The sequence below is a fragment of the Neoarius graeffei genome, chromosome 9 (genome assembly GCF_027579695.1).
Source record: "Neoarius graeffei isolate fNeoGra1 chromosome 9, fNeoGra1.pri, whole genome shotgun sequence".
In the NCBI taxonomy this organism is placed as follows: Eukaryota; Metazoa; Chordata; class Actinopteri; order Siluriformes; family Ariidae; genus Neoarius; species Neoarius graeffei.
This window is the reverse complement of record NC_083577.1, coordinates 50649638-50721726: the sequence shown is the minus strand read 5'-3', so window position 1 is coordinate 50721726 and position 72089 is coordinate 50649638. Positions and strand designations below refer to the sequence as shown.

The window sequence follows — 72089 nt, the reverse complement described above, 5'->3', positions numbered from 1 at the left end:
AGGTATACCTATGATGAAAATTACAGGCCTCTCTCATCTTTTTAAGTGGGAGAACTTGCACAATTGGTGGCTGACTAAATACTTTTTGCCCCACTGTATATAGCTCAGGACTTCTCAACCTTTTCTACTGTGAGGCCCACCTATTCACATTTGTAATGAGTTGGAGCCCATTAAAAAAGATCCTCAATTATTTTGGCTCATCTGTTCTATTAGAATCTAATAATTTATTGTAAAGTGTATTAATGCAATGCAACGTCACTCCCTCTTACAGATGGAAGCCCAGGAATTAAATAAATGCAATAAAAACAAACTGTCTTCAATTGTACATATTGTATTTAAAACCGTATGGATGTGCCAGAAGCCAAACCATGCATGCAGGGCATTCTCAGTCAAAAGGGATTAATCATCCAAAAGTGGAGTCTGGTTCATTAACACGAGAACTTATTGCCATGTTTGTGTACAGCTAACAAGCAAGCTATTAAAACCAAAAAGTACACTCAAAATAAGTGGATACAGAAACCACTCAGTGGAATAGATCCTTGCACACTAACAAAGAAGGATTTTTCCTATAAAAGAAAAATTTACTAGCTAAATTTGACATAAGTAGAATAAATGTTGATCCTATTGTAGCCGTAACTAAATACAAAGACAATAGTTATGCATACTATTAATTAACTTAATGTGAAGATAATTAACAGAAAATCAACAGAGTTTAAGGGTTTTTTTAAGATTGTATTTATTTTTAGTCTTTTATATTTGTAATTATTTGTATCTGTACATGCACAACCCCAGCAGCTCTGCTGATCAACTTATGTTTAAATAAAGTTATTCATTCATTCATTCATTCATTATGAGTTGGAAAATTATCCATCCATTGAGTTCCCCGACATCTCAAACTACCTGATGTTGCAGACATCGTTCTACATGGACAAACGGATGAAAACATGGAAGAGCATGGAGGCGTACAACATTTTATATGTGGCTGGGTTAAAGATCTGGGATCAGGACACTACAAGATAAATCCTGTATTGTTTATGCCCAGGGAAGGAGGAATTTATGGGCTTTAAACTTGAAAAAAAAAATTGCAGCTCACTAACGGGCTGCGGACCAGTGGTTGATTTAGCTGGCACTAGTGAGAGATAAAATGTTATGTTTAACACCCGAACACGCTCTAATGTTCATGTGCACCATGCTGAGACCTTACCACAAAGTCACTAAGTGACAGTGATATCATATTTGCAATAAAAATACCAACTTACTTCTCCTTTTCTCTACTTTGTACACTGCTTGGCAAAAAAAAAAGGTCACCACTTGGATTTAAATAAGGAAAAACTCAATAGCCTTTGACTAGATAATTACTACAGTGATTAATATGTTTCAGCCAGCAACATTTTTTTTAACACTAACTGATCCAGTGAGTAGCTTCTCATTTCATAAATGACCATGTTGGAAGACATATCACGTGGTTATGATAGAGCTCAAATTGTAAAAGAGTGGTTCAGGAAGCATGAGGAATGATTTTCACACATAAATTGGCCACCATAAACTCCTGACCTTAACCTCACTGAAAATCTTTGGGATGTGCTGGAGAAGACTTTACAGAGTGGTGCAATTCTCCAGACATCAATACAAGATCTCACTGAAAAAATAATGCAGCTCTGGATGGAAATAAATGTTGTGATGTTGCATAAAGTTGTTGAAACAATGTCATGGGGAATGCGCACCATAATCAAAGTGAAAAATGGTCCAACAAAATATTAGTGTGTGCTACTTTTTTGTGGCCAAGCAGTGTATATGCCTGACTGACTGCAGACTCTCAGCTATCCTGTGCAGATTGTGACCATAGTCATAGTTTTTTTTTCCTTCTGTTGTCTTTTATTACCCCAGTGAGCATATGTATTCTTTCCATTCTCACAGTGTTGGCTGTCATTTTCAAACTAGAACTGCTAACTGCCATCTTAGATTACACTCCACAGCATCTAAGATAGATAGGCTGTTGCTATCCACCATTATAACAGGGGTTCTCAAGCCTCCTTTATACTGGGGGTTTTCAAACTTTTTATATTCAGAATCCCATTCCAACTTATAAGAATTTTTAAGGACCCCCTTATCCTCATATAGATGTAATTTTTTGAACAACTGGGAAAATATGTACCACCATGAATTTTCCATAAATCCAGATGTCTTTTTGACAGTGTATTTTACAATGCTTAAAGAGGTCATATGTCTCGTCTCGTCTTCTTCCGCTTTATCCGGGACCGGGTCGCGGAGGCAGCAGTCTAAGCATGTAAGCCCAAACTTCCCTCTCCCCAGACACCTCGGTCAGCTCCTCGGGAAGAACACCGAGGCGTTCCCAGGCCAGCCGAGAGACATAGTCCCTCCAGCGTGTCCTCGGTCTTCCCCGGGGCCTCCTCCCGGGGGGACATGCCTGGAACACCTCCCCAGGGAGGCGTCCAGGAGGCATCCGAAAAAGATGCCCGAGCCACCTCAGCTGGTCCCTCTCGATGTGGAGGAGCAGCGGCTCTACTCCGAGCTCCTCCCGAGTGACTGTGCTTCTCACTCTAAGGGAGCGCCCAGCCACCCTGCGAAGGAAACTCATTTCGGCCACTTGTATCCGCGATCTTGTTCTTTCGGTCATTACCCAAAGCTCATGACCATAGGTGAGAGTCGGAACATAGACTGACCGGTAAATTGAGAGCTTCGCCTTTTGGCTCAGCTCCTTCTTCACCACGACGGACCGGTAAAGCGACCGCATCACTGCGGAGGCTGCGCCGATCCGCCTGTCGATCTCACGCTCCATCCTTCCCTCACTCGTGAACAAGATCCCGAGATACTTAAACTCCTCCACTTGAGGCAGGACTTCTCCACCAACCTGGAGAGGGCAAGCTACCCTTTTCCGGTCGAGAACCATGGCCTCAGACTTGGAGGTGCTGATTCTCATCCCAGCCGCTTCACACTCGACTGCAAACCGCCCCAGTGCATGCTGGAGATCCTGGTTTGAAGAAGCCAACAGGACAACATCATTCGCAAAAAGCAGAGATGAAATCCTGTGGTTCCCAAACAGGATTCCTTCCAGCCCCTGGCTGCACCTAGAAATTCTGTCCAATTATGAACAGAATTATGAATTTATTAGAATTATTAAATTATGAACAGAACCGGTGACAAAGGGCAGCCCTGCCGGAGTCCAACATGCACTGGGAACAGGTCTGACTTACTGCTGGCAATGCGAACCAGACTCCTGCTCCGTTCGTACAGGGACCGGACAGCCCTTAGCAAAGAGCCCCGAACCCCATACTCCCGAAGCACCCCCACAGAATACCACGGGGGACACGGTCGAATGCCTTCTCCAGATCCACAAAGCACATGTGGACTGGTTGGGCAAACTCCCATGAACCCTCGAGCACCCTATGAAGGGTATAGAGCTGGTCCAGTGTTCCACGACCAGGACGTAAACCACATTGTTCCTCCTGGATCCGAGGTTCGACTATTGGTCAAATTCTCCTCTCCAGTACCCTAGAGTAAACTTTCCCCGGGAGGCTGAGAAGTGTTTCCCCTATAATTGGAGCACACTCTCTGGTCCCCTTTCTTAAAAAGAGGGACCACCACCCCAGTCTGCCACTCCAGAGGCACTGTCCCCGACTGCCACGCGATGTTGCAGAGGCGTGTCAACCAAGACAGCCCCACAACATCCAGAGACTTGAGATACTCAGGGCGGATCTCATCCACCCCCGGTGCCTTGCCACCGAGGAGCTTGCAAACCACCTCAGTGACTTCAGCTTGGGTAATGGACGAGTCCACCTCTGAGTCATCAGCCTCAGTGATAGACTTTGTTGTCGTTTCATCTGATCTCCGGCCCTATGTCTTGGACACTCGGGTGAAGAGAGGGGCTGAGCTGTCAACTGATCACCACCTGGTGGTGAGTTGGATCCGCTGGCAGAGGAGGAAGCTGGACAGACCTGGCAGGCCCAAACGTATGGTGAGGGTCTGCTGGGAACGTCTGGCCGAGCACTCTGTTGGGGAGGTCTTTAACTCCCACCTCCGGGAGAGCTTTTCCCAGCTTCCGAGGGAAGCGGGGGACATTGAGGCTGAGTGGACCATGTTCTCTACCTCCATTGTGGACGCAGCTGTTCGGAGCTGTGGCCGCAAGGTCTCCGGTGCCTGTTGTGGCGGCAATCCCCGAACCTGGTGGTGGACACCGGAAGTAAGGGATGCCGTCAAGCTGAAGAAGGAGTCCTATCGGGCCATGTTGACCTCCGGGACCCCTGAGGCAGCTGACGGGTATCGGCAGGCCAGGCGTGCTGCAGCTCGGGCAGTTGCGGAGGCAAAAACTCGGAACTGGGAGGAGTTCGGGGAGGCCATGGAGAAGGACTATCGGTCGGCCTCGAAGAAATTCTGGCAAACCGTCCGGCGCCTCAGGAGGGGGAAGCAGTACTCTGCCAACACTGTTTACAGTGCGTGTGGGGAGCTGTTGACCTTGACTGGGGACATTGTTGGGCGGTGGAAGGAATACTTTGAGGATCTCCTCAATCCCACCATCATGTCTTCCATTGAGGAGACTGAGGCTGATGAGGTCATATGTAAGGTGGAAAAATAATGAGTACATGGTGTCCTTAATAGTAGCCAGGAATGAGAAATACAGTAGTTACCTCAAAAAGTGATGTATTGGGATAATCATACAGAATATATACATTCAGTGAGTTCTGTACAAACAAGAAACTTGGGACAACATCAGGGTGGAACAAGGCCAAATTAATAAACAATCACACTTTCAGGGAACTAACTGACTTACAAAAGAAAACAAAAGCCAAAGTTCCCTCTAAATCCCTTACCAAAAACAGAGATCAAAACCCATACCCAACAGAAATGGCAGTTTCACCCCTACTACTGGTAAATATACACAAAATGTTGATATTTACAGGAATAGCACTGTGACTATACAAAATTAGACAGCCAATTAAACCAAGGGGAAAATCAAGCTCATAGTCAGAATGACAGGCTAAGCTCAAAAAACAGAAATATCACCCACAGCAAAAAACTCAGAACAGACCAAATGAGCGCAACCACAAATGCAGCTAGGTGACCACTGACAAGTCAAAGCTGCTGGCGCAGACTTTCATCGCAGCTAATTACTGCCGCCCAATGACAACACAATTATAGGGTGGAAGCGACAACGAAAGGCTAGGAAGAGCAGAGTAGGAAGGCCAGACTAGAGTCTGGAATGGACTAACCTGCGCAGACTGAACACACATACAAAACATGAAACATACCCGCACATCGCAGGTTCTAACACCAGTCAGTCTAAGAAACAGCTTAACACACTCTCAGAGCCGGGAAAGACTTCAGGCATGGGTCAGCTAAAATCACTGATTTTGGAAATGAAGCCACACAGCTCATGGGTCTGTGGATAGTCAAATCCTGTTATTTAAGAGTAAGCATGTAGCCCCACTAGCATTCCACCATGGTCTTTTGCTCATGCAGATGGTGCCAGAATCTTTTAGAGCCAAGGACAGCCACCACCTGTGCACCTACTGCCTCAATATCAACCTAATCAGGCCACTAGGTGCAAACATTCAGGCTGGCACCAGTCAACACGCACTACAACACTAGGAAATGTTTTGAGACTCTTGAGAAGCATATGGATAGTTTCACATCAGTCATAGCTCAGTTAAAATTGACAATTTCAGGGCTTAAATTTACATACTATGGTTCATGCCTTTCTGTGGAGCCCTCTTGATTGTTCAGGGTCCAAGTCCCTTTCTGGGTGCTCAACCATTGCTTGGCTCCAGATTTTATAGCACACAGGAAAGGAAAGGATCCTGATCAACTCATTGACACAGCTGGCAGGTTCTGGCCTATCTGTGACAGCCACCCTTAAGATAGCAATGATCTAAATAGGGAGAGACACTGTGGTTCAACATGGTTAACACTAGAAGGGCTCTTTGGGTTACTACCAACTTCAGTGTACCTCAATGCAAGGATTACATTGACAGATGCATGGCAGAATTTCAGTGGCCATCAGCACATTTTCAGGTCCTGTTGTATGAGCCTTAATTAATGTCTGACAAGACCAGCCTGAACTGCAAGCATAAAGTACTGACAACTTGCTGATGAAAGCTTATATTACCATCTTAGAGTAGGATGCATCTGACATGCACAGGCATTTCTTTGTAAGTTTTCATTTAGCATTGTAGAGACCAGTCCCTCTACTATAGAGCTGATCAAAGCCTTGCTTCTGCCAGCAGGGCACATGGCCCAGATGATGGAAAGCTTTATGCCAATCTAGATTATTAGTGATGCCAAGCATTGCTGGCGCAGTCCACAGTGCTGTTAGGATGCAAGCAAACCTCCAAAAGTCTGCTTATGTGTCTGGGCTGATGAAAATTTGCAATTGCAAAGCCAAACATACAAGATAGACTGGCTACACAAATGAAAACGAGGTCACAACATTCCTCCAGGTCAGCACAATGAAGTAGCAGATGCACTGTTGGGGCAGCACTTATGCCCATGAGAGTAGCACTTACCTCTGAGGTGGAACAGCAGGTATAAGAAAAATTTGGCAAGGCACAGTTGAACCTTTTTGCCAATAAAGAGTCAAATGTGGTTCTCCGGCGGTATGGTGGTGTAGTGGTTAGCGCTGTCGCCTCACAGCAAGAAGGTCCTGGGTTCAAGCCCCGGGGCCGGCGAGGGCCTTTCTGTGTGGAGTTTGCATGTTCTCCCCGTGTCCGCGTGGGTTTCCTCCGGATGCTCCGGTTTCCCCCACAGTCCAAAGACATGCAGGTTAGGTTAACTGGTGACTCTAAATTGACCGTAGGTGTGAATGTGAGTGTGAATGGTTGTCTGTGTCTATGTGTCAGCCCTGTGATGACCTGGCGACTTGTCCAAGGTGTACCCCGCCTTTCGCCCGTAGTCAGCTGGGATAGGCTCCAGCTTGCCTGCGACCCTGTAGAAGGATAAAGCGGCTAGAGATAATGAGATGAGATGTGGTTCTCCCTAACATGGCTGAACGGCTCTCTAGCCCATGAGTAGAGGACTAGACATCTCATGACTGGAGAACTCGATGTTTCACGTCCTATTGTATGTGTTTTGAACTCTTTTGCTGGTTTAGCCAGGTTACACAGAATTGAGCAATCAAACCACACAGTTCTAGTCATGGTCCTGACATGGCCAGCGAAACCTTGGTTCCCACAGTTACCCTCGCTAGTGGCTTGGACAGCTTGGCAACTTCCTCCACATATGTACTGTCATAGGTGAACCAAGAGCATGGATGGCGGCATCCTCAACCATGACTGCAATGTAGCAGTCCAAGAAACAATCCTGAATGCTGTAAGTGCCATACATCCACAGATGAGGCACCTTTCATTATTATACCTTTACATATCTTCAGAAAAAGATGACAGAAAAAGATACAGAGGACAGAAGGAGATGGAGGAACATTATTCGTTGTGGTGACCCAGAATGGAAACAGCCAAAAGAAGAAGAAGACTCTTGTATATTTTCATAACAAAACAATGTGTCTGTTGTTTGAGTCTCCACACAAGGACATTTATGAAGTTTAAAAAAAACCAACACGATTGTGGCAGCGAGGGGGTGGTCAAGCATCAGCTGTGAATGGAGTCAGGTTGAAGCAGCAGGTAACATGTGATGAGTTACACTTGTATCTAATTACTGACTGTCTATTCACATGTGTCTCTGTGTGTCTTTCAGATAGCCAGTAACGAGAGAGTGGTGTGAGAACACACCCAGCATGTGTGGTATGTGCATGTTTGTGTTAGTGCACTGAAACTTGAAAGTGGAAAATAAAGTGCACCTTGAACTGCCACGCCTGTCTCTGAGTTCTTCATTTCCCAACGTAAAAGATCCATTATGATATCGTGAATTTTAATCTACGCACACAAAAAAAAAAAATCTGCACTCTGGCTAACAGGATGATGTGAAAGTAGGGTCAAAAGTTCAATGCCTGCTGTACCCATTGGTTGAATCAGATCACCTATATTGGCTTTGTTTTTTTTTTTTAAGATTACAAATAATTGGTTTGTTTTATTAATGTGTTTACTTATTTTTCAAATTATAAATTATAGTATTTACACGTTAAAAATTAAAAATTCTGAATAAACCACAGAAATTTCTTGGGGGTGCTAAGGCTATTCTGGGGTAACTACAGCACCCCCAAGTCCCATCCTGGTGCCTCCCATGCTCTCAGGTTGGCCCTTGAAGTGGGACCACAGAAAGAGAATGGGTCACATCTCCCACATCAGTGTAAAATCAACCAAGGTCATTGCCATGCTTTTAGAACAGGTTTGACCTCCTGTGCCTACTGTGACATGACATTCCATGAGAAGTTTTTCAACCTGATAGATGTGCTAGTGAAAGGTGTACCGGTCCAAAAGATCTGGGCTGCAGCTACGTGAAGGTCACCATGGACCTTCTCCAGGTTCAACATAGTCAAAATTACACCCATCCCCCACCAACCAGTAAGCGCATGGCAATCAATTTGAAATACTTTTCCAGTTGGCCATCAGTGACTTTGTTACTTATTACTTTGTGGCAACGGGATATATCCAGTTCTTAAGACAAGTGAGAATGCTAGGAACTGATGCAAGTGTGGCTATATTAACCCTTGCTAACCATCAGGGTTCCCCATCTTTTGAGGAATATAAAATATTTGAGCAGATATTATTAATGTGCCTGCACTTGCAGTGTGTGGCAGCAGGGGCGTGGCCAAGCAGCAGTTTGTGAATGGAGGGCGGGGTCGGGGAAGGTAAGTGGCTAAGTCATTCCACCTGCTGTCAATTAATGTGTGTGTGTGTGTGTGTGTGTGTTTGTTACAGGGATGGAGCATAAAAGGAGGGGGAGAGCAGAGAAAAGGGATGCTCCCGACCAGAATGCATGTGTGTGTGCGTGTGCGTGTGTGGGAGGGAGTCAGCTGAAAAGCTAGACATATATGATAAAAATAAAAGTTTGTAAGAACTTCAGTCCCCACCTGCCGTACTTCTGTACTCCACCCACATCAGGGATTTACTACAGTGGTGCTGAAACCCAGGAGCGAGTACGGAAGGGAACCACTGCATGGAGTCCTTGCCAATTATGGACCTCATCCATACCCTCGCTGCTGCCCAGCAGAACCAGCATCAAGCATTGACTGCCCTCCGGAAGGACCAGGAACAACGCTTTGAAGCCTTGATGCTGGCCCAGCGGGAAGATCCCCAGGCATTCCAGCATCTGCTGGCATCAGCAGGGGCATCCACCCTTACCACCGTGGACTCCCCTCACAACAATGGGCCCGCATGACGAGCCTGAAGCCTTCATTGCTCTCTTCGAGCAAGCGGCCCAAGCGTGGGGGTGGCCAATCGAGCAGCACACAGCTCATCTCCTCCCGCTCCTGATAAGCGAGGCACAGCTCGCAGCACAGCAGCTCCCTGCCGACAGCCAGCTCAACTACGCCGACCTCAAGAGGATCATTTTGCAGCGGGTCGGCCACTCCCCGGAACAACATCGCCAGCGGTTCTGGAAGCTGACACTGGAGGAGGTCGGCCGACCGTTTGCATTTGGCCAACAACTCCAGGACGCTTGCCGGCGGTGGCTGAGGGCGGAAGACTGCGACGCCGTCCGGATCATCAATCTGGTGGCACTGGAACAGTTAATCTCTTGGCTTCCATAAGGAACGGCAGAATGGGTCCAGTGTCACCACCCGGCATCTCTACGGCAAGCCATCGAGTTGGTGGAGGACCATCTGGAGGCAGTTCCGATGACAAGTGGACGAAGCGAAGGTGCTTCTCCTTGTTTCTCTTCTCTCCCCCCTCTCTCTTTCTCTCTCCCTCTCGCCCCATTTCCCCACCACTGAGGCAGGGGCCGACTCCTCCCCAGCCAGCCTGTCACACCCATGGTGTCCTCCCTTCTCCCTCTTCCGTGTCTGTGTCTTTCCCCCCTCAGGTGAGTGACACCCTTAACACCGATGCAGAGGGAAAGCCTGGGCTGGTATGCTGGCACAGCGGGGAGTCGGAGCATCTCCAGAATCAGGGCTCCGCAAGGGAGGTGGAAGCCATGATCCGGATCCCCGACGCGCCAGAGACTGCCCCCAATCGGGCCAGAACGTATTGCATACCGCTAAGTGTTCAAGGGGATATATATCATGCTTTGGTGGATTCCGGTTGTAATCAGACCTCAATTCACCAACGCCTGGTGCAAGGTGAGGCACAAGCGGTGAAAGTGTTGTGTGTGCATGGGGATGTTCACAATTATCCCTTAGTGTCTGCCCGTATTCTATTCCGGGGCCAAATGCATCGAGTAAAGATGGCGGTTAATCCTCGTCTCACCCACTCATTGATTTTGGGTACTGATTGGCCAGGGTTTAAAAAGCTGATGGAATATTTAACACGTAGTGGGTCCTGCACTAGTTGGTCACGGGAAGAGCTCGGCGTGGCATTGACTGGAGAAGCTGTCACAGAGCCGTCTACGTCAGCACCACGTCAGAGTGTGGAGCAGCCCGCTCCTCCTCCCTCTCTCAGGGATTCCCTTGGGGAGTTTCCATTAGAGCAGTCGCGAGACGAGACTCTGCAGCATGCGTTTGACCAAGTGAGAGTAATCAATGGTCAAACTCTTCAGCCAAGAGCGGCACCGACCTTCCCTTATTTTGCTATTATTAAAGATAGATTGTACCAAGTGATGCAGGACACTCAAACTAGTGAATGAATAACCCAGTTGTTAATCCCAAAGAGCCGTAAGGAACTCGTATTCCATGCAGCTCACTTTAATCCCATGGCTGGACACTTATGGCAAGATAAAACACTAGCCCGAATAATGGCCAGGTTCTATTGGCCAAGGATACATGGGGATGTCCATCAGTGGTGTGTGGCATGCTGTGAATGCCAATTAGTAAATCCCGCAGCCACTCCAAAGGCACCTTTGTACCCTCTCCCTCTAATCGAGACCCCGTTTGAGTGAATTGGGATGGATCTCGTCGGGTCATTAGATCAGTCGGCACGAGGGTATCACTTTATTTTAGTTCTGGTGGACTATGCAATGCGATATCCAGAAGCAGTGTCTCTCCACAATATCTCAGCACACAGTATTGCGGAAGCGCTCTTCTGCTTTATCTCCTGGGTTGGGATTCCGAAAGAAATCTTGACAGACCAAGGCACTTCGTTTATGTCACGCACACTGTGCAAACTGTATGGGTTACTGGGGATTAAGTCTATCCGCACCAGTGTCCATCACCCAAAAACAGATGGCTTAGTGGACCGCTTTAACCAAACCCTCAAAAACCTAATCCAGAAATTCGTAAGTGAAGATGCACGTAATTGGGATAAGTGGCTCGAGCCCCTGTTCTTCACAGTACGAGCGCTCCCGCAAGCCTCCACGGGGTTTCTCCATTTGAATTATTATATGGGCATAACCCGCGTGGCATTTTGGATGTGCTATGAGAAAATTGGGAGGAGGGATCTTTGCCTAGCAAAAACGAAATCCAGTACATTCTTGACCTGCACGCAAAACTCCACACCCTCACTCACCTAACCCAGGAGAATTTGCGGCAGGCACAAGAACGTCAAATCTGGCTGTATGACAGGGGCATGCACCTTAGAAAGTTCACACCGGGAGACAAAGTGCTCGTATTATTGCCCACATCGAGCTCCAAATTAATCGCCAAGTGGCAAGGGCCCTTCGAGGTCACACGGCAAGTCGGGGATGTCAACTATGAAGTGAGGCAAACGAATAGGGGCGGGGCATTGCAAATCTACCACCTCAACCTTTTAAAACACTGAAATGAGGGGGTCCCCATGGCGTTGGCATTGGTAGTCCCACAGAAGGCGGAGCTGGGGCCAGAGGTGAAAAAGATAACATCTCGAACCACTCCGGTCCCTTGTGGAGACCACCTCTCATTGGCCCAACTCACGGAGGTGGCCACGTTGCAAAAGGAATTTTCTGACATGTTCTTGCCCCTTCCTGGTCGTACCCACCTCATAGAACACCACATCGAAATGCCTCTGGGGGTGGTAGTGCATAGCCACCCTTACCACTTGCCCAAACACAAGAAAAAGGTGGTTCGGGACGCACTCAAGGCCATGCTCGAAATGGGCATAATCGAGGAGTCTCACAGTGACTGGAGCAGCCCAGTGGTCCTGGTTCCCAAGACCGATGGGTCGGTCCGGTTCTGTGTGGACTATAGAAAAGTCAACACGGTGTCTAAATTTGACGCATACCCAATGCCTCACATTGATGAGTTGCTTGATCGGTTAGGCGCTGCTTGCTTTTATTTGACACTGGATCTAACAAAGGGATATTGGCAGATCCCCTTGACTCCTCTGTCCCGAGAGAAAATGGCCTTTTCCACACCATTTGGATTACACCAATTTGTCATGCTCCCTTTTGGGTTATTTGGGGCGCCTGCTACATACCAGCAGCTTATGGACAGGGTCCTCTGCCCTCACGCTGCATATGCGGCCACATATCTAGATGATATAATAATCTACAGCCATGATTGGCCACAGCACTTGGAACACCTGAGGGCCGTTTTAAAGTCACTGAGGGGGGCGGGCCTCACAGCTAACCCGAAAAAGTGTGCAATTGGGCAGGTGGAAGTACGGTATCTGGGGTTCCACTTGGGTCATGGGCAGGTGTGTCCCCAAATTAACAAGACTGCAGCGATTGCGACCTGCCCGAGGCCCAAGATCAAAAAGGAGGTGAGATGGTTCCTGGGGCTGGCTTGCTATTATCGTAGGTTTATACCTAATTATTCAGACGTTACCAGCCCACTAACCGATCTCACTAAAAAGAGGTCTCCAGATCCGGTCCAGTGGACGGAGCAGTGCCAAAAGGCCTTCTCTGAGGTAAAAGCTGCACTGTGTGGGGGGCCACTTTTGCACTCCCCTGACTTCTCTCTCCCCTTTATTTTGCAGACTGATGCATCAGGCAGAGGGCTGGGGGCCGTATTGTCCCAGAAGGTGGAGGGTGAGGAGCACCCCATGCTGTATATCAACCAGAAACTCTCAATGCATGAAAGTAAGTACAGCACCATCGAAAAAGAGTGTCTTGCCATCAAGTGGGTGGTCCTCGCCCTCCGATACAACCTGCTGGGGCGCCCTTTCACTCTCTGTTCAGACCACGTGCCCCTCTAGTGGCTCCACCGCATGAAGGATGCCAATGCACAGATCACCCATCTCGCCCTCCAGCCATTTGAGTTCGAGCTGGTCCACAGGTCGGGGGCACAAATGGTGGTGGCGGACTTCCTGTCCCATTGTGGGGGGAGGGAAATCAGCTTCAGGCCAGACAGCTCCCCGGCCTGAGTTGGGCAGTGGGGGTATTTGGCAGCGGGGGTGTGGCCAAGCAGCAGTTTGTGAATGGAGGGTGGGGTCAGGGAAGGTAAGTAAGTGGCTGTCATTCCACCTGCTGTCAATTAATGTGTGTGTGTGTGTGTGTGTGTGTGTGTGTGTGTGTGTGTGTGTGTGTGTGGGTGTTTGTTACAGGGACGGAGCATAAAAGGAGGGGGAGAGCAGAGAAAAGGGATGCTCCCGACCAGAATGCATGTGTGTGTGTAGGAGTGAGTCAGCTGAAAAGCTAGACATATATGATAAAAATAAAAGTTTGAGAGAACTTCAGTTCCTGCCTGCCGTGCATCTGTACTCCACCCACATCAGGGATTTACTACACAGTGGTTTTAAAATTTGCATAAAATTATTGGTTATAAGCTGAGACCCCCTGGTTCGTTTGAAAAATATTATCAGCAGCTTTGTGAAACTTTAAGAATATTCAAAGTACTCCATTATCTGCATGATACGAGTAGACTTCATGCAATTTCCATACTGAAGTATGCTAATGTCTTTGCAAATACCTGCCCAGGTCACATGAGGGCTGTGGGAGTGTCCTGTATTTGTATTGTACAGGACACTCCCACTGGATTATAGTGATTTATGACTAAGGATCTTTACAGTGAATCTGCTCAGCCGTGGTTAAACACTCATTTTGACTGTCTAACAGATTCATATTTACGCAGTGTCTTCGTTCTCTTGACTCAATACTATGCCAATGTAGACAATACGCAGAAACACTATACTCTTAGGCCAAGTTTACATTAGACCGTATCTGTCTCGTTTTCTTCGCGGATGCACTGTCCGTTTACATTAAAACGCCTGGAAACGCCGGGAAACGGGAATCCGCCAGGGTCCACGTATTCAATCTAGATCGTGTCTGGTCCGGTGCTGTGTAAACATTGAAAATACGCGGATACGCTGTGCTGAGCTCTAGCTGGCGTCGTCATTGGATAACGTCACTGTGACATCCACCTTCCTGATTCGCTGGTGTTGGTCATGTGACGCGACTGCTGAAAAACGGCGCGGACTTCCGCCTTGTATCACCTTTCATTAAAGAGTATAAAAGTATGAAAATACTGCAAATACTGATGCAAATACTGCCCATTGTGTAGTTATGATTGTCTTTAGGCTTGCCATCCTTCCACTTGCAAGTGGTAAGTGATATGCGCTGGGATCACACACACAGCGGCTCAGTCCCGAATCACTGCTCGTGCACTTCACTCGCGCGGTCTGTGAGCTGCGCAGGGCCGGAGTGCGCACCCTCCAGAGGGCACTCGCTGTTCAGGGCGGAGTGATTTGGAGCGCAGGATGCCTGCGGAGCCGAGCGTATCCGTGTATTGGTGTTGCTGTGTGCACGCGAATCGTGTATTGGTGTTGCTGTGTGCACGCTAATCGTTTTAAAAACGTTAATCTGATGATCCGCTGATACGGTCTAATGTAAACCCCACCTTACTGGCAGTACAGTGATGGAGATAAATGGCTTCTGAAATTTAAATATAGGCCTACCTCTTCCACAGCACTCCTTTCAGCCATCCTGGAAATTTAGTGAACTTATTCAAAGCTAAGCAGAAATCAAGAAATCAAGCATATAATTAAATAATGTTATAGCATGCATTTTAATGTTATAAAAAGAAAAGTTGGGACCTACTTACCCCTTTAAGAGAAAAATCTATTCGTCATCATTACAATCTTGTTTCCATGTAGCTGTTTGGATATACACACACACAACTTCCTCATATTTACTAAGGGCAGGAACAAAAACAGTAGTTTTGCAGAGTTGTGAAGCACAATACACGGCACAAAAAGAAACATCTACACACAAATTATTCATTATGAGAATGTGAGAAAGTTGATATACGTAACCTTTATAAAATACTGAAAAATATAAACTATAGAAGCCTAAAAGAATAAAACAGCAAGAACAAAATAATTCAGAAAATTTACACTTGAGTATTCCTTAAGCATTTTTTATCCAAATTCTGTGGATGAATAGGGGGAAACGAAATAGAACGTTTATCAAAGCAGGATAATGTTAACCGGCAAAGAAAAACATGTCCTTATACTTACTGCTGTGAAGAGCCCTGCCTATAAGAGAAGCAACTATATTAAAACAACAACTTCACTTCATCCTTCTGTACCAAAGATAACGCGGAAGCAGCTTCAAGCGGAGCAGAAAGGGTATTTATGGCGTAAAGGCAGTGCGGGGAGCGGCTACTTCATGACGCGTTTTTGCAGGAAACAGTGAACTCTGTTTCGATTTCCAAAGATCAGCTGAGAGAAGAAAAGAAACGAAAGTTGCAACGTATGTGAGGACCGAGTCATAACTGGGCACCAGAAATGTGTCGGTCACGAACGAGTCGACTCTGAGCCGACTGTTTTAGGTGAATGAGAGTCAGTGGCATCATGAGCATTTTGGGGTAGATTATCGATAAATGGAAATTAAACTTATGAAGCACCGACACAGTTAACCACAATAAAATTAATGCAGGGATGATTACTATATGTGTAAAGTCATTTTTGTACTACCTTGCTTATTCTATAGTAGGTGATTTAAAACGGTTTACAAAACCACACAAAGTAATGTTATTTTGTTAATTATAAAGCAGAGTAAGACTTCTGAAAACCAGAAAGAAGAAGAAGAAGCAGCAAAGGCTATGAGCCGTATAGAAGCCAGAAAAAACAAAATCGGCTCTTGTTGGTGAGCTGAACCAAATGATCCGAATCACTGAAAAAAAACCCGGGATGCTCATGCACACAGAGACCAAGGAGGCGCTACTTTTTTTTTTTTTTAAGAAATTCAAGGAATGCTGCAATGATCAAGTAAATCATTGGTAGGCTTGTACATCTACAAGATTCTTCAAACAAATGGATGGCTTTATATAATTTTATTGCCATCATGATCATATGGAGGGGCGGCATGGTGGTGTAGTGGTTAGCACTGTCGCCTCACAGCAAGAAGGTCCGGGTTCGAGCCCCGTAGCCGGCTAGGGCCTTTCTGTGCGGAGTTTGCATGTTCTCCCCGTGTCCGCGTGGGTTTCCTCTGGGTGCTCCGGTTTCCCCCACAGTCCAAAGACATGCAGGTTAGGTTAACTGGTGACTCTAAATTGACCGTAGGTGTGAATGTGAGTGTGAATGGTTGTCTGTGTCTATGTGTCAGCCCTGTGATGACCTGGCGACTTGTCCAGGGTGTACCCCGCCTTTCACCCGTAGTCAGCTGGGATAGGCTCCAGCTTGCCTGCGACCCTGTAGAACAGGATAAAGCTGCTACAGATAATGAGATGAGATGATCATATGGAAACATAATTCACAGTGTAGCAAACAAATATCAAGGAATATCCTTAAAATGCCTGATAAACCTGGAAAAACTGTTGATTAAGAAGCGGAAAGCCAAATTGGAGGTATCATTTCTTTGTAGCTGTAAAACTTTCAACGTCTTCCCAAAGTTGTGTTTTTGTCTACCATCCATCCATTATCTGTTGCTTATCTGGGTCCGGGTCGCGGGGGTAGCAGCCTAAGCAGAGCAGCCCAGACTTCCCAGCCACCTCCACCAGCTCTTCCGGGGGAATACCGAGATGTTCCCAGGCCAGCCGAGAGATGTAATCTCTCCAGCGTGTCCTGGGTCTGCCCCAGGGTCTCCTCCCAGTGGCGCATGCCCAGAGAACCTCCCCTGGGAGGCATCCAGGAGGCATCCTAACAAGGTGCCCGAACCACTTCAACTGACTCTTTTTGATGTGGAGGAGCAGCGGTTCTACTCTGAGTCTCTCCCGAATGACCAAGCTTCTCACCCTGTTTCTAAGGGAGAGCCCAGCCACCCTGCAGAGAAAATTCATTTCTACCACTTGTATCCGCGATCTCATTCTTTCGGTCACTACCCACAGCTCATGATCATAGGTGAGGGTGGGAACTTAGATGGACCAAGTAAATTGAGAGCTTTGCCTTTTGGCTCAGCTGTCTCTTCACCACAACAGACCGGTTTAGCGTCTGCATCACTGCTGATGCTGACCCGATCCATCTGTCTAACTCCCACTCCCCCCTGCCCTCAATCATTAACAAGACCCTGAGATACTTAAACTCCTCCACTTGAGGTAGCAACTCCCCCCTGACCCGAAGTAGGCACTCCACCCATTTCCGGCTGAGCACCATGGCCATGGACTTGGAGGTTTTGCTCCTTATCCCAGCAGCTTCACACTCAGCTGCAAACCATCCCAGTGCATGCTGTAGGTCACAGATTGATGAAGCCACCAGGACCACATCATCCACAAAAAGCAAAGACACGATCCTGATGCCACCAAACCAGACACCCTCTGCTCCTTGGCTACGCCTAGAAATTCTGTCCATAAAAGTTATGAACAAAACCGCTGACAAAGGGCAGCCCTGGTGGAGTCCCACATGCACTGGGAACAAGTCTGACTTACTGTTGGCAATGCAAACCAAACTCCTTCTCCAGTCATACATGGTCCGAATGGCCCGCAGCAGTGGGCCCCGAACCCTATACTCCTGAAGCACCCCCCACAGGGCACCCCAAGGGACACGGTTGTAAGCCTTCTCCAAGTCCACAAAACACATGTAGACCAGTTGGGCAAACTCCCATGCACCCTCTAGTACCCTTGCAAGGGTAAAGAGTTGGTCCAGTGTTCCACGGCCAGGACAAAAACCGCATTATTTCTCCTGAATCCGAGGTTCAACTATCGACTGGACTCTCCTCTCCAGCACCCAGCATAGGCTTTCCCAGGGAGGCTGAGAAGTCTGATGCCCCTATAGTTGAAACACACTCTCCAGTCCCCCTTTTTAAAAAGGGTGACCACCACCCCAGTTTGCCAATCCAGAGGCACTGTCCCTGACCTCCACGCAATGTTGAAGAGGCATGTCAGCCAAGACAGCCCCAACATCCAGCGCCTTCAGGAACTCAGGACACACCTCATCCACCCCCGGAGCCCGGCCACTGAGGAGCTTTTTCACCACCTCAGCAACCTCAGCCCCTGTGATGGGCAAGTCCTCCCAAGCACCCTCAGACTCTGCGTCCTCCTCGGACAACATGAAGGTAGGATTGAGGAGATCCTCGAAGTATTCCTTCCACTGCCGATGTCCCCAGTTGAGGTCAACAGCACTCCATCCCCACTGTAAACAGTCAGGACAGAGCACTGCTTCCCCCTTCCTGAGCCACTAGATGGTTTGCCAGAATCTTTTCAAGGCTGACCGAAAGTCACTTTCCATGGCCTCACCGAACTCCTTCCACACCCAAGTTTTGCTTCAGTGACTGCCAGAGCCACATTCCACTTGGCCCATTGGTATCTGTCAGCTACCTCTGGAGACCCACAGGCTAACCAAGCCCAATAGGACTCCTTCTTCAGCTTGACAGCTCCCCTCACTGCAGGTGTCCACCACTGGGTTCAGGGATTACTGCCACAACAGCCACCAACAACCTTGCAGCCACAGCTCTGCATGGCCACCTCAGCAATGGAGGTACAGAACATGGTCCACTCGGACTCAATGTCCCCATCCTCCCCAGTATGCAGTTGAAGCTCTGACGGAGGTGGCAGTTGAAGATCTGATGGATGGGAGTCTCTGCCAGAAGTTCCCAGCATACCCTCATGACACGTTTGGGCCTACCAGGTCTGTCCAGCCTGATCCAGTTGAAACTAGTTGCATGCATTGCTCAGGTGTGATTTAGCCCATTCTTCCACACAAACTGTCTTCAAATCTTGAAGGTTCCGGAGGCCTCTTCTATGAACTTTGATCTTCGGTTATTTCCATAGATTTTCAATTAGATTCAAGTCAGGTGATTGACTGGGCCATTCTAGCAGCTTTATTTTCTTTGTCTGAAACCAGTTGAGAGTTTCCTTGGCTGTGTGTTTGGGATCATTGTCTTGCTGAAATGTCCACCCTCGTTTCATCTTCAGCATCCTGGTAGATGGCAGCAGATTCTTATCAAGAATGTCTCAGTACATTTCTCCATTTATCCTTCCTTTAATTATATGAAGTCTGCCAGTACCATATGCTGAAAAACAGCCCTATACAATGATGTTCCCACCTCCAAACTTCACTGTTGGTATGGTGTTTTTGGAGTGATGTGCAGTGCCATTTCTCTTCCAAACATGGTGTGTGCTATGACACCAAAATTGAACTGTTTGGATCTCATCTGACCAGGCTATATTCTCCCAGTATTTCATAGGCTTGTCCAAATGCTGTGGAGCAAACTTTAAACGAGCTTCAACATGCTTTTTCTTCAGCAATGGAGTCTTGCACAGTGAGTGTGCATAGAGGCCATGGCGATTGAGTGCATTACTTATTGTGTTCTTTAAAACAACTGTACCTGCTAATTCCAGGTCTTTCTGAAGCTCTCTGCAAGTAGTCCTTGGCTCTTGGACAACTCTTCCAATTATTCTTTTGACTCCTCTGTCAGGAATTTTGTGAGGAGCACCTGGTCAAAGCCGGTTTATGGTGAAATGATGTTTTTTCCTCTTCCGGATAATGGCCGCAATGGTACTCACTGGAGCATTCAGAAGTTTAGAAATAACATCTGTTACCAATGCCATCAGTATTTCGTCCAACAATAAGGTTGCGAAGGTCTTGAGAGAGCTCTTTGTTTTTACCCATCATGAGATGTTTCTTGTGTGATACCTTAGTAATGAGAAACCTTTTTATAGACCATTAATTTGGACTAAACCAGCTGATATTAATTTGCACTGGGGCAGGATTGCTTTCTAAATACTGTCAGATTTCAGCTGGTTTCTTGGCTTTCTATGCCTTTTTGCACCTCCTTTTCATGTGTTTAATACTTGTTCCCTGTGTCATTCCACTTTATTACACTTAATTTATGGACATATATGTTTTGATTTCTTTGTATGTGTGAATTACTTGGGTTGTTACAGACATCTGGTGAAAATTTCATGTCAATAGCCCCATCAGAAATATATTTACTGAGAAAAATGTTGATGCGTACATACTTATTTTCCCCACTGCATATAACAATTTGCAAATCCTATATTTCACTGAAAACAGTAAAAAGACAACATATCAAATATTGAAACTGAAAAATTTTATTGTTTTTGGAAAAATATATGCTCATTTTGAATTTGATGTAAGTAGCACATTTCAGAAAATTTGGGACAGGCACACATTTATCACTGTGTTGCATCACCTTTACTTTTACCAACACTCTGTCAATGTTTGGGAACTGAGGAGACCAATTGCTGTAGTTTTGAAAGAGAAACATTGTCCCATTCTTACCTGATATACAATTTCAATTGCTCAACAGTTCAGAGTCTCCTTTGTCGTATTTTGCACTTCATAATGCACCAAATGTTTTAAATGGGAGACAGGTCTGGACTGCAGGCAGGCCAGTTTAGCACCCAGACTCTTTTACTATGGAGCCATGCAGTTTTAATGTGTGCAGAAAGCGGTTTGGCATTGTATTGCTGAAAGAAGGAAGGCCTTCACTTTAAGAGATTTTGTCTGGATGGCAGCATATTGTTCTGAAACATGTATACATCATTCAGCATTAATGACGTCTTCCCAGATGTATAAGCTACCCATGTCATGTGCACTAATGCACACTCATACCATCACAGATGCTGGCTTTTGAACTGTGCACTGATAAGCCAGATGGTCCCTGTCCTCTTTAGCCTGAAGGATGTGGTGTCCATGATTTCTTAAAAGAATTTCATTTTTGATTCATCAGACCTCGGGACAATTTTCCACTTCACCTCAGTCCATCATAAGAGCTCAGGCCCAGAGAAGGCGGTTGTGTTTCTGGATGTTGTTTATATATTTTAACTTGCATTTGTGGATGCAGTAATGAACTATTTTCACAGACTGTTTTTCTGAAGTGTTCCTGAACCCATACAGTGACTTCCACTACAGACATGTGTCTGCTTTTAATGTAGCATCACCTGAGGGCCTGAAGCTCACAGGCATCCATTGTCAATTTTCAGCCTTGTCTCTTGCATACAGATATTTCTCCAGATTCTCTGAATCATTTAATGATATGTACCATAGATGATGTGATCCCCAAATTCTTTGCAATTTTACATTGAAGAACATTATTCTTAAACTGTTGTACTGTTTGCCCATGTAGTCTTTCATAGAGCGGTGAACCCCTCCCCGTCTTTACTTCTGAGAGACTCAGCCTTTCTGGGATGCTCTTTTTATACACAATCATGTTACTGACCTGTTGCCAATTAACCAAATGGGGGGTTGCATTACACAACTTTTTCATTCTTTTATTGCCCCTGTCCCAACTTTTTTGAAATGTGTTCCTGACATCAAATTCAAAATGAGGATATATATTTCAAAACACCATAAAATTTCTCAGTTTCAACATTTGATGTGTTGTCTTTGTACTATTTTCTATGAAATATAGGGTTTCCATGATTTGTAAATCATCATATTCTGTTTTTTTATTTAGTTTTACACAGGGTCCCAAATTTATGGAATTGGGATTATAATATTCTGAAGGCTGACTCTAAAATTAAGCTTTTAAAGAATGATCCTACTTTAACTACGGAAGGCAAACTTCAACATTTTCTTAGAAATTTCAAAACTAAAGGTTGCATTGATAAAATTTATTCAGATATTTTTCCTAGAGGATCACAACCATCTAAATTTTTTGGTCTACCTAAATTACATAAACTACAAGCTAGTACTATGTCTCCACCTTATAGAATGATTGCATATTCAACAAGTGCATAAAATTATAAATTAGTTAAATATCTAGGTTCACTTCTTAATTCACTCCTTCCTAATAAGCATGCTATTCAGGATTCATTTTCTTTTGTTCAAGAGCTCAGGTATTAATTTAAACAAGTTTCTGATATTGTTTGATGTGGAAAGTCTTTTCTCAAATATTCCTTTAGACAAAACTATAAATATTGTCATTGACTTGATTTTTAAACATAATTCAAATTTTACCATGAAGAAAACAGACCTAAATCAGTTATTTTCATTTGCCATGGCTGAAACTCACTTTCTTTTCAATGGGAACGTTTATGATCAAATTGATGGTGTAGCTATGGGCTCACTTTTAATTGGTATGTACCAATTGTGGCTAATCTTTTTGTTAGTTCTCATGAGGAATCGTGGTTTAATAATTATAATAACTTATTTTATAGACGATACGTTGATAACTTTTGTTTGTTTAACAGTGAACAAGATGCCATGTTGTTTGATTTTATAAACTCTCAGCATTCAAACATAAAATTTACTTTTGAAAAACAAATCATTGGTAAACTTCCTTTTTTAGACGTGTTGATTCTTCTAGTAATTTTATTTTTTTCTATTTTTCAAAAAAAGAATTACACAGGTCTTTTAACCAATTTCTTTAGTTTTCACTGTTATAAAATTGGCTTAATCTGTACTCTGATTGACAGGACCTTTAAAATCAATAACACTCCTACAGGTTTTCACAAAGATTTAAGTAAACTTTCAGATATCCTGAAGGACAGTTTTTCCCCCTCGCACATAACCGTCAAAACTTTTCAAGAGTATCTCAATAAATCCAAATCAAATCCTAATATCAAATAATTTAAAGGTGACAATAACAACACACATTATTCCAAACTTCCTTACATTGGCTATTTCTCCAAAGTTTCAGAAATCAAACTTAATCAACTGGTTAAACAAGGGGTTTAACATTTTTGCCAAACAGATCTTAATACTAAATTAGTATTCTCTTCTTACAAAATCGAAAACATGTTTAGCTTTAAAGATCGCACACTTGAAGCTCTATCAATTTATTTGTACGGGATGTAACTGCCGTTATGTCGGTGAAACTACTCACCATTTTTCAACTCAGATAAAAGAGCACACAGTCACTGATGAAAACTACCATGCTTTTAAACATCTTTCTCAGTTTTCTACATGTAAAAATCAGTATATACCTGCTTGCTTCACTATCATTGATTCTGCTAAAACATTCTTTGAACTCAAAGAGCCTTTTTATATTAGACAGATTATGCCTGAATTGAATAAACAAGTTCAACACCTTAACACTTTCCTCACCTTATGATTTAGCTTAATTGTTTAATTGTTGTAATTGGTTGATTGGTGCATGGTGTGTCATGTGATGCAAGACTAGTCATTCCTCATCAAACTGAAGATGGCATAAAATGTTCCAAAACATATCTTTAAGAAGTTGCTTCATGGTTTTTTTTCTCATTCTCATCTCATTATCTCTAGCCGCTTTATCCTGTTCTACAGGGTCGCAGGCAAGCTGGAGCCTATCCCAGCTGACTACAGGCAAAAGGCGGGGTACACCCTGGACAAGTCGCCAGGTCATCACAGGGCTGACACATAGACACAGACAACCATTCACACTCACACTCACACCTACGGTCAATTTAGAGTCACCAGTTAACCTAACCTGCATGTCTTTGGACTGTGGGGGAAACTGGAGCACCCGGAGGAAACCCACGCGGACATGGGGAGAACATGCAAACTCCACACAGAAAGGCCCTCGCCGGCCACGGGGCTCGAACCCGGACCTTCTTGCTGTGAGGCGACAGCGCTAACCACTACACCACCATGCCGCCCTATGTTGTTTTTTTTGTTGTTTTTTTTAAAATTTCTCTTAATTTTATTGCTATCACAAATCATACAGCGTTTCTCCTATAACATTTTATAAGGTTGGAGATACAGAGCAGGTCATCCGAGACCATTCTTCTTTACACAACCTCTCCAGATCATCCAGGGTCCTCGGCCCTCTCTTGTGCCCTCTCCTCTTCAGCTCCCCCCACAGGATTTCAATGGGGTTCAGGTCAGGGGACTGAGATGGCCATGGCAGAAGCTTGACTCTGTACTCCGCGAACTATTTTTGCATTGATTTGAATATATACTTTGGATCATCGTTCTGCTGGAAGATCTAATAACGACCCAGTTTTAGTTTCCTGGCAGAGGCAGCTAGATTCTAATTTAAAATGTCCTGGTATTTCATGGAGTCCATGATTCCATGAACCCTAACAAGATTTCCAGGGCCTTTGGAGGAAAAACAACCCTAAAACATCACAGAACTCCCACCATATTTTACAGTTGGGATCGGGTTCTTTTCATTATAGTCATTCTTCTTTTTATGCCAAACCCACCTTGAGTGTTTATTGCCAAAAAATTCCATTTTTGTTCCATCAGACCAGAGAACACAGTTCCAGTGAAAGTTGTAGTAGCATCTCTCAAACTTCAGGCACTTATATTTGTGGTTAACGGACAATCATTTTTTTCTAGCAAACCTTCCAAATAATCCACTGGCGTGAAAGTAGCATCTGATGGTGGTTTTGGAGATTTAGAAACCCCAAGAGTTTACTTTTTCTTGTAATTCACCAACAGTGATTCTTGGTTGGTTTTTTTTCTTCTCTTACCCTCCTCCTCACTGTTTGTGTGTGTGTGTGTGTGTGGGGGGGGGGGGGGGGGGGGGGGGGATAAACTTTGGTCCACTTCCAAGCAAGTTTGTAACCGGTCCAGTTGGTGTCCACTTTTTTTATTATTGCCCCAACAGTAGAAATTGACATTTTCAGATAAGTAGTTATATAAGTAGCAGTTCTTATAAACAATTCCCTTACTTACGAAGGTCAACACACTTCTTCCCCCTCATTTGGTTTGCGTGTTCTCTTATCTTTTCCACATTGATGGATGACTAAGGGAATTTGGCCTCTGTGCCGCCTCATATTTGTATCCCAGTTAATCAGGAAGTCCTGGATTACAGCTTGAAAGTTCCTACACACTCCAATCAACTGAAAAATGTACAATTTAAATGGGAAACATGCTTCAGTTACATTGTGTTCACTATAATTTCCAGTGGTGCCAATAATAGCGGCACATGTTTTTGTTGAAAATAATTATTGCTTGATTTGTTTCTCGGAATAAATTTATTTCAATTAAAGGTTGGATTATCATCATTTTTTCAGTGTGAGATGAAGCTACTTCACCAAAATTTGTCCAGAGGACCTAAAAGGAAATACGCATTGATCCGACTCACATGCAGAGCTACATCCTGGCAACACCACAGGAACATGCATATCCATGTACCCTGGCATAAACCTTCTCTTGATTCAGGGATGCCACAGGATAGTATGCAAACCTAGCTTCTGGATGACAAAGATGGATGTCAAAAATATCACGAGTGATGTTGGCACATTTAATAATAATAATTGCTTCTTTTTTTTTTTTAAATTGCATTGTCTTTGTACTCGGTCATTTATGAACAATACCACCAGCAGTTCATTAGTAGTTTTCCATATAATATACTGCATCTACTTGCTTGATAATGAGGACAACCTGGACTATAATGTGCTATAATGTGAATGAGGACCATGCCAATGATCAGTTTTCAAACATTGTGGCTCTTCAAGATCTAAAAAGAAGACACCATTGAACATGCTTAAGATTGATAGAACAACTGTATTTTATTATATCTCTAATATGTCTTACATTAAGCAAAACCTAAAATTTATGATAACAGTACAATAGTTTGGTGTCATAACATGCATAATTATAATTTCAAAACCAAAAGTGACAGAGCAAAATATTTCATTTTAAAATCAATAAAGTTAGTGGTGAACATCACAAACAGTAGGATCAAAAGCATGGTAACAGAATGGAAAGCAAAACACAAACAAAAAAAGAACCCAGCAGTACCTGACAGTACTCAAACACAGTCGCATATATTGCTTTTCAGAAGACAATAATAAACAAACTGCACAGCTGACCTGCAAAAAGAAAAGCATTTCTCTGCTTTAAACTGTGAATTATGTGCACTGCACATGGGGCACCGTTTCATACATCATTTTCAGCACACCAGTTCCGGAAGGCAAAGTTAACACAATTCAAACGTCAACAATATCTTTTTAATGTTACAAAGTTCATGCAGTACTACTGAGATCAGTTCAAATTAGTGATGTATAAAGTCTCTTCTTCACTTTTAAATATCTTTTTTTATTAGTCACTCCTGACAAAATCGATAAACACATTATTGCACAGGGCGGCACGGTGGTGTAGTGGTTAGCGCTGTCGCCTCACAGCAAGAAGGTCCGGGTTCGAGCCCCGTGGCCGGCGAGGGCCCTTCTGTGTGGAGTTTGCATGTTCTCCCCGTGTCCGCGTGGGTTTCCTCTGGGTGCTCCGGTTTCCCCCACAGTCCAAAGACATGCAGGTTAGGTTAACTGGTGACTCTAAATTGACCGTAGGTGTGAATGTGAATGGTTGTGTGTCTATGTGTCAGCCCTGTGATGACCTGGCGACTTGTCCAGGGTGTACCCCGCCTTTCGCCCGTAGTCAGCTGGGATAGGCTCCAGCTTGCCTGCGACCCTGTAGAACAGGATAAAGCGGCTAGAGATAATGAGATGAGATGAGACATTATTGCACATTAGCATTTACGGGTTATAAACATGGTAAAGAGTGTAAACAGGCCACATTTCTGAGGGTTACATCTCGTATGGTATTTTTAAGATTTAGTTATTCACAATTATATGTAAAATACACTGAATGAGTTCCACATTGGGTAAAATGTCCTTTTCAAGCATCTCGGGGGTGGGGGGGGGTGGGGGTGTTAAACCTGAAATGTTTCTGTAGCTGTGACTTTGGGTCATTTCAGTAGAACATGGTACCCCTCATTACTTTCATCCATCATCACTGAGGAACAGACAGTGTCATTATTAGCCACCAACTATGGAGACAATCATCAATTTGATTTATTTATCATATTAATTGTAACTTTTTAAAAATGCTATAATGTAAAACTTTTTTTTTTTTTAAATCAAGTAGTGTTTAACAAGCACTTTCATGGAAACTAACTTCACTGTTGTATTACTGCAGTTGTTTTGTGTTATGATTTCTACTACAAAAAGGCTGAATTAAGGCTCGTGGCTGTGAATTACCTTTTAGAGCACTTATTATGAATCTTGTTTCATCTGTGAAATTCTTCACCATCTGAAAAAGAGGAATATGACTAAATATTTATTATATGATAAGAAAATAAAAACATGGTAAAACTCCCCAGTTCATTTCAGGTGCTATATATGATTTAGTGATTACTAATCAAGCTGGTGTAAAAACACTCAAAAGTCAGTCGAATAATCAGCAACTCAGTTTAGCGATGACCTCCATGAAAATAGTGCTGATAAAGAGTTAAAACTTGTACATGACTGACTTTAATCACACAATAACAATGGGCTTCTTGCTGTACTGACCTTTACCAGTGAATTTTACCTAGAGACATTGAAATAGCTGAATATGTACAAGTCTATACTGAAGGGTTGCATAGCCACAACAGTTGCTGCAAAGTCCTCAAGCCTTCACTGGTGAAAAGAAAAAAAATTATATTTCATTCATATTCAGCTGGAGGTCCAGTTTTAGCTGCATTTATAATTAGGCGGTTTTAACTGTTCATTCAGTCAGCTTGTATTCTGTTTCTTGCCCATCCTGTTAAATTCTTGATTGGTCAGAAGGCACTGGTTAATTTAACAATAACTTACAAGGACTTGAAAGATGCGTCATATAATTTAAGGCTAATAATAAACATCACAAAAAGATGTTATTTAACAAATAAAAATGCTAGCAGATTTTATCATCTAACTTTTTATTAAAAGGACTCTTCAGTGACAGGGTTTTGTTACAGTCAGTACATTTTCCAACATGGGAGAGTCTAAACCAAAATCAGCCACATGCAAATGACCGAGGACTTTGCACTTTTTGGTTTCCTGGTAGCACAACAAGCTGCAATATTAGAAAAATAGAGACTGATGAGGGACCAACTGTTTACAGCTTGAGTGATAAATTACAACATTTCAATCGTTTGTAAACTGGTGTGGTATTAGAAGAATAAACACTTCAGGAAGTGCTACTATAACACTAAGCTGGTAACTCCTTGTTGACATGATTCTTTGTTTCAGGTTATCAGCTTAAAGGAGATACACAGAACCATGGCCTCACTTTTTGTTTATAAATGCCTTGAGACCTCAAGAATAGCATAGGAATAGTTTTAAGCATTAACAATAAATCTATTATAGTAATTTTACGATTAAAATGATTCGTATAGGTAGCGGTCTGAGTGAATGATCTTGACATCTGTGACGTCACCGCAGGAAGGCTACCTGTCTCATTGCCATTTTTGCTATACTAAAAACACAGAGCTGACTGCAACTTCGAGCTTCCATTTTGAGCTAATTTATCGCCATGCCACGTAGATGTGTTGCTGACAGAAGGTGGATTTACGTTGCATTCATGGCCCAAGAATGTTCAAACTGCAAAGATTTGGATGCGTTTTGCAAGTTGTTCATGGGCACATTGGGCGCCTACGAAGTGGTCTCTCCTCTGCACATTTTACTGAAGACTCGTACAAGACCTCTGATCTGTTGAGGAGCGTTGGCTATAAGCCCGTATTGAAAGAGGGTGCAGTACCAACACTTAAAGGAAAAGAAAACTACAAGAAAAGGAAAGTAAGTTCAGTTGCACCAGTTTTCCCAGAGTGTGAGCTGAGGGTTGTTGCTAAAACCAGGGACGGAACATGATGTGACGTGACATATTATTGCTTGGGCAGTGACCTCCCCACAGTTGATGCTAAAACCGGTGACATCCCGTCCCGGGTTTTAGTAATTGCCTGAGCCAAGCAGTAATGGCGGAGTACTCAGTATGGAGAAAATGGAGAATGAGTGGACCAGCCGTCTGATTTCTCCGCTGGATATGCTTGCCTCAGCAGCAATATCTCGCCCTTATGTGGAAGAAGTGAATGAATGGAGAACTAAACAAACAACCGAAAGTCAGATTGTTTCAAAACAATCGGCCACAAGGTCAGCCTTCAAGAAGCGAGAACACAGACGGGTAAGCCGCGACTCTCATTTGGATACAAAACAACAAAAACACCACTAGTTGTTTACCTGCATTTAGATTAATACATGTAACTTGTATTGTGTGTTTAAGTTACCAGTATAAGATTATTTAATTTGCTTCAGAATGTGATTGCCTCAGTTCATCTGATTATTTAATTAGCCTTTTGTGTTTTATCAGTGAAAATGCATGCATGTACATGTATGCTGCATAAGTTATAACGCCTATCCTGTTTTAATGAGAGTCAACCCACAATCAGTGAAGTCAAATCAGTCTTAGTTGAGCAAGTCGGTAACGGCATTTCTTACTTTCACCGTAAATTTTTATTTATATGACTTTGGTCTATAGCTGTAAAAGGCCTCGGGCTTAAAACCGGTTACTGCTGTGACATCACGCACTCAGGACTGGCTGGCTCAGCGGGGCAGCTCAAATGCCAACTTCACGGTCGATTTTAACTCTCAAAAAATATTTTTTCCCCCCATCTATGCAGCATACAAGAGTCAAGGATGGAGATACTATCCACTCAGAAATGTATTTACAAATAAAGGTTCTGCATATCTCCTTTAAGGTAGAACATGTCTAGTCCATTGGGAAATGAACTCTTGGCCACCTCACCTCATCTGAAACCAGGACGTATATCCCCATTGGTCCTAGTCTGTAAACATGGCAGATTTGCTGTACTGGAACACTGTATAGACCCGCTATCTTCTCAGTGAGCTCAAGCAGAGTTAAGTGCTCCAAGGACAAGGCATGGTATACTATGGAAAAATAAGAACAGCATAGAATAGAGCAAAGAGAAATCACATAAGACCTTGTACTAGCTAATCCAGTCCATTTTTAAAACTTTATATTTTTACCATCATCATTGCATGATTTGCTGTTTGGCTGATTTTTGTGCTTCTGTAGGGAAACGTACACTGTGAGGCGTGGCTGGATACACCTGCAGCATATTAAAGCAGCATATGATACAACCACACAACAGAGTAAAGTTACAGGTTTAGTCAAATACATGTTGGGATATTTAACAGTTATTCCACAAAATCGAGTCATACATGAGCTGATAGCCAACAACGTGCGTAGTACCAAGTGGGCTATAAGCCACGCATGACAAGATCGAGTGGAATAACTGTTTTATTCTAACCACATTCACTGGAGAAACAGAGTATTTTTATTTTTAGCAAATTCGATAAATAAAAACTTTATACAAAACATCCGGCAAAATCATTTCCGCTGAGAATGTAAACAAACTGCCGAAATGACAGTAGCAATTTGTGGAAAAAAAATGCTATAATAATTATTCTTGAAAAAAAAAAAAAAAAGATACGCTCTTAAAATCAAATACTTTTATTCTGTATTTTGTTGTTATTTGGGGGTTTTGTTTTCGAATATTTTGTCCTCAGTTGGTTGAGCAACATGCGCCACCATTTTGTTTTTCTCTACTCATGGCATATGAGCTGATAGCCTAGTAGTAGATTAGCCAATCAGAGTGCGCAACTGCTCATATCCAGTGAACGTGGATAGAATAAAACCTATTACACAGAACTTGTCCTTTAACAGACTTGCCTCCCTTTAATGGCATTAAACAGGCGGATCCCATCAGCAGGACCGCAGATCTGAACAAAGTCATTTCGGCTCATCTTAACCAAATCAGCACCTACAATAGACATCCAGTACAACAATATAGTCTCTATAGGGGTCTTTGAAACTTAGGGGGACACGTACAACTGAGCAACACTAAATCCTACCTGTGAAGTTGGAGAAAAGCCTACAGAAAGATGAGAACCTGTTCCGGTGGAGCCATTCCTGTGCTTCCTGAGGGGACAGTGAGGGCACAAGCTGCTACAGTGCAAAAAGAAGAATAGTCCCTGTAATTAGGGTAGCACCCACTGTCTCCGAACATATGCCTAAAAAGATAAAACATCAGGAAATTAACATTATGACCAGTCTGTTGTACTTACAGCAGAGCAGCTGGGCAGGAGTAGCTCCTTCCACTGGTTCAGAGAGCAGTGTCTATTGTCTCTATCAATGTGAAAAGGATAGCCGAGTTGCTTATCAGAATCCAGTTAAAAAATTCAATACGTAGTAAGTGAGCAGATTTTCAATCACAAAGCCTAACTTGTGCATTGTAAATGCATTTATAAAGCTAATTTGTGCTACTTTAAATTCCCCATAATATCCAAATATTAAATTCCCTATCAAATCCAAAAGAGTTTAAATAATCAAATACAAAAACAGACAAACTTAAAAAGCCCAAGAGCAGGAAGAAGTAATCTGTGATACTTTCTTTCATTTTCCATAAGACACCAACATTGGCTAATGGTGGGGAAGACTTACCCATCCTTGAAGTTGTGAGAAGCTGAGATATGGCACACAGGAGACAGACTGCTGCTTAGACTGCTGATGGATGGACTATCAGGCCAGGGAGAACACTGCAGAAAAGGAATAAATGTTCGTCTCCTTCACTGATGTGTGCAACCCATGAAAATACTCTATTCATTGTTCACATATCAATGTTTCTACTTTTATATGATGAATAACTCTGGTTGCTCTGTCACTAAGGCTAATCTAGACAAACACAGACAGACAGAGACAGAGATTTGCCCATATTAAACTATTAAAAACAATTCCATTTTAATGACATTACACAATTAATAATTAATATAATACCTTATGAGTCTCAGGCATAGTGCAAAAAGGGGAGAGGAAAAAAAAAGGTGGTTGCTACAATGGTGCGCATGTCCATATTGCGGTTATTTGTGCATCTTTGGACCAAATTCTATAATCATTACATAAAACATTACATGCGGGGTACCACAGGGGTCAATATTAGGTCCGAAATTATTCATAATATACATCAATGGCATATGTACAATTTCGCAAGTACTGAAATTTGTTTTGTTTGCAGATGACACCAATATTTTTTGTTCCGGTGAGAATTTGCAGCAGACTTTAGAGATAATCACAACTGAAATAAATAAACTAAAACTATGGTTTGACAAAAATAAATTATCATTAAATCTAAGCAAAACAAAGATCATGTTGTTTGGGAGACACAAAATAGATTGTAATGTAGAATTGATAATAGACAATACTAAGATAGAAATGGTACAGGAAATTAAATTTCTTGGTGTGATTTTGGATCCTAAAGTCTGCTGGAAACCTCATGTAGGATATGTACGAGCAAAACTGGCAAAGTGCTTGGCAATTCTGTGGAAAACAAAAGATATTCTTGATTGCAAATCTTTGCATACTCTATATTACTCATTATTTTTGCCATATCTGACTTATTGTGTCGAAGTCTGGGGAAACACCTACAAAACCACTCTGCAGCCGATATGTACAATACAGAAAAGAGCAATAAGGACAATAAACAAAACAGGATACAGAGATCACACAAACCCACTATTCATAAAATCACACATGTTGAAATTTATGGATCTGGTCAAATTCAGAACAGCACAAATAATGTACAAAGCAAGAAATAATCTATTGCCGAAAAATATACAAGGAATGTTCAGTGAGAGAGAGGGGGGATATAATCTAAGGGGAGACCTAAATTTTAAAAAACCAAAGGTTCGAACAAATATGAAAAGCATGTGCATATCGAGCTGTGGGGTGACTTTATGGAACAGACTGGAGACAGAAACAAAACAAAGTGCAAATATAAATCTGTTTAAAAAAAAAGGTACAAAAAAATATTTTTAAACAAGTATATTGAAGAGGAAGTATGTTAATGGAGGATGATGAGGGATAAATAGAATAGGGTTGATTGTTATATTAGAACTAACTTAGTATATATTTATTTATGGGGATAGATATCTTCATATTTACAGGGATAGGTATGTAGTAGATATTTATTTTTGTAATTATATATTTATATAGATATTTATGAAGTGTATATATGGTATAAAGTATATATATTGTTGTAATTATATATTTATATGATATTTATGAAGTGTATATATGGAATGTAGTATATATTTAATTTTGTAACCAAATATTTATATAGATAATTATGAAGTGTGTGTGTGTGTGTATATATATATATATATATATATATATATATATATATGGTATGTAGTATATATTTATTTTTGTAATTATATATTTATATAGGATATTCATGAAGTGTATATATGGTATATATTTTTATAGGTGTATTAATGTAGTTTGGATTTCGGGGTAGTTAAAAAGGGGGTGGGAAATTAAAAAAAGTATTGTACTTCTTCCCACTCCTTTTTCGAACAATGTGCGGTGTACTGTAAGGTATTAGCTCTTTGTTATTTTATTTATTCTTTTTTTGTCACTGTTTTTCATTTTCTTTCTTTTGTATGTACAAATAGTTACATACATTTTTATACATGTTCGAAAAAAATAAATTCATTCATAATCAAATATTGACTCTATATAATGTCAATTTTGTCTGTGTAATGAATCAAAAGCCTTCTATATAGCTTACCTCAGTAAGTATAGTAGTTTCAAAGGATTGTTGATATTTTTCTCTGTCTTGAAGACTCTTTTTCTCAATTTTCTCTCTGTCTGTCTTCAGCCTACGATTTGCTCCTTTTGGCTGGATGATGGTGAAAGGGTTGAATTAATAACAAACGTGAACAAACCCCTCATACTTTAAGGCATTCAAAGAAACCCTGTTCATATGTTAACATGAAGCTGATATAACTTAACACAAACCGCTTTACCTGAGGAGTACACAATGCAAGAATCTTTTCTTTACCTTGAACACTTTGATTTGGCAGCTGGAAGAGTGCACATGCTCCAGGTATTCTCCATGCTCGTTCTGTATGAAAGTATCGACCTGAATCCGGAAGGGAACTCCCTTCTCTCCACCATGTTTCCTGAGTGTAAACTCCGTGCTAATACAGTTTACCTTGAATCAAATTATGAATAAAATGAATCAAGATTTAAAGGCAGTGGAATAAGTAATTTTTTAAGTCTTTATTAAAGAATCCTACTTGAATGAATATTGAAGCATTTTTGATAGGATCCCAGAGGAACTCAACAGTGTTCAGCTGCAGTGGATTAGCTTGAGACTCTATTATCCCCACAGAGAGGGTAGTATCTGAATAAAAAGCAACATGCCCACTTTTTGAACATCATTAGATTTTATATGAACATTTTTTAAATAACTGAGAATGGGATGAGATTTGAAATGGGATTCGGGATTTTGAGATATTAATTTACTCTTTCTAAAGCGGCCATTCAGAGTCTTCTGTCAGAGATGTACAACATTCATTATTGCATTATCCACTGAAAATATTCCTACACCTACAAAGATTTTTTTCATCATTAGTGTAGCTGGGTAGACACTGTTTCTGAAGCATTAGATGCCCACATGAGACTGATGGACACCCACCAAGATCCAGAATTCTGTCTCCTGGCCGGTTCCAGCTCCATCCCTCCAACTGTTGGTACTCGCTGTATTGCAGGCGCCGATCATGAAACACCACACGGACAATGCTCTGGTTAAGAGGCAAAGCTAGCTTTAGTATAGGGTATGGCATGTATTTGGAGAAATTTCTACAAGATTTATCACTGTATTTGGAGTGATAAACTGCAGAAGGTAAAACTTTACTGTCAGCATCCCCAAATCAGAAAAAGTTGGGACAATGTGGAAAATGGAAATTAAAAAAAAAGAAGGCAGTGATTTCTAAACTTAATTTGACTTGTATTTCATTGCTGACAGAATGCACACAAAATGTTTCATGTTTTGTCTGGTCAACTTCATTTCATTTGTTTATATAGATCCATTCTTGCATTTCAGGCAGGCCTCTAACACATTCCAAAAAAAAGTTGGAACTGGGGCAATTTAAGGCTAATAATGAGGTAAAACAATTTTAAAAAAAGTTATACGATTTGAAACAGGTGATTGTAATCATGATTTGGTACAAAATCAGTATCCAGGAAAGGTCTAGTCTTTGAGGAGCAAAAATGGGTGAAGGATCTCCAGTCCGTCACCAAACGTGTAAGAAAATAGTACAACATGCCAAATGTTGAAACTGAGAATTCTTATTGTTTTTTGAAAAATATATGCTCATTTTGAATTTAATGCCTGCAGCACATTTCAAATAAGTTGGGACAGGGCAACAAATGTCTGGAAAAGTTGTGTAATGAAATGGGGGAGAAAAAAAAAAAGTGCAACAATTTCAGACTAATATTCCTCAACTGAAAATGGCAAAGAATTTGGGGATCATTGTCAGCGCAGCACACTGGTGTGGGCGGCGCAGTGGTTAGCACTGTCACCTCACAGCAAGAAGGTTCTGGGTTCAAGCCCAGTGGCTGACGGGGGGCCTTTCTGTGTGGAGTTTGCATGCTCTCCCCGTGTCTGTGTGGGTTTCCTCTGGTTTTCCCTACAGTTCAAAGACATGTAGTTAGGTTAATATGGGGCGGCCTTCGGCTGAGATGCCCTTGAGTGAGGCTGTTAGCATGGTTACCCACTGCTCCGAGTATGTGCGCGCGCGCTCATGTATTTCTTCACTGCTTCAGCTGGGTTAAAGGCAGAAAGGAATTTCACAAGTGTACGTGGGTTGAATAAAGTTGTTCTTTTCGTCTATGGTACATATAATCATTAAAAGATTCAGAGAATCTGAAGAAACCTCTGTCCGCAAAAAAACAACATTGGATGCCCGTAATCTTCAGACCCTCAGACGAACATGTATCAAAAACAGATCGGATTCTGTAGTGGAAATTGTTGCATGGACTCACTTCAGAAAAACATCTGTGAACACAGTTCATCACTGCATCCACAAATACAAATTAAAACCATATATAAAACAATATCCAGGAGCACCGCTGCCGTCTCTGGGCTCGAGTTCATTTACGATGAACTAAGCAAAGTGGAAAACTGTCCTGTGGTTTGACGAATCAAAATTTAAAATTCTTTTTGGAAATCACAGACACCATGTCCTCTGGGCTAAAGAGGAGGGACCATCCGACTTGTCATCAGTGCACAGTTCAAAAGCCAGCATCTGTGATGGTATGAGAGTGCATTAGTGGGAAGACACCATTAATGCTGAATGATGTATACAGGTTTTGGAGTAACATGCTGCCATCCAGACGACATCTTTTTCAGGGAAAGCCTCGAGTATTTCAGCAAGACAATCAGTGCGTTTACATGCACAGAGAGAATCGCATTTCTGCCGTTGCTCGACTGAAATCGAAGTTCAAAATGCCATGCATACACCTTAATTCGGCTGAAATTGAACCGAACTTGATTTCTCAGAATCGAGCTACACGACCTAGATTATGCGATTTCTGCCGAGCTACGTGGTGCATGTATACCCTATTGAGCTATGTATTCGAGCTACTTACTTCAGCACTGCCCCTTCCGGAAGTGACGAGACCACAAGCGGGAAACACAACAGCCTCGGTCGGCATGACAACGAATCATGACAACGGCATGAATCTTTTCTTTTTGTGGCATTGTTTGCACTGTTAAAATTTAGCTCACTTACTGTATCACCAAATACATCTGTACAGCTGTTGCATAGCTGTGAATTGTGTACATAAACAAGTCATATATATATATATATATATATATATATATATACACACACACAATATTATATATATACATACATTATATATATATATATATATATATATATATATATATATATACACACACACACACACACACACGTCCAACATCTGAAGAATGTCAATAAAAACAAACCAATTGAACTTTTGTGTGTTTATTAAGACACAAGTTAAATTGTAAGCAAAAAGAAAAATTTTTTTGTAAGCAAAAAACGTACTTTAGAAAAATATACAATTGTGCAAAATAAGTTGTCTTACAAAACAGTGGTCTGTGCAGGACAGTTTGTAGCCATACAGTCTGTTAGAGCAAGCCTAACAGCTTGAGCACGGAACTTGTGAACACGGAACCGCCAGTGTTGCCAGATTGGGCGGTTTTAAGTGCATTTTGGCAGATTTGAACATGTTTTGGGCTGGAAAACGTCAGCAGTATCTGGCAACACTGCTGATAACTTTGTTTATACTCTTGAATAGCTCTTCTTCATGACGACAACCGGAAGTGTACCAACACGATGGGGCGTGTAGCGCCACCTGTGGCTCAGGTGCACAATGTACCTCACACAGCTCGATTTCCTTGTCTGCATGTAGGATTGGATTTCTCTGGCACCCCTGCTGGGACCCTTAGGTCGATTACCGACAGTAGCTCGATTTGGATGTGCATGTAAACGTACTGAGTGCCAAACTGCTTTCTGCATGTTTTTCAACTGCATGGCTCCACAGTAAGAGTGTGCCAGTGCTAAACTGGCCTGCCTGCAGTCCAGTGAGAAATGTTTTCTCACTGAAAACATTTGGCGCATTGTGAAGCACAAAATCTGACAAAGGAAACCCCGAATTGTTGAGCGACTGAACTTGTATATCAGGCAAGAATGGGACATTTCACTTTCAAAACTACAGCAATTGGTCTCCTCAGTTCCCAAATATTTAGAGTGTTGTTAAAAAGTAGAGGTGATGCAACACAGTGACTACGTTTACATGCACATCCAAATCGAGCTGCTGTCGGTAATCGAGCTGAAGGTCCCCAGCAGGGTGCCAGAGAAATCCAATCGTACATGCACACAATGAAATCGAGCTGTGTGTGAAGTGCATTGTGCACCCGAGCCACAGGTGGCGCTACATGCCCCATCGTGTTGGTACACTTCCGGTTGTCGTCATGAAGAAGAGCTATTCAAGAGCATAAACAAAGTTATCAGCAGTGTTGCCAGATACTGCTGACGTTTTCCAGCCCAAAACATGTTCAAATCCGCCAAAATGCACTTAAAACCGCCCAATCTGGCAACACTGGCAGTTCTGTGTTCACAAGTTCCGTGCTCAAGCTGTTAGGCTTGCTCTAACAGACTGTATGGCTACAAACTGTCCTGCGCAGACCACTGTTTTGTAAGACAACTTATTTTGCACAATTGTATATTTTTCTAAAGTCCATTTTTTGCTTACAATTTAACTTATGTCTTAATAAACAAACAAAAAGTTCAATTTTTTGTTTTTATTGACATTCTTCAGATATTGGACATCTATAATATATATACACACACACACACACACACACACACACACACACAAATACAGTGACTTGTTTATGTACACAATTCACAGCTATGCAACAGCTGTACAGATGTATTTGGTGATACAGGAGCTAAATTTTAACAGTGCAAACAATGCCACAAAAAGAAAAGATTCATGCCGCTGTCATGCCGACCGAGGCTGTTGTGTTTCCCGCTTGTGGTCTCGTCACTCGCAGAAGGGGCAGTGCTGAAGTAAGTAGCTCGAATACGTAGCTCAATAGGGTATACATGCACTAAGTAGCTTGGCAGAAATCGCATAATCTAGGTCGTGTAGCTCGATTCCGAGAAATCAAGTTCGGTTCAATTTCAGCCAAATTAAGGTGTATACATGGCATTTTGAACTTCGATTTCAGTCGAGCAACGGCAGAAATTCGATTTTCTCTATGTGCATGTAAACGCACTGAGTGATAAACATGCCTCTGTCCCAGTTTTTTTCAAAATGTGTTGCTGGCATCAAATTAAAAATGAACACGTACAGTGGATATAAAAAGTGTATACACCCTGTTAAAATGATTTTTTTTTACATCAGAAAAACCTAATAATGATGATAATAATAATAATATCAAAACTTTTCCCACTTTTATGGTGACCTATAAAGTGGTGCTTGAAAGTTTGTGAACCCTTCAGAATTTTCTGTATTTCTGCATAAATATATGACCGAAATCATCATCAGATTTTCATACAAGTCCTAAAAGTAGATAAAGAGAACCCAGTTAAACAAAGGAGAGGTCATTTATTTATTGAGAAAAATGATCCAATATTACATATCTGTGTGGCAAAAGTATGTGAACCTTTGCTTTCAGTATCTGGTGTGACCCCCTTGTGCCGCAATAACTGCAACTAAACGTTTCCGGTAACTGTTGGTCAGTCCTGCACACCGGCTTGGAGGAATTTTAGCCCATTCCTCTGTACAGAACAGCTTCAACTCTGGGATGTTGGTGGGTTTCCTCATATGAACTGCTCGCTTCAGGTCCTTCCACAACATTTCGATTGGATTAAGGTCAGGACTTTGACTTGGCCATTCCAAAACATTAACTTTATTCTTCTTTAACCATTCTTTGGTAGAATGACTTGTGTGCTTAGGGTCGTTGTCTTGTTGTATGACCCACCTTCTCTTGAGATTCAGTTCATGGACAGATGTCCTGACATTTTCCTTTAGAATTTGATGGGATAATTCAGAATTCATTGTTCCATCAATGATGGCAAGCTGTTCTGGCCCAAATGCAGCAAAACAGGCCCAAACCATGATACTGTGACCACCATGTTTCACAGATGGGATCAGGTTCTTATGCTGGAATACAGTGTTTTCCTTTCTCCAAACATAACGATTCTCGTTTAAACCAAAAAGTTCTATTTTGGTCTTATCCATCCAAAAAAAACATTTTTCCAACAGCCTTCTGGCTTGTCCACGTGATCTTTAGCAAACTGCAGATGAGCAGCAATGTTCTTTTTGGAGAGCAGTGGCTTTCTCCTTGCAACCCTGCCATGCACACCATTGCTGTTCCGTGTTCTCCTGATGATGGACTCATGAACATTTAATATTAGCCAATGTGAGAGAGGCCTTCAGTTGCTTAGAAGTTACCCTGGGGTCCTTTGTGACCTTGCTGACTATTACACGCCTTGCCCTTGGAGTGATCTTTGTTGGTCGACCACTCCTGGGGGGGTAACAATGGTCTTGAATTTCCTCCATTTGTACACAGTCTGTCTGACTGTAGATTGGTGGAGTCCAAAAACTCTTTAAAGATGGTTTTGTAACGTTTTCCAGCTTGATGAGCATCAACAACACTTTTTCTGAGGTCCTCAGAAATCTCCTTTGTTTGTGCCATGATACACTTCCACAAACATGTGTTGTGAAGATAGATCCCTGTTCTTTAAATAAAACAGGGTGCCCACTCACACCTGATTGTCATCCCATTGACTGAAAACACCTGACTGATTTCACCTTCAAATGAATTGCTAATCCTAAAGGCTCACATACTTTTGCCACTCGCATATGTAATACTGGATCATTTTCCTCAATAAATAAATGACCAAATATAATATTTTTGTCTAATTTGTTTAACTGGGTTCTCTTTATCTACTTTTAGGACTTGTGTGAAAATCTGATGTTTTAGATCATATTTATGCAGAAATATAGAAAATTCTAATGGGTTCACAAACTTTCAAGCGCCATTGTAACCTGTACAATTCAATTGAGAAAAAAAACAACAACAAATAAATCTGTTAGGGGGAAAAACATAAAAATACGTACAATAAGCTGGTTGCATGTTTAAAAAAAAACAACACAACAACCCCACACCAACTCTCCCAAAAGCATGTGGGAAAATGTATTATGGTCTGATGAAACCAAGGTTGAACTTTTTGGCCACAATTCCAAAAGGTATGTGTGGCAGCGGGGGCGTGGTCAAGCGCCGGTCTGTGACAGGAGGGCGGAGTCAGGGAAGGTAAGTGGCAGAATCACTACACCTGATGTCAATTAACCTGTGTTTGTATGTCTTCCCAGTGACCGCGCCCTATATAAAGAGAGAGAGAGAGAGAGCAGAGGAAGGTGGCTCTCTCCTGAACCAGCCAACTGGTGTGTTCTGTAGGACTGGACTATATTTGTGTCTGAAAAGAACAAATAAATATAACTATGGAACTTTATTCTGGCCTGCCGTCTTTCTGTGCTCCTCCCCCTCCTCCGAACCGCTACAGTGGTGCCAAAACCCGGGACGGAGCACAGGAAAAGAACAGCCCCATGGAGTCCTCCCCCTTCGCGGACCTGGTCCACGCCCTCGCCACGGCCCAGCAGAGCCAGCACCAGATGCTAATCACCTTCCAGAAGGAGCAAGAGCCCCGGTTCGAGGCCCTGGTGCTGGCGCAGCAGGAAGATCGTCAGGCGTTCCGGCACCTCCTCGCGTCGGCGGGGTCCCCCAGCGCTCCCATCGCGGGCCATCCCCCCTCACACTAACTAAGGTGGGCCTGCAGGACGACCCCGAGGCATTCATCACGCTCTTCGAGCAAGTCGCGGAGACCTCGGGGTGGCCGATGGAGCAGCGTGCGGCGCGCCTTCTTCCCCTGCTAACGGGAGAGGTGCAGCTGGCCGCGCTACAGCTCCCCGCGGACCGCCGGCTGGCCTACGCGGACCTTCGCCGGGCCGTCCTCCAGCGGGTGGGCGCACCCCCGAACAACAACGACAGCGCTTCCGCGCTCTGCGCCTGGAGGAAGTCGGCCGGCCGTTCGCGTTTGGCCAGCAGCTCCAGGACGCCTGCTGGTGGTAGTTGAGGGCCAACAACCGCGACGCCAAGAGAATCCTCGATCAGGTGGTGCTGGAGCAGTTCATCGGCCGCCTGCCAGAGGGAACTACGGAGTGAGTCCAGTGCCACCGCCCGGCGTCGCTGGATCAGGCCATCGAGTTGGCGGAGGACCATCTGGCGGCTGTTCCGACGGCAGGACAGCGGACATCCTCTTCTCTCTCTCTCTCTCTCTCCCCCCCCCCCCGTGTCTCGTCCTCGCCCCGTTCCCCCACCGTGGAGGCGGGGGCCGGCCCCACCCCAGCTGGCCCGTCACACCCGCGGTGTCCTCCCGTTTTTCCCTTCTGTGTCTGTCTCTTCCCCCCCTCAGGTGAGTGAGCCCCAGGGCGCCGGTGCAGAGAGGAAGCCCGTGCCGGTTTGCTGGCGCTGCGGGGAGCCGGGCCACCTCCAACAGCAATGTTCGGCAATAGAAGTGGGCGCGGTGGTTCGGATCCCCGACGCACCAGGAGCTGCCCTCGATCGGGCCGGAGCATATCGCATACCGGTGAGTATCCAAGGGGATACATATCAGGCGTTGGTGGATTCCGGTTGTAATCAGACCTCAATTCACCAAAGCCTGGTGCAAGACGAGGCATTGGGGGGTAGCCTGGCTAACGCGACTTCAAAGCTCTCCGAGCATTTGGTCTGGCCAAGCTATTAAGCCCAACCGTTTCCCAGAGCCCGTGGTTGACCCGCCTCCCTGAAATGCCTCAGTTTGCTACTGGTCGAAGCCAGAAAAGGCTGTGACGAAGCTTAAACCAATCACATCACTCTTTCCTCTGACGTATGCGACGCGACGGGGCTAACTGGTAGATTAAACTCTTACCGAAGCCAGTCGGGAGCAAGGCGAAAACGTCCTTCCTTTCAATAAATACCTCCAGGGCTGCTCTTTGCTCCATTTTCAATGAGAACTTCCCGTTGAATGCTTTCAATACAGCATCTACCGCTGTGTTAAAGGCTTGCCGCTGCTCCATGTTCGTGATGTGAATGAAGCGCTTCCGGCATAGATTCTGTAAACAATCTATGGCTTCCGGTCGCAGTTCTACTACGTCACTGCCTTGAACACGCCTCTACCCAGGGCCGTTGGAGATGCTCAAAGTTGACTGGTTCCCGATTTTTCGGGAGCTTGGAAATGCTGTAGATAGCCTGCCTGGCCAGACTAAGCTCGGAACAGGCCCTCATGTTGCGTCACGCTTAGGATGGGCGGGCCCAGGCTAATTGGGGGGAGCACAGGGGGTGAAGGTGTTGTGTGCGCACGGGGATGTTCACAGCTACCTGTTGGCGTCAGTCCACATTTTGTTCCGAGGGGAAAAATTTATAGTAAAGGCGGCGGTTAATCCTCGCCTCACCCACTCGATAGTCTTGGGGACTGATTGGCCGGGATTCGGGGACTTGAGTCATCTAGTGAAGAGTGGGTCCTGCCATAGGTCAGCAGGGGGAGGTCCCGGTGTCACTTTGGTGGGAGCAGCTGTCGCAGAGCCATCTACGCCATCTCCGCGTCAGAGTGAGGAGCCACAGGCTCCTCCTCCCTCTCTCGGGGAATCCCTTGCGGATTTCCCGTTACAGCAGTCACAAGACGAGACTCTGCGGCATGTGTTTGACCAAGTGAGAGTAATCGATGGTCAAACGCTCCTGCCGAACGCCACCCCGTCCTTCCCCTATTTTTCTATTATGAAAGATAGATTATGGACCCTTTTCACGTGACGTCACGACAAACGCGGCCGCCATTTTGGACATGTACTACCCGTAGTTTACCACAGCCAGCATTGAGGAACGGCAGCAAAGAAAGTGTTTATTTTCAGCAAGACTTCCATCATGCCACTATGTTGTTGTGCACCTGGATGTAGTAACCATCAACAAACAAGGCAAGGGTTATCATTTTATCAGATCCCGGTAGATGCTGACCGACGGAGAAGATGGATAGCGGCATACCAGCGCTTGTGTAGTGACCACTTTGTTGGAGGTAAGACAAATAAAATTAGCCAGAAAAGGCATTACATTGCTGTTAACATTCCATTCTAGTTTACTGTAATTATGATCTGGCAGCTATTTACATCAGATCCAGTGTAAATAGCCGCTGGCGCGGGCTCGCTCGCGGCCCGGCCGGAGCCGGCGGCCGCGGAGCCGGCGCGCGGGCTCGCTCGCGGCCCGGCCGGAGCCGGCGGCCGCGGAGCCGGCGCGCGGGCTCGCTCGCGGCCCGGCCGGAGCCGGCGGCCGCGGAGCCGGCACGCGGGCGCGCGCGCGGCCCGGCCGGACGTTGGCTCCGGCAGCTATTTACACTGGATCCGGTGTAAATAGCTGCCAGATCATAATTACAGTAAACTAGTAAATACAGTTTTCTGCATCTCGCTCCTTTTTCTTATGTTTGTCGCCTTCCTCGCATTCAAACCGATTTGAGCCAAAGTCCACTACATGTCCAAAATGGCGGTTGCATTTACGAAGGTCACGTGACTGAAAAGGGTCCATACCGAGTGACGCAGGACACTCAGACGAAAGAGCAAAATCACCCAGCTTTTGATTCCAAAAAGCCGCCGGGAATTGGTATTCCAGGCGGCTCACTTTAATCCCATGGCTGGACACTTAGGGCAGGATAAGACACTAGCCCGAATAATGGCCCGATTCTATTGGCCGGGGATTCGCGGCGATGTCCGTAGGTGGCGTACGGCGTGCCGCGAATGCCAGTTAGTAAATCCAGCGGCCATTCCAAAAGCGCCCTTGCGCCCCCTACCATTAATCGAGACCCCGTTCGAAAGAATTGGGATGGATCTCGTCGGGCCATTAGATCGGTCAACACGAGGGTACCACTTTATATTAGTTCTGGTGGACTATGCAACGCGATACCCGGAAGTGGTGCCTCTTCGCCATATCTCAGCACGCAGTATTGCAGAGGCACTCTTCCGCGTCATCTCCCGAGTTGGAATCCCGAAAGAGATTCTGACTGACCAAGGCACCTCGTTTATGGTCACGAACACTGAGCGAACTGTATGGGCTATTAGGTATTAAGCCGATCCGCACCAGCGTTTATCACCCACAAACGGACAGATTAGTCGAACGGTTCAATCGCACCCTCAAGAGTATAATTAAAAAATTAATAAGTGAGGACACACATAACTGGGATAAATGGCTCGAACCCTTATGTGCAGTGCGCGAGGTCCCCCAAGCCTCCACGGGGTTCTCCCAATTTGAATTGTTATACGGGCGTAAGCCGCGCGGCATTTTAGATATGTGCTGCGAGAAAATTGGGAAGAGGGACCTTCAAGTAAAAATGCAATTCAATACGTTATTGACCTATGCGCAACACTCCACATGCTCACACACCTAACCCAGGAGAATTTGCGGCAGGCCCAAGAACGGCAAACTCGCCTGTATGACAGGGGTACGCGCCTTAGGGAGTTTGCACCGGGAGATAAAGTACTCATACTGTTGCCCACATCGAGCTCCAAATTGACCACCAAGTGGCAAGGACCCTTTGAGGTCACACGGCGAGTCGGGGACGTCGACTATGAGGTGAGGTGAATGGACAAGGGTGGGGCGCTACAGATTTACCACCTCAATCTACTCAAACTCTGGAACGAGGAGGTCCCCATAGCGTTGGTGTCGGTAGTTCCGGAGAAGGCGGAGCTGGGGCCGGAGGTTCAAAAGGGCGCATTGGCATCGCATACCTCTCCGGTCCCCTGTGGAGACCACCTCTCCCCGACCCAACTCACGGAGGTCGCCCAGTTGCAGACCGAGTTTTCGGACATGTTCTCGCCCCTGCCCGGCCGCACCAACCTCATAGAGCACCACATTGAGACGCCCCCGGGGGTGGTAGTGCGTAGCTGGCCTTACAGGCTGCCCGAACACAAGAAAAAAGTGGTTCGGGAAGAACTCAAGGCCATGCTCGAGATGGGCATCGTCGAGGAGTCCCACAGTGACTGGAGCAGCCCAGCAGTCTCGGTTCCCAAGGCCGACGGGTCGGTCCGGTTCCGTGTGGACTACAGAAAAGTCAACGCAGTGTCTAAATTCGACGCGTACCCAATGCCTCGTATTGATGAGTTGCTCGATCGGCTAGGCACGGCTCGCTTTTACTCGACACTGGATTTGACAAAGGGTTATTGGCAGATCCCCTTGACTCCATTATCCCAAGAAAAAAAACGGCCTTTTCCACACTGTTCGGCTTACACCAGTTTGTCACTCTTCCTTTTGGGCTGTTTGGGGCGCCCGCTACATTTCAGCGGCTGATGGACAGGGTCCTCTGCCCCCACGCCACCTATGCGGCTGCATACCTCGACGATATCATTATTTATAGTAATGACTGGCAGCGGCACGTACAACACCTGAGGGCCGTCCTTAAGTCGCTGAGGCGAGCGGGTCTCACAGCCAACCCAAAGAAGTGTGCGATTGGGCAGGTGGAAGTACGGTATCTGGGCTTCCACTTGGGCAACGGGCAGGTGCGTCCCCAAATTAACAAGACAGCAGCAATTGCGGCCTGCCCGAGGCCCAAGACCAAAAAGGGGGTGAGACAGTTCCTGGGGCTGGCTGGCTACTATCGTAGGTTTATACCTAATTATTCGGACGTCACCAGCCCGCTGACTGATCTCACTAAAAAGGGGGCACTAGATCCGGTCCAGTGGACAGAGCAATGCCAGCGGGCTTTCTCTGAGGTAAAGGCTGCACTGTGCGGGGGGCCACTATTACACTCCCCTGACTTTTCTCTCCCTTTTATGTTACAGACGGATGCGTCGGACAGAGGGCTGGGGGCCGTGTTGTCCCAGGAGGTGGAGGAGGAGGATCGTCCCGTGCTGTACATCAGCAGAAAGCTGTCGGTTCGCGAGGGGCGCTACAGCATGATAGAAAAGGAGTGCCTCGCGATCAAGTGGGCGGTCCTCGCCCTCCGCTACTACATGCTGGGACGCCCTTTCACCCTCCGTTCGGACCACGTGCCCCTCCAGTGGCTCCACCGCATGAAGGATGCCAACGCGCGGATCACTCTTTGGTATCTGGCACTCCAACCCTTTAATTTCAAGGTGATCCACAGGCCGGGGGCGCAGATGGTTGTGGCGGACTTTCTCTCCCGTTGGGGGGGGAGTCGGCTGCAGGCCGGACGGCTGCCCGGCCTGAGTCGGGCGGTGGGGGTATGTGGCAGCGGGGGCATGGTCATGCGCCAGTCTGTGACAGGAGGGCGGAGTCAGGGAAGGTAAGTGGCAGAATCACTACACCTGACGTCAATTAACCTGTGTTTGTATGTCTTCCCAGTGACCGCGCCATATATATATATATATATATATATATATATATATATATATATATATATATATATATATATATATAGAGAGAGAGAGAGAGAGAGAGAGAGAGAGAGCGCAGAGAAAGGTGGCTCTCTCCTGAACCAGCCAACTGGTGTGTTCTGTAGGACTGGACTATATTTGTGTCTGAAAAGAACAAATAAATATAACTATGGAACTTTATTCTGGCCTGCCGTCTTTCTGTGCTCCTCCCCCTCCTCCGAACCGCTACAGTATGTTTGGCACAAAAACAACACTGCACCTCACCAAAAGAACACCATACCCACAGTGAAGCATGGTGGTGGCAGCATCATGTTTTGGGGTGGTCTTTCTTCAGCTGGAGCAGGGGCTTTAGTCGAGATGGAGGGAATTATGAACAGTTCTAAATACCAGTCAATTTTGGCCCAAAACCTTCAGGTGTCCACTAGAAAGCTGAAGATGAATTTCATCTTTCAGCACGGACAATGACCCCAATCATACATCAAAATCAACAAAAGAATGGCTTCACCAGAAGAAAATTAAAAGTTTTGGAATAGCCCAGCCAAAGCCCAGACCTAAATCCAATTGAAAACCTGTGGGGTGACCTGAAGAGGGCTGTGCACAAGAGATGCCCTCACAATCTGACAGATTTAGAGCACTTTTGCAAGGAAGAGTGGGCAAATATTGCAAAGTCTAAATGTGCCAAGCTGATAGACTCCTACCCAAAAACACTGAATGCTGTAATTAAATCAAAAGGTATTTCAACAAAGTATTAGTTTAAGGGTGTACACACTTGTGCAACCAGCTTATTGTATGTTTATTTTTCATGTTTTCCCCCCGAACAGATTTTTTGTTTTTCAATTGAATTGTACAGGTTATAGGTCACCATAAAAGTGGAAAAAGTTTTGAAATTATTTCTCATGGTCTCATTTTTTTTTTAACCTCAGAAAAACCTAACAGGGTGTATACACTTTATATCCACTGTGGGGTTTTTTGTTTGTTTTAAAAAAAAACAACAACAACTGTTTCAGCATTTGACGTGTGTTTGTACTATTTTCAATACAATAAAGGTTTTCCATGATTGCAAAATGATTTTCAAATTCTTGGATTCTTTTTATTTACCTTTTACACAGCATTCCAACTGTTTTGGAAACAGGGTTGTATTTACATTTGAATGCATGCTTGAGTGGTTTAAAAGGTTTGGAAGAGGCAAACAACTATTCATTTTATACAGTGCCACCTGTCGAATTCCTGTGTTGGTAAACTGGCAAATTAAACATGGATAAAAAGACAGGCCTCAAATGGAATTGATGTTGGGGCTCAATACATTATATTTGCAGTCAGTGAGTCATTATTTCTCAGTACAATTTTTTTTTTTTAATTCCCAAAGCAGTTGCTCATCCAGAAAGGCAAATGGACATTTTGGACAAGCTCCAACAACTTGAAGCATCTATAAAAATGTTGGAGCTAACAGAACACTGTTCAGAAGTGTTAAATATTTCAGAAGTTGGGCTTTTCAAAAGACGCTTTTTTATAGTTAAGGGTAATTACAGTCCAAAAAAGGTTTGAGTTTGGAATGCTTTCTGATAAGGTAACACTGTTTTAGGGTTCCTCAAGAAAGACCACCAAAGAACCCATTAAATGTACTCGATTTAACCTGTAGGGTTTTTATAAACCTGTCTGAAACATTATCTTCTGGGAAAAGTTGTCGTAATCATTATAATTGCATATTTGACGTCAACTGGGTTCTTGATGAAAGCAGATGAAGCAGGTTCTTCAACCCCCTAATTAGAAAGGAAGGTTGATCAGTCATCAGGAGACACAAAACAGATAAAGAAAGCAGATCACATCAAGGCACAAGTGGAAAACGCACAACTGGCTACCTTTAACTTACCTTCACCCACTTGCTGCTTAAATGTGCACACTCCAACAGATTTCGGTTAAGCATACGGATTTCGTAGGACTGACCTACATTAAAATAAAGCTGAATTTAATTTACATTAAAATAGTCAATTTCACCATTTAACCCTGAACCTAAACATTACTTATAAAATAGGTCAAGATAATCTGAACAGACATACAGTTCGGACCATAAATATTTGGACAGTGACCCAGTTTTTGTACTTTTACCTCTGTACACCATAACAATGGATTTGAAATTAAACTATCAAGATGCAACTTGAAGAGTAGACTTCCAGCTTTAATTTATGGGATTTAACTTAAAAATAAATAAATAAATAAAAGGAAAAAGAAAACAGAACAGTGGTGCAGTGGTTAGCACTGTTGCCTCACAGCAATAAGTTTCTGGGTTTGAACCTCATGGCTGACTGGGGACTTTCTGTGTGGAGTGCGTTTCTCCCTATGCCTGCATGGGTTTCTTCCCACAGTACAAATATGTGGATTAGGTTAACTGGTTTGTCTAAAATGCCCATAGAGGAGAGTATGAATGGTTGGGATTGGTGGTATAGATAATGAATGGAGTTACAGGCATTTGTTTACATAGTCACTCCTTTTTCACAGGCTCAAAAGTAATTGGACAATTGACTGATAAACAGTTACATGGCTAGCCGTGACCTGTTTCCTTGTTATTTCATGACAAATTAAGTAAAAGTCTGGAGTTGATTAGCTGATTCCATGTGTTCATTTGCATTTGGTAGCTGTTCATAGGAACTTTTAATATGTGGCCCAAAGAAATGTCGATGCAAGTAAGGAGGCTATCATTAGACTTAAAAAAAAAAAAACACCACCTCAGGCCAATCTGGCAGATAGCAGAAACTTCTAAATTAGTCAAATCAACAATTTGGTACATTCTTTAAAAGAGGGAACGCACTGGTGAGCGCCACAACACCAAAAGGCCTAGAAGACAACTAATGTAGATTGCATAATTATTTCTTTGTTGAAGAAAAACCTCTTCACAACATCGAGACAACTGAAGAACATTCTCAAGGACAAAAGATGCATCACCGTCAAAGTCTACAATCAAGAGATATTGTCATGAATGTAAATCCAGAGGATTTACCTCAAGATGCAAACCACTGGGAATACTCAAGAACATAAATACCAGATTACGCTTTGCTAGAAAATATTTATTAAAAAATAAAAATAAATAAATAAAAACCCTGCTCAGTTCTAGAACAAGATTCCTTGGACAGATGAATCCAAGAATAACTTGGACCAGAATGGTGGGAAGAGAAAAGGATGGAGAAAGGAAGGAAAGGCTCATGATACAAAAAACATCTGTCAAACACGGTGAAGGCAGCGTTACAGCATGGACACACATGGCTGCCAACGGAACCGAGTCACTGGTGTTTATTAATGATGCAACTACTGATACAAGTAACAGGATGAATTCTGAAGTGTATAGAGCTATATTCAGTCAAATGCTGCAAAACTGACAGGATGGCACTTCACAGTACAGATGGATAAGGACCCAAAACATACCATGAAAGCAACCCAAATGTTTCTTTGCCTTAAGAAGCTATGCTCTTAAATGGCCAGGTCAGTCACCTGATCTTTACCCAACTGAGCATGCTTTTCACTTACAGAAGACAAAAAGACCCACAAACAAGCAGGAACCGATGGCAAGAAAAACATCTCAAGGGAAGAAACTTGCCATTTGGTGATGTCCACGGGTTCCAGACTTCAGGTAGTCACTGATTGCAAAGGATTTGCATCCAAGTAGTAAATACATTTCTTATATTTCTAATTATATGTTAGTTTGTGCAATGACTTGAGTCTGTGAAAAAAGGACTATGTAAAAAAGGACTAATTCCCAAACAGTTAATGCATGATTTTTGTTAAACCTTTTGAATTAAAGCTGAAAGTCTACACTTCAAATCACATCTTGATTGCTTCACTTCAAACCCATTATGGTGGTGTAAAAAAAAAAAAAAGGCAAAAAAAAAATCGTCACTGTCCAAATACTTATGTACTCCCTCTCCCTTTGATAAATGTTCACTAAAATATTTTTTTGATTACGTAAAATAGTATTAAATTGTTGCACTGTATTGAATCTTTGTAGCATGAAAAATGGTATGTATTAAATATAACCTCTAGACTGCAGAGTTAGACATTACACACAATACACCCAATGTATTACAGGAACATAAATAAATGGCAGATTTAAACGGGTACATTATAAGCTGGTTAGTACAGGAACTCTTCATATATTAACTGTTTAGGTAACTTAAGACGTGTCTAAATATCATTCGCAGACAGTCATATCAGAGCTATGATCTAACCAGTTATACACATGACACAATTAATATTCTTAAGAAGGACTATGTATTATTCCTGAATATGGTGCAATGTACACAAACCATAGCCTGGGTCCGCCCATCCTAAGCGTGACGCAACACGAGGGCCTGTTCCGAGCTTAGTCTGGCCAGGCAGGCTATCTACAGCATTTCCAAGCTCCCGAAAAATCGGGAACCAATCAACTTTGAGCATCTCCAACGGCCCTGGGTAGAGGCGTGTTCAAGGCAGTGACGTAGTAGAACTGCGACCGGAAGCCATAGATTGTTTACAGAATCTATGCCGGAAGTGCTTCATTCACATCACGAACATGGAGCAGCAGCAAGCCTTTAACACAGCGGTAGATGCTGTATTGAAAGCATTCAACGGGAAGTTCTCATTGAAAACGGAGCAAAGAGCAGCCCTGGAGGTATTTATTGAAAGGAAGGACGTTTTCGCCTTGCTCCCGACCGGCTTCGGTAAGAGTTTAATCTACCAGTTAGCCCCCAGTTTCCGTCGCGTCACATACGTCAGAGGAAAGAGTGATGTGATTGGTTTAAGCTTTGTCACAGCCTTTTCTGACTTCGACCAGTAACAAACTGAGGCATTTCCGGGAGGCGGGTCAACCACGGGCTCTGGGAAACGGTTTGGCTTAATAGCTTGGCCAGACCAAATGCTCAGAGAGCTTTGAAGTCGCGTTAGCCAGGCTACACAAACCACTCCAGAGCACAAGCCAAATGTTTTATTCCTTTCATACCACAGCAATAATTTTGTAATAAAAGAACGTCATATGATTGATCAATTTATAGTTACATTTGCTGTCATGAAACATCCAAGACGGTCATTCCTTTTATCATTTATAACAAATTTTACCAGTTGTTTCCTCACTAGCCTCTCTTTTTTTTCTCTTGATGTTTCTTGAAGAATAAGATTTCTTTAAGTGAAGCTTGTCATGTCACCAAGAAACTGGAAAACAGGGGAAAGTCCTCTGTCCTAAATGAAATGCATCAGTCAGGATTTAGACCTCATCAAAGCACTGAGACAGCACTGGTTAAAATAGTAAATGACCGACTGTTGGCATCTGATACCACTGATCATTCCATTCTCCTGGATAGACTAGAAAATGTTGGGGGAGTTAAGGGAACGACCCTCTCCTGGCTCAGCTCTTCTTTAACTGATCGCTATCAGTATGTTGATGGAAATGGTGATTTTTCTAGACATACTGAGGTAAAGGTTGGTGTTCCACAAGGTTCTGTCTTAGGTCCACTGCTTTTTTCTTGATATACGTTACCTCTTGGTGACATTCCTAAGCATGGTATTAGTTTCCACTGTTATGCTGATGACACACAGTTGTATGTTTCTGCAAAACTAGATGAGAGACACCAGCTTAACAGAATTGAGATATGTGTAAAGGACATTACACACTGGATGCTTATTAATTTCCTTCTGCTTAATTCTGACAAGAAAGAAGTACTTGTACTAGGACCACATGCAGTTAGAAGAAAAGTGTTCTGATTACACAACAACTCTGGATGGCCTTTCTGTTTCTTCACATGCAGCAATAAAACACCTCTAGGTGATTAGTGACCCCAGTCTTTCATTTGAAACTCGTATTGTTAACATTACCTGGAAAGTTCTCTTTCATCTCAGAAATATTGTGAAGATAAGAAATTTAATGTCATTACACGACACAGAAAAACTAGCTCATGCTTTTGTTACCTCCAGGTTGGATTATTGTAATGCCTTACTGTCTGGATGTTCCAATAAGTGCTCCAGTTAGTTCAAAATGCAGCTGCAAGAGTCCTTACTAGAACTAGAAAATATGACCGCATCACCCCTGTCATATCCACACTGCATTAGCTCCCAATCAAATTTTGTATCGTTTATAAAATACAAATACTTCTTCTGGCTGCTCCCACTATTGACTTTTAAAGCACTGAATGGTCTCACGCCACAGTACCTGAGCAAACTTCTGGTCCTTTAGGACCCACCATGCCTACTTAGATCAAAATGTGCAGGCTATCTGCTGGTACCTCGTATAGTGAAGGCTACATCAGGGGGCAGAGCCTTTTCTTACAGAGCCCCACAGTTATGAAACAGCCTTCTAAGTAGTGTTCGGGAATCAGACACAGTCTCAGCGGTTAAGTCTAGGCTGAAAACATATCTGTTTGGTCAAGCCTTTTGTTAATAGTGTTTATGAGGCAAAGGGGTAGCTCTGGAGGGTCCTCAGACAGTGTGTTTTGGTAAACTGGGATGTATAGATGCTGTCAGCCCCCCACTCGAGTTTGTCGACAGCGTAGTGGCTGCTGCTTTGTGTCCTGGGGCTCCCTCATGACTGTTACCTTCTGACTTTCCCCTTTTAGTTATGCTGTCAGTTAGTTTTGCCGTCATAGTTAGTTTTGTCGGAGTCCCTGCTTGCACTCAGCACAAAATGTATACTGTTCTTACTCATCAGGTGACATTGGGCATACCTAACAACCTGCGTTTTCTCTCCCCCCCCAATCTGTCCCTCTGAGTTACATGTCAATCCTGAGATCGAGATGCTGACCTCCTCTGTTCCTCAGACCTGCCTGATCCATCCTGATGCCCTACGTCTGGTTGGAGTCTCATCACATCGCTCCTGTGGAGGACGGCCTCAGATGGACAGCTGAGAGTCACACTTGGAGGATGCTCTGGACACTTACAGTAATGCATTTATGGATGAGGACTACAGTTGACTTGCTAACTTTAGGACTGCAGTTGTCATGAACAGTTTTGCACTCAAGTTTCCATCAATGAAGAGTTAGAACATCAACGAGTCTGACTTCATGTTAAAATTGTTAAATGTTTTATCACGTTGTCTTATCACCCAAATGAAGATGGATTCCCTTTTGAGTCTGGTTCCTCTCAAGGTTTCTTCCTCATGTTGTCTGAGGGAGTTTTTCCTTGCCACTGTCGCCACAGGCTTGCTCATTGGGGATAGATTAGGGATAAAATTAGCTCATGTTTAAAGTCATTTAAATTCTGGAAAGCTGCTTTGTGACAATATCTATTGTTAAAAGCACTATACAAATAAACTTAACTTTACTAAAAACTTGCCCATGTTGGAAAACTTCCTGCTGCAAAGCACTGACACTGAAGTCAGTAACTGAAATAAAATGTCTCCTGACAGAAAGCTTCACCAAATCAATGATGAGTATCAATGATTTTTTTTTTAATCTGTGAAAGAGCCATTATTATAGAAACCATAAGACAATAGAATGTGTGCATGAAAATAAGCTTGTCATTTGCATTGCACCAGCTGGAACCATTTCACAGAAAAGTAATCTTCTGAGCAATCAGAATCAAGAATTCAACAGTGCTGCAGTACAAAAAGGTAAAACCTTTCTGCCACTTACTCTAAACATGTTGGATTTATTCAAGAGCAGTGCTGGTGTGAAGTAAGGACATCCAATTTTAATACTCAAATTAAATTGAAAAAAGATTTTTTTCCCCATCTGAAAGCGCATGTGTCTGTGGGAAAGGACATACCCTGGTTGAGGTAGGTGAGAGTTTCTTCATGCAGTGTGACAGCTGGAGAAGTGGCTGCACACAAAATATATTGAAAGGGGAATAGTTTGGCCTGACATCCAGCTGACTGTCGCTCCAGCTCGGCCTTCAGCAGTGTAGCTACTGTTTCTCTAGGAGAATTTTTACATTTATGTTTATTTATTTCGGTTACAGTGTGTCTCTGCACAAACATTTAATGAAAAATGTTATCGTTAAAAAAAAAATGCCATGTAAAAGCTCAGAAAAGCTGAGCTGTAGGTATTTCTTGAAGTTTGTGAGGAAATCAGTAAAGCAGACTCAAGATTTTGTTTTTTAAATGTATAGATACAGTACCAGTCAAAAGTTTAGACACACCGACTCCTAAGTTTTCTTATAGTTTGACTATTTTCTACATTGTAGAACAATACCAAAGACAAAGCTATGAAATAACATAGGGAACATGTATGGAATTGTGATTTAAAAAAAAAAAAAGAAAGAAAGAAGTGTTTCATATTTTAGATTCTTCAAAGTAGCCAGCATATACCATGGTGAAGCTTTGCACACTAATGGCATTATCTTAGCCAGCTTCATGAGGTCATCACCTGGAATGCTTTTCAGTTAAAAGGTGCCTCGTCAAAAGTTAATTAGTGCAATTTTTTGCCTTCTTAATGTGTTTGAGATCAAACAGTAAATAATAAAAATACAGTAAATAGCCCTATTCCACAACTGAAGTAATTCATATTATGTCAAGAACCGTTCAACTAAGTAAAGAGAAAATGACAGTCCATCATTACTTGAAGGCATGAAGCTAATAAAATGGACCATGAGAGAAAGTTAAAAAAAAAAAAAAATGTACATACATACAGTGGATTTAAAAAAAGTGTACACTTTCAGTGACATTGGGCATACCTAACAACCTGCGTTTTCTCTCCCCCCCCCCAAATCTGTCCTTCTGAGTTACATGTCAATCCTGGGATCGAGATGCTGACCTCTTCTGCTTCTCAGACCTGCCTGATCCATCCTGGTGCCCGGTTGAAGTCTCATCACATCGCTCCTGTGGAGGACGGCCTCAGATGGACAGTTGAAAGTCACACTTGGAGGACCCTCTGGACACTTAGGTGGTGTTTACACTAGACCGTATCCGTATCGTTTTCATTGCAGATGCACTGTCCGTGCACATTAAAATGCCGGAAAACAACTCCACAGGCGGAACAGTTTGAATCCGCCAGGGCCCACGTATTCAACCCAGTATGTATCTGATCCGGTGCTGTGTAAACATTGAGGAACGAGGATACGCAGTACTGGGCTCTAGCTGACGTCGTCATTGGACAACGTCACTGTGACATCCACCTTCCTGATTCGCTGGCGTTGGTCATGCCACATTGGTCATGTGAATGAGCAATACAGGAAGTGTGTTGAGGAAGTCATTAAGTGAATGAGCAATACAGGAAGTGTGTTGGTTACCGTAGCACTAAATAGTCTTGTTGTAATCGCAAAAAACGGCCGTTCTGCGAGGTGAAGAGTGTACCGAACACTGTTAGATCCTTCTAGCATAAACATGAAGGCCATATACGGTGTAAAAAAGGCGTCATTGTAGTACCAGTACCGCCGATAACAGACTGGCATACTTCATTTTTTACAACGACATCCTTCCACTTGCAAGTGGTGAGTGACTTGCGCATGCCCGATGTGCACTGGGATCATGTGACGTGCCGTCTAATTAGTCATGTGATTAGCGTATCCATGTATTGGCGTTGCTGTGTGCACGGGGAACGGTTTTGTTGCGGGCACAGAAATTGTGCGCGTGTACGCGAATAGTTTTAAAAACGTTAATCTGATGATCCGCTGATTCGAAATAATGTAAACAGGGCCTTACAGTAATGCTTTTATGGCTGAGGACTACAGTTGACTTGCTAACTTTAGGACTGCAGTTGTCATGAACAGTTTTGCACTCAAGTTTCCATTAATGAAGAGTTTATAACATCAACGAAACTGATTTCATGTTAAAACTGTTGATGTTATAATCATGTTGTCCAGGTGAGGATGGGTTCCCTTTTGGGTCTGGTTCCTCTCGAGGTTTCTTCCTCATGTCGTCTGGGGGAGTTTTTCCTTGCCACCAGCTTGCTCAATGGCAATAGGTTAGGGATAAAATTGGCTCACGTCTTGGGTCATTCAGATTCTGTAAAGCTGCTTTGGGACAATGTCTATTGTTAAAAGCGCTATACAAACAAACTTGACAATACACCCTGTGAAAATGACAGACTTTTCTGATATTTTTTAAAAAACCCACAAAACCCTAGACAGAACTCGACGCCAACGGCGTCGATGGGGATGCCTCCGCCTGGTAGACTACACGCGTTAAGTTGTGATTTGGGGATGGACATTTGACCTCACAGTAATCTTGACCTGTGACCTTTTAACCTCAAAATCTAATCAGATCATGTTTGTCCCCAAGTGCACAAATGGTGAAAGTTTGGTGAAATTCCTTTCATTAGTCTTTGAGATATGGTGGTCACAAAGTTTGGGGATGGACATTTGACCTTACAGTAATCTTGACCTGTGACCTTTTAACCTCAAAAACTAATCAGTTCATGTTTGTCCCCAAATGCACAAATGGTGAAAGTTTGGTGAAATTCCTTTCATTAGCCTTTGAGATATTGTGTTCACAAGGTTTCGGGACGGACGCACGCACGGACGGACAGATGGACAACCCGAAAACATAATGCCTCCTGCACCTTAAGGTGGCGGAGGCATAAAAACCCACGATAAATAATTTCAAAACTTTTCCCACCTTTAATGTGACCTATAACCTGTACAAAATCAATTGAAAAACAAACAAATCTGTTCGGGAGGAAAGCAAAAAATAAATAAAAAAACAACAATAAGCTGGTTGCATAAAAAAAAAAAAAAAAAAGTGCGCGCACCCTTAAACTAATACTTTGTTGAAGCACCTTTTGATTTAATTACAGCATTCAGTCTTTTTGGGTTCACACCTGCCATTAATTAAAATGACTGATTAACCCCAAATAAAGTTCAGACATTTACTCAGTTGCATCCTCCAGCAAAAGCCAGGGTTCGCAGAGAGCTTACAAAGCGTCAAAGGGATCTCATTGTTGAAAGGTATCAGTCAGAAGGGTACAAAAATCCACAGCATTAGACATACCATGGAGCACAGTGAAGACAGTCATCAAGAAGTGCAGAAAATATGGAAAAACAGTGACATTACCAAGAACTGGACGTCCCTCCAAAATTGATGAAAAGATGAGACGAAAACTGGTCAGGGAGGCTGCCAAGAAGCCTACAGCAACACTGAAGGAGCTGCAGGAATTTCTGGCAAGTACTGGGTGTATACTACATGTGACAATCTCCTGTATTCTCCATATGTCTGGACTGGGGCAGGGTCAAAGAAAAACATGCAGGCCTGGCTAAATTTTGCAATAAATAAATAAAACCCTCAACTCTCAAATGCATGTGGGAAAATGTGTTATGGTCTGATGAAACCAAGGTTGAACTTTTTGGCCACAATTCCAAAAAGGTACTCACATACAATATTCCTCAGGTGTGCATAAAAGTTGGTGGCTCTACCCGTCATATTTACGATTTTATAGGCGTCTGAAATTTTTGGGCTACTCGTCACATTAAACGCTACTCTTTATAAACTGCTGGGATGTTTTCACTGAAACTCACCCAGAAGACTCTAAAGACATGCCAATAAGAGTTGTTCACAGGGGTGATAGCGTTCCGGCGCCGCGGATAATGGGCGAACTAGATTTTTTTTTTTCCGGCGCCGCGGTACGCCGGAAATCCGGCGCGGCGCTGGAACGCTATCACCCCTGTGTTCACCAGGTGGTGCCACCTACCATAGATGAGACTACAGAGGGGTCATGTGCAATTTCATGAAAATCGCTACTCCTCCTACAAGAGTGATCAGATTTTGATCAAACTCTTATAGAATGTTCCCCAGCTTGGTATGTATAAAAAGTTTGTCAAGATGATGACACCACCTGTCATATTTAATGTTTTATGGGCATTTGACATTTTTGGGTGACTTGTCACACCAAAAACTACTGTTAGTAAACTGCTAGGATGTTTTCACTGAAACTCACCCAGAAGACTCTAAAGGCATATTCCAACAAGAATTTTTCACCAGGTGGCACCAGCTGCCATGTATGCTGCTACACAGGAATTATAGGCAATTTCACAAAAATCGCTACTCCTCCCACAGGATTGATCAGATTTCAAACTCAACAGTGGACGGTATGAGCTACATGCTCACAGGTTATTTTTTACATTCTAAGCAGAAGTGATTTTGTATAAAGCTTTTATTGAATTTACAAGAAGTAAAAATAAAAATGCTCTGGTTTATCAAAATCCAGTGAACGTGGATATCATTCCACTCAATCTCATCGTACATGGCTTATCGTCGACCCTGTGCTGTGCGCCTCGTCAGCTATCAGCTCATGTACAACTCTTGACTTCATGGAGTAACTTAAATACACACACCACATATAAAAATCAGGGCTTTCCCCAAAGCGCGGATATGCGGTCCTCTGCCATGCTGTGCGACATCAGCACCATGCTGTCACTTGCATGGCAAAAAAAATCAATACCATAAATTGAACAATGCAGAGTGCTTTCTGCACCTAAATATCTCCCAATTCCCCTCTGAAAATGAATAGTAACTACAGAAATAGGAAGATATTGTAATATGTAGGTCTAGACTATCCTGGCATTCAACACAGAAGTAAAAATATTCGCTGCATACACTGCCATTCGCAACCATATTTAAAAAAGGGTTCTTGATGCTGGCCACTGGATGGAGCTGTTGCGTGATTTGACCTCAATTCTGTTCCTGGCACTATACTGCAGGCTTTTGTGTGTGACTTTTGCCTGTTGGGTCTATAGTTGACAGCCGTATTGCTAATATTCTAATTTCAGCTGCTAGATTGATCAATATTACGCATTTTTTTTGTTGTGCAATAAAATTAAATATTTCTCTGAATTGACCGTTTCCAGTGTTTTCATTTCAAAACTAATTTTGCCCTATAAATTTTGGCCCTTGCATTTTATGCAAATTTTTATGGAGGTGCATGCCCCCGGACCACCCTAGCAGCTGGCCCTCTGGATTGGCCTCTGCATCAGTAGCACCGCTGATGATTTTTTTTTTTCTGGGGAAAGCCCTGCGCAAGATATAAAATTTTCCCCGCTCGCCCCTCCTTTGGGTGGTATTTTTTCCTTCAAGCTTTGGTCCTCTACCAGAGGCCTGGAAGTTTGAGGGTTCTGCGCAGTATCTTGGCTGTTCCTAGGACCACGCTGTTCTGGACAGAGATCTCAGATGCTGTTCCTAGGATCTGTTGGAGCCACTCTCCCAGTTTGGGGTGGGGGTGGATGTCACTGCACTGAGGGCTTCCATCACCACAGGGACCACTGTTTTCATCTTTCACACCTTTTCTAGCTCTTCATGGTATTACTGTAGATGTTGGGTATCAAAGCATCCATTGGTCCCACATCCTTCACATGTAACCCCTCTCTCTGCGGTTACTTGCATCGTAGCATTCCAACAGTCCAGCGTTCCCAGCTCTTGTCCATCATTGTCTTGCTCTTGTTCCAGTAGCCCACTTATCAGGTTGCCCTGGTTCCTCAACACCCGACACAGACCTTGTTAGACCAGGCGATCCATATTATGTCAACAATCACTCAACGAAGTAAAGAGAAAACAACAGCCCATCATTACTTTAAGACAAAACTAATAAAGTGGACACGCGCACACGTATACATTTTCTCTCATGGGCCACTTTATTAGCTTCATGTCTTAAAGTAATGATGGACTATCGTTTCTCTTTACTTAGTTGAGTGGTCGTTGACATAACATGGATTATTACAGTTGTGGAACAGGGCTATTTACTGTATTTTTATTATTAACTGTTTGATCTCAAACACACTAAGGCGGCAAGAAATTGCACTCATCAACTCTTGCACATTTCTTGACTGTTTTTGAAATTTAATTCTATTGTAGAGATATAGCATTTGTTAATATAATGGAACATTTGTCTTACTAATTCACATAAACCCTCATGAAAATGTCAGATAGCCCATGAGACATTCAGTACATTCAATTAAGGCTTATCAACCGGTACAAGTTTTGTAAAAACAGCACATCTAATTGATTACTTATGCTTCAGGCACTCAAGTTTCACTAATTTTAAAAAAGTGAAATAAATCCTGGGACCAAAGGATATAAAATATATAATCCCAGCAAACAATGATTGGTTTCCATAATGTTCCCGAGATGTTCTAAGAATAGGTCTTCTGTTTTTTTTTTTATTCCTTTTGTTTTCCAGGGACGTTTTCCTTACAGAAAGATAACATCTGCATTTGGCTGCTTCCGAGAACTTATAACTTTGTAGTAACCAGTGATTCTGAAAACGTTCCCTGAACATTCTCTAAACCATCCTTCTATAAACCTGTTACTACTAATACACACCGCACCTCCCTCCAGAGGGTGTTATAAAATAGTCGACAAAATATACCGAGTCCATCATGACCATTATAACTTCTAAAAACGTGTTTATTTTTCTTCTATTATTAGTTATTTACATTTTCTTCACAAGTTTTATAAGCCTCTATGTAGAAAATGTGGGTCTATGTTTTGACTAGTGCTGTAAAAATTCTCTAAAAATAAAGATATCCAATTTATTAGTGAAGTCCATTTTGCTCGAGTCCTTTAACTAAATTTTAGTTTCTCTCAACATAATTGTGCTTTTACAGTGGTGCTTGAAAGTTTGTGAACCCTTTAGAATTTTCTATATTTCTGCATAAATATGACCTAAAACGTCATCAGATTTTCACACAAGTCCTAAAAGTAGAGAAAGAGAACCCAGTTAAACAAATGAGACAAAAATATTATACTTGGTCATTTATTTATTGAGGAAAATGATCCAATATTACATATCTGTAAGTGGCAAAAGTATGTGAACCTTTGCTTTCAGTATCTGGTGTGACCCCCTTGTGCAGCAATAACCGCAACTAAACGTTTGCGGTAACTGTTGATCAGTCCTGCACACCGGCTTGGAGGAATTTTAGCCCGTTCCTCCGTACAGAACAGCTTCAACTCTGGGATGTCGGTGGGTTTCCTCACATGAACTGCTCGCTTCAGGTCCTTCCACAACATTTCCATTGGATTAAGGTCAGGACTTTGACTTGGCCATTCCAAAACATTAACTTTATTCTTCTTTAACCATTCTTTGGTAGAACGACTTGTGTCCTTAGGGTTGTTGTCTTGCTGCATGACCCACCTTCTCTTGAGATTCAGTTCATGGACAGATGTCCTGATATTTCCCTTTAGAATTCGCTGGTATAATTCAGAATTCATTATTCCATCAATGATGGCAAGCCGTCCTGGCCCAGATGCAGCAAAACAGGCCCAAACCATGATACTACCACCACCATATTTCACAGATGGGATAAGGTTCTTCTGCTGGAATGCAGTGTTTTCCTTTCTCCAAACATAACGCTTCTCATTTAAACCAAAATGTTCTATTTTGGTCTCATCTGTCCACAAAACATTTTTCCAATAGCCTTCTGGCTTGTCCACGTGATCTTTAGTAAACTGCAGATGAACAGCAATGTTCTTTTTGGAGAGCAGTGGCTTTCTCCTTGCAACCCTGCCATGCACACCACTGCTGTTCAGTGTTCTCCTGATGGTGGACTCATGAACATTAACCAATGTGAGAGAGGCGGTCAGTTGCTTAGAAGTTACCCTGGGGTCCTTTGTGACCTCGCCGACTATTACACGCCTTGCTCTTGGAGTGATCTTTGTTGGTCGACCACTCCTGGGGAGGGTAACAATGGTCTTGAATTTCCTCCATTTGTACACAATCTGTCTGACTGTGGATTGGTGGAGTCCAAACTCTTTAGAGATGGCTTTGTAACCTTTTCCAGCCTCATGAGCATCAACAACGCTTTTTCTGAGGTCCTCAGAAATCTCCTTTGTTCGTGCCATGATACACTTCCACAAACATGTGTTGTGAAGATCAGACTTTGATAGATCCCTGTTCTTTAAATAAAACAGGGTGCCCACTCACACCTGATTGTCATCCCATTGATTGAAAACACCTGACTCTAATTTCACCTTCAAATTAACTGCTAATCCTAGAGGTTCACATACTTTTGCCACTCACAGATATGTAATATTGGATCATTTTCCTCAATAAATAAATGACCAAGTATAATATTTTAGTCTTATTTGTTTAACTGGGTTCTGTTTATCTACTTTTAGGACTTGTGTGAAAATCTGATGTTTTAGGTCAGATTTATGCAGAGATATAGAAAATTCTAAAGGGTTCACAAACTTTCAAGCACCACTGGATGTGCTTCATATGGTGTTTGAGCACATCTGGAGTAAAACAACTCACACAGCTGTACTGGTGCGTTTCGCTGGTAAATTTTGCTTAAACCGAGTATTAACTGATTTAGTGTGTTTAATTCAGCGTTAACAACATGCCAAACAGAAACGTTTAAAAAGCTTCAAGCTCCTCTGAAGAGCCCCCGAGTAAAAAGTGCAGGTACTGAGCCACACTTACCTTCCACAACCCGACTGCGCGTTTTGCGGGTACATTTCGGGCTGAGGCTGCCACAGCAGCTCTGTATCCTCACGGAACACTCAGGCTGTGAAACGCTCGACCGCTCACTCAACTCAAGCTGCTGTGATGTCCAGCTCATTAGCACAGCACGTGACCTTTGAAAGGGGCAGAACCATGGGCGTCGCCACCATTGAATGTGAAGGGGGCGTGTCCCCTTCACATTTCATAATCCTTCGTTTGGACCCGCCCACATTTAACATAGTTCACCCAGCGCGGACCCGGCGCCGTGGGGGGGCGAAAGGGGGCGTCGCCCCCTCGTGGCTACAGCCCCGCCCCCTCAACGGAGACTCAGATCATTTGTTTTCTTATGAAAATATAATATATTATAGACGTATTAATAATTTGCATTTTCAAATATGAAATATTAAGTGGTTGCGCATTGCACAAAAAAACATTTCACATAAATCACTACTAGGCGGCACGGTGGTGTAGTGGTTAGCAAGAAGGTCCTGGGTTCGAGCCCCGTGACCGGCGAGGGCCTTTCTGTATGGAGTTTGCATGTTCTCCCCGTGTCCGCGTGGGTTTCCTCCGGGTGCTCCGGTTTCCCCCACAGTCCAAAGACATGCAGGTTAGGTTAACTGGTGACTCTAAATTGACCGTAGGTGTGAATGTGAGTGTGAATGGTTGTCTGTGTCTATGTGTCAGCCCTGTGATGACCTGGCGACTTGTCCAGGGTGTACCCCGCCTTTCGCCCGTAGTCAGCTGGGATAGGCTCCAGCTTGCCTGCGACCCTGTAGAAGGATAAAGCGGCTACAGATAATGAGATGAGATTTTCCCGGACTAAAGCAACCTTCGGGGCCGTGGTTTTGTGGTTGGCGCAGTTAATTGTCTGAAACACGTTGTCAGACCGCCATCACTACTACACACTATATGAAAAATATTTGCCCCCTTAGTAAACTGTTCCTAGCGCCGGGCCTGACCCAGCGCCGTTTCTATTGCTTCGTGAAAGAATCCATTCCACTTGATCGATAAGAGAAAACACAGAGCACTGAAAATCCACTCCGGGTTTTCCGGGCGCTCCCTACAACAGCTCACCGCGCGCGAGTGAATCTCAGCGCGAGCACAGGCATTTTGGTGCAGCTGTTCGAAAGTGGAGGAGGTGACGTCATCCCCACTGCCACCTCACAATGTCTAGCTTTTGCTAAAACCGTATTCTTTTGTGATATGCCCTCAAAATTAACCCTGGGACACGTTAAATTAATGTTCAACTAAATAATTAAATAAGCTCAGCCTAAAGGGGTATTCTTGGTTGATGAATTGTTTGCAGTATTTGCTCCCTCCCCACCCTGGTGAAAAATAAATGTACTTTACTGTATTTAAACTACATTCACATTTTCAATAGTATATTGAAAATGTACTTACACAAATTGTACTTTTTGGAAATATATAAAAAGTATACTAACTTCATGCTAACACCTTAAAATAATTATACTATATTACACTTTATAGAAATCTCTCATCTCATTATCTCTAGCCGCTTTATCCTGTTCTACAGGGTCGCAGGCAAGCTGGAGCCTATCCCAGCTGACTACGGGCGAAAGGCGGGGTACACCCTGGACAAGTCGCCAGGTCATCACAGGGCTGACACAGACAACCATTCACACTCACATTCACACCTACGGTCAATTTAGAGTCACCAGTTAACCTAACCTGCATGTCTTTGGACTGTGGGGGAAACTGGAGCACCCGGAGGAAACCCACGCGGACACGGGGTGAACATGCAAACTCCACGCAGAAAGGCCCTCGCCGGCCGTTGGGCTTGAAGCCAGGACCTTCTTGCTGTGAGGCGACAATACTAACCACTACACCACCGTGCCGCACCTCCGATATACAATGAGCTCTTAAACCAAATGGTGTGATATTTGGTGATCAAGCAATACAAGGAAAAGTGAGCACTCAGTTTACTGAGGGATCTATATACAAATTAAATTCTCATCTCATTATCTCTAGCCGCTTTATCCTGTTCTACAGGGTCGCAGGCAAGCTGGAGCCTATCCCAGCTGACTACAGGCAAAAGGCGAGGTACACCCTGGACAAGTCGCCAGGTCATCACAGGGCTGACACATAGACACAGACAACCATTCACACTCACATTCACACCTACAGTCAATTTAGAGTCACCAGTTAACCTAACCTGCATGTCTTTGGACTGTGGGGGAAACCGGAGCACCCGGAGGAAACCCACCCAGACATGGGGAGAACATGCAAACTCCACACAGAAAGGCCCTCGCCGGCCATGGGGCTCGAACCCGGACCTTCTTGCTGTGAGGCGACAGTGCTAACCAGTACACCACCGTGCTGCCTTTATAGAAATATATTATACTAAAATATACTTTAAGTGAAAGTTGTGTAATTTAGCACATAAAAGTACACTAAACACACTTCAAGTTGCACTTTTCTACAATTTAATTACAATTAAAATATATTTAGTACAAAATCAGTTGTTCCAAAATGGCATACCTCAAGTTAACTAATCATAAACACACTTGAAGTATATTGATGATTAGTGTGGCTTCAAGTACACAAAAGTATGCTAAATTTTAGTACACTTGGCACATTTATTTTTCACCAGGGCAGACACAATGGACTTAAGGAACTTCTTTACAAAGAAGTGGAAAGTCAGTCAAAATTTCCCCACAGGACAGGTTTTTTTTTGTCCCAATGGAAATGTTAGTGCAGGTAGCTGGCTAGTCAATGTTAGGAGATGTATCAGCTAGCTTAATGTTAGCTATCATTTAATTCAAACCCAGTAGACCTGCCTTACTGTAATGCCAAGAATGAGGTCAAGTCTGCTCTGATGATATTTATTGATTCCCTGTTTTGTCTGGTCTTTGCCAGTTTTCTGGAAAGTAACATGGGAAATCAGTGTATGGGGAAAGAATAGTAGAAAGGAAAGCAATGGAGAGAGATGGATGTTATTCCAGGTGGATTGTGAAGGGGGATAAAAGTGATGAAGCGGTAGAAATTGTGGTGGCACCGATGTAAGAAGGAGTTATATCTATAAATCTATTTGTTATACTAATCTTTAAATGTTACTGTAGTACCACCATTGCATGTAGGTTGACAAAACTGCACTTGTTCATTGTGTGAAGTTCTCTTTTATGTGTCGTTGCTTGACAGTGTAATTTTGTGTTATGAAGACTGCATGATGCCATGTCATTTTTGTTATGAGTATCACTAAATCGGAAAAAAGTAAAATGCACCCACTAAAGTCACTGCAGGTGGTGAACAAAATTGCACCTGTTCATTGTGTGAAGTTATTTTTTGTGTCACCATTGCTTGACACAGTGTGATTTTGTGTTATGAAGTTTGCATGATGCCATGTCATGCCTGTTCATTGTGTGAAATTATGAATATTCTTATTTTTAAACATACAGTTGAGTGTCACTATTGCTTGGCCCAGTGGCATGTTGTGTTACATCTAAAACTAAATAAAAAAGGAAACACAAAATAAAAAGTAAAATGCACCCATAAAGTCATTGCTGGTGATAAATTGTGTCACATTCATCTCATTATCTTGGGCATAGCGGTGGGTTTAAAAACAGGCTGATGAATATATGCACTAGTTGAATGAGGACTTATTGTTGAGTCTCTAAAATAGTCATTGAATTAAGTGACTTTTGTAGGTAAAATAAGGTGTTTAACAACCTGTTAAAAATACACCAGAATGCAGGAAATGGCATCGAATTAATTAATTTTCTGGGGGAGGACCCCCAGACCCCCCGCTAGTGTGCCCCCACACATTAAAAATGCTTCTGACGCCCCTGGCTCAGCATTTGTGCTTTTTCCTCTTTCGGCATTGTGAGAGAAATAAAAACTTTGAAAAGCCGCAGCACCAGGTTGCTTACATCTCTCACACGTTTATCCTACCATCCTTGTCAGGACCTTCCATTCAGGGCCGGAGCAGCATTTTAAAATCACTGAGGTCCGTGATGCGCAAAGCGCGCGCCGAAAATTTTTCGACATACAATTTAAGCTTGTTTAATGGTTTGATCTGGCCCAAGCAATGAGGACAAAAGATACCCTAACCATGTAGCCTATGTAACTAAGATACATTAACAATCTGGCATCTGTTACACCTACACAAAAAAAAAAATTATTGGAAAAAAGTCAGTATACACCACCATGTTTGAATAAAGAGTAGGGGTAACTAAACTTGTTGAACAGTTTGCCTTATCAACTGTGTACGTATGTCAGATTCCCAGATTTCTGGCTTCTTCAGCTCAGCACACTCGTCATTATCTCTAGCCACTTTATCCTGTTCTACAGGGTCGCAGGCAAGCTGGAGCCTATCCCAGCTGACTACGGGCGAAAAGCGGGGTACACCCTGGACAAGTCGCCAGGTCATCACAGGGCTGACACACAGACAACCATTCACACTCGCATTCACACCTACGGTCAATTTAGAGTCACCAGTTAACCTAACCTGCATGTCTTTGGACTGTGCGGGAAACCAGAGCACCCGGAGGAAACCCACGCGGACACGGGGAGAACATGCAAACTCCACACAGAAAGGCCCTCGCCGGCCACGGGGCTTGAACCTGGACCTTCTTGCTGTAAGGCGACAGCGCTAACCACTACACCACTGTGCCGCCCGTTCAGCATACTGAAATGACAAAATAAAAAGAATATTTAGGCAGAAATAAGTGATTATTAGTGCAAATGGCACCACAGAAAATTGGTTTACAAATCTCAACAACCTCTTTCATCAAAGGCTATCTGAATCCTCCTGTGACCAGAAGCATCCCACCATCTAAGGACTTTCTCCTGGTCCACTTCCACTTTCTGATGCACATGCATCATTGCTAGGCCTGTCAATCTGTCATTGTCGCACACTCTCATAGCCTGCCTTATCTTATTGGTTTTTTTTTTCTGTTCTTGCTCTCCCACGCACGCAAGATACAGACGCAGAGGACCCAATCCCACCAAGATCTTCTTACCCTCTCTAATATCACAAGGCAAAGTTATCCAAGGCAAACATAAGTTGAAACTTTCCACTCTTATCGAATGATTTATTTTTAAAATCACAAACAAGGTAGGCTACAACTGCACTGCTTCGAAAATGTAAATTTAACAGCTTGATGAAAGTGCACTGATGGTTCCCATGAAAAAAACGTGTCTCCTGCACTGCATTCCTCCCCCGAGTTGCGTGCTCATCCGCTTTTGTGTTCTTGGTCTCAGAGCCGCACGCAACAGACACAGAAGACAGAATCAACGTTTAACATAATTAACAATGCACTTTTTACAGAGACGTTTTCATGTTATTCTTTAGAGTACAAATGTATTTTCAGCTCTTAAAAATGACCGAGGTCCGAACTGCGGGGGCCTCAGAGCTGGCTACGGACATGCTTCCACTGATATTATTAAGGCAGTGAATTAAATGCTACGCTACACCTGATCCTAGACCAAACCTTACTAAAGAAAAACCTTTCGGCGGGTTGTGTAAAAAGCATACTTGCCAACTTTTCTCCCCCATGAGAATTTTGAAAAGTGCGTGAACGACATTTTCAGTTGGCCGAGGGTCTGATGCGCGGTTGAAGTGATAAAAACAGTGGATCCCAATTAACTGCAAACCATTTGAAATTTATACAATTCAAGAGTTTTTGAATTGTTGATATTGTTCTATCAATTACTCTAGGTTATGGGATTCATGTATCAGGCATGAGAGAGCTCAGAGTGAAAAATCTGAAATAATACTCGTCTTGAATTTTAATAACACTGAAAGGGAAGTCTTAAATAAAATTTTTAGCTGAAAAATCTCATGCCTGAATACTGTATACATACAGAGACCCACAGAAAATAACACGAGCGATGCTTTAGAAGAATGTTTGTTTAATCATTTCTTAAAACAGTCACAGTGAATGAAAGTATTATCGGATTACATCAAATGTGTTCTTCTGTAAGCTCATGTAAAAATACAGAGAACTATAATATATATAAATTAAATAAGATTTAACTAAAAATAGTAACAACTCAAATACTGCACTGTCTTAGTGCTACTAAAATGCATCTCTCTGACTAAACACTTTCCAACAGAATTTTTAAAAAGCACTAGAAATCCTATCAGAATGCATCAAAGCAATTTGCTCATTTGTAAACTTTGACTGAAAGTTTTCAAACTAAATTTAAAAATGGCACTCTAAATACTACCATACTATCAAAACGTACTCCGCAAAGAAATTCACTCAAATGCAAAATTTTAGTCCTACCAAAATACACTCACTAGTAAACTTTCACTTAAAACCTCAAAACTCGATCAAAATCAATCACTTTCCAGATAATTCACTTGTAAACTTTCACTTAACTTTCAAACATAAATTCAAAATAGCACTAAAACACTACCACACTATTCAAATACACATCAAATTAATTATCTGTCATGCAAAGTTTCACTTAACACTTGAGAAGTTGTACAGTTTGTTTCTGAACTGGTATGGAAGACGAGTTTAATTTCACACTCAAATGTCCATTATATTCTGATTTAAGGTATCTTTACCTTAAAATGTGTAACTGGCTGGTCGAACATTTGCTTATCCATGGAAATTCATTCTCCCATGCAACCTGGTATTTGTATTCATATGTTTGCCGTTTGGTATTGGGTTAAGTGGCCATGATGAATGACTGCTTGTAAAAACCGTCAGACAGCCTGGGTGAATCCTACATTATGGAAGTGACTGTCGTTCTGTTCGTTGACTGGTTAAAAATCAGTTGATGTCAGCAGTGTTTCTCATACGATTCTGATTGGACATAATCGGGAGTATTTTTAACTTGGCGGTAAGGATTTCCCCAAACCGGGAGATTATCCGGTTTTTTAACAAATACGATTGGGAGGCGGAGGCTAAAATCAGGAGCCTCCCGCCGAAATCGGGAGGGTTGGCAAGTATGAAAAAGGTAGCAGTTTTACTTATGAGGACCAGTCAAAACTGTCAGAGATTCACCACACACAGAGGCGGTCCAAAAAAACCACCACACAAACCATTTCTACAGAGGACCTAAAAGGAAATATGCATGGATTAGACTCTCACACAGGCAAAGTTACATCCTGACAGCACCACTGGCACATGCATATCCATGTAACCTGGATAACTTACACCTTTCTCTTGATTCACGATGCAAACCCAGCTTGTAAAGATGGATTGCACAAATATGAGTGATATTTGCACATTCAGTAATAACATTAATAATTGCTGACTTGCATCGTCTTTGTAATCTGTCATTTATGAACATTGCCACTGGCATCTCATCAGTTCCCTCCTCACTTGATAATGCACACAATGCACACAACTAGTGTCAGGGTTTGGGGTTTATTTTAGGGCAAACAGGTTCAGGTTGCAAATCTATCACACATGGCTCTTAAAAAAGGGAAAAAACACAACTGTACAGTCATGATAAAAGAAAATTAAATGTATAAACAGATATGAGTGTTACACAACAAAAACAAAGTTAAAGATGTGCAGAAAATTTTCTGGAATACTTTTTGTGGACCCACATTTTCACAGATTATTGAGACCCACTCATGAACTAATACTCAAGTTTCCCCTCAAAGTTGGTTCAGTTTTAAATTGGACCTAATTCAAACAATATGATAAAGTTTCTTCCATGTCAGGCCATCAGCAGTTAATGGCTGCCCTACAAAAAAAAAAAAAAAACTGGATATTTACCAAGGCAGGCACACAGTGTCCCTTCGCAAAAGCCACAAGCACCAATATGTCGTATGATTTTAAAACCAAGATGCTTTCACCCAAAGTTTACAATAAAGTTGTTTATGGCCTGACAAACGTATGATATTTTGGTCACCTCATTAAGCCCTGTTTAAGTTTTATACTTTGATGCCTCCTTGCTTGGGGAAAGCATTAATACTGTATTTACAGACTGACCATAGGACTGAGGAGGCAAGGTCTCAAAAACTAACAAGGCCAATCGCTGCAGCGCAAGATGGGTGTGTTCCAAAACATGCAGGCTATTTGCTAACGTGCAAAAAGAGTGCAAACCCCAGTTTTTGTGTTTTTTTTTTGTGTATAACAACTTATGTACAAAAAGCATCTGATAGCAAAAGCTGCAGAAGAAACTGGTAAAAGGTTCAGCCGTTAGACAACGCTTCTATTATTAATTTATGATCATTTTGAGGGATTTCACACAGTCTATAGACACATGTACTGTATCTATAGCACTTTTCACATTTAAAACAGAGTTCACACTTAAAACCAACAGTCTAAGCGGCCAAAACATATGATAAAACTAAACAAGCATGGTAGTGTTTGAAGTTTCAACTGCCCTTCAAAGTAGGAATCACTGCCATTTACACATTGTCATCTACACATTTGAGCAAAGTCTTCATTAAGCAGCAGGATCAGTATTGACCTGGGTCTGGGTGGGACTGTAGTTCAGGAGTCTTTAACCATTAATTCAATGTGTCTGACTCCAGACGCTCCATATCCTATTCCTTTCAATGGAATAAACTAAAGCACCGGTTAGAGTTCATGTATGACAATTATTTTAAGCATTTCACAACTTCCAAATGATTCATACTTTACATATACTTTCATTTAGATTGTCATTTTCATGAAAATTGGGCCTTCAGCATGTGTATTCATGTAGTAGTCCACCCAGAATTTCACAACACTCTTTACAAATACTGCAAAAAAGAAAATTGTTTTATTAATTACAGTAGTCCAGGAATTTCTTGCATCCTGAGGAGCTGAGTGTGTTTAGCCCAACCAACAGCCTGTTATTTAAGACTAACAACTAAGTTTAACTGTGTATTCTTTGAACCTATTTGCACTGTGGAATTACTGCACAAATAACTAACATGAGCAGGTTAGGAGATTTCGTACTGTACCGACTTTGAAACCGGACAGATTGGAGGTTTCATGGAATTTTTCAATGCAATAAAATAATTTAGCATGCCTCTTAATGATGTTAAAGCAGAACATTTGCACTGAATTCACAAAATTCTGGGTGGAATATACAC

General features: G+C 42.9%; 3 protein-coding genes across 16 annotated transcripts in view; all 3 read right to left on the bottom strand.

Moving 5' to 3' along the window:
* Window positions 1-15610, bottom strand: part of LOC132891790 (sterile alpha motif domain-containing protein 9-like) — a 22541-nt gene extending 6931 nt beyond the window's left edge. Inside the window, exons 1-3 of one of the 2 annotated variants that reach the window (XM_060929749.1) lie at window positions 15372-15610; window positions 14957-15046; window positions 14811-14865 (exon numbers count right to left, since the gene is read on the bottom strand). In XM_060929749.1, coding sequence (XP_060785732.1) covers window positions 14811-14837 — 27 coding nt within the window. In that variant the 5' untranslated portion in view covers window positions 14838-14865; window positions 14957-15046; window positions 15372-15610. The remainder of the gene's footprint in view (window positions 1-14810; window positions 14866-14956; window positions 15047-15371) is intronic. The other variant, XM_060929748.1, reaches the window with a different exon arrangement.
* An 11261-nt stretch (window positions 15611-26871) lies between these two features.
* Window positions 26872-63093, bottom strand: tfcp2l1 (transcription factor CP2-like 1). Its single transcript, XM_060930555.1, has 16 exons — window positions 63059-63093; window positions 54480-54628; window positions 48631-48704; window positions 43072-43077; window positions 34483-34588; window positions 34082-34188; window positions 33844-33996; window positions 33571-33681; window positions 31446-31540; window positions 31070-31121; window positions 30857-30950; window positions 30675-30765; window positions 29969-30051; window positions 29727-29869; window positions 27164-27215; window positions 26872-26918 (listed from the first exon to the last, which is right to left on the bottom strand). Exons 1-16 carry the CDS (start codon window positions 63091-63093, stop codon window positions 26872-26874), a joined length of 1398 nt encoding a protein of 465 aa, XP_060786538.1.
* Window positions 63094-70403: 7310 nt separating this feature from the next.
* The window catches only part of clasp1a (cytoplasmic linker associated protein 1a), a 131429-nt gene continuing 129743 nt past the window's right edge, over window positions 70404-72089 (bottom strand). For all 13 annotated transcript variants that reach the window (XM_060929746.1, XM_060929734.1, XM_060929738.1 and 10 more), the window contains one exon: window positions 70404-72089. This exon is cut by the window's right edge and continues 848 nt beyond it. The gene's annotated coding sequence lies outside the window, so the exon portion shown is untranslated.

Bases quoted from the DNA above. Each gene is read 5' to 3' on its own strand.
- tfcp2l1 (XM_060930555.1), bottom strand. From the start codon at position 63,093: ATGTACCCGCAAAACGCGCAGTCGGGTTGTGGAAG. The intron at 34,189-34,482 runs GTGGGTGTCCAT...CTTTTTATTCAG, and splicing joins AGACAGAATTCTGGATCTTG to ATACTACCCTCTCTGTGGGG. The intron at 31,541-33,570 runs GTAAGCTATATA...CCTTTTCTGCAG, and splicing joins AAACTACTATACTTACTGAG to TGTTCTCCCTGGCCTGATAG.